The sequence below is a fragment of the Crocuta crocuta genome, unplaced genomic scaffold (genome assembly GCF_008692635.1).
Source record: "Crocuta crocuta isolate KB4526 unplaced genomic scaffold, BGI_CrCroc_1.0 scaffold462, whole genome shotgun sequence".
Classification (NCBI taxonomy): domain Eukaryota; kingdom Metazoa; phylum Chordata; class Mammalia; order Carnivora; family Hyaenidae; genus Crocuta; species Crocuta crocuta.
The window spans coordinates 106,465-178,553 of record NW_027527437.1 but is presented as its reverse complement, the minus strand read 5'-3'; positions in this window follow the sequence as shown (position 1 = coordinate 178,553).

The window sequence follows — 72,089 nt, the reverse complement described above, 5'->3', positions numbered from 1 at the left end:
ATCTAAGTGGATATAAAGCAACCCAAGATTAAAAAAAAAAAAAATTGACTTACTTAGGAAACAACTTCATTTTAGAGCATTCAGCCACTTGTTAAATATTAGTTGAATTTACTTCTAAGCTATACAACAGAAAGTAAAAGGAGTATACATCATACACATATTCCTATTCATACTGATAGTACAGAAAATGAAGCAACCAGGTTCCTGCCCTGAAGGAGGTTAAAATCCTGAAACACAGACTTACTCTTTCAATATGAGGTGATAAAATAGAGTTACGAATATGGTAATAAATAAGACAAAATCAAACACGAGTTAAGAGTTGTAATGATTACTTTCCAGATGTAGGCACATTATGTAAATTATCAAATGTAATCTCCAAACTTCATAGGACTGATAATATTAAGTGTCCCTATTTTATATTTTTAAAATTTTAAATGTTTATTAATTTGTGAGAGACAGAGACAGATCATGAGCAGGGGAGGGGCAGAGAGAGAGGGACACACAGAATCTGAAGCAGGCTCCAGTCTCCAAACTGTCAGCACAGAGCCTGACGTGGGGCTCGAACTCATGACCTGAGCTGAAGTCTGACGCTTAAATGACTGAGCCACCAGGGGCCCCTTAAGTATTCATATTTTAAAGATACAAAAACCCATACTTACTGAAATTAAGTAAATTACTTAACTTATTGATATTAATTGCTAGAATCAGAATTTGAACTTGACAGTGTGATGGCAAGGATACTAGTGCCTTACATATACCTGTGATAATTAAGACAGACTCAAACTGGAGCATAATTGTGGTCACATTAAAGTTGGTTTTTGGAAAAAAGGTGCTTCTTAGTAGCCACTAAAAGTTGGGGAAATGCAAGAGGATACAAAAGTAATTGAAAAAATACCTTACGTGGTAAAATTTAAAAAATAAAAATTTAAATGACTTACCTACAAAATACAATACTACTGGTAAGCTTATTGTACAGCATTATAGCATTGGTTAGAAATTTGAGATAAGAGGAGAAACATCTGGTTTGGGTTCTATGATAGCTTTGTAAAAGAAGTTACTCAGTATTAAGTTATTTTAGGGACTATGTTCTTGTGATGAAAGTAAGTGTTATGAAAATGTTAGTTGGTGAGGAATAAAATTAAATGGGATTTATATTATTTTGGAAATATAAAACAATAAGCAAAGAGTAGTTGAAAAAATATGCTCTGTCAAAACTAAGAACTAAAGTACTTGGAATAAAAAAAGAGAGAAATGAGCTTGACAGCAATAGGCATATTATAATGTGATGAAAAAGACATATAGCTGTTTTCATCATGTAAAACAAAATATATCCATTGTTTTAAAAGAAACGCTACACATTATTCAATGATGTTGTCCTGTATTCTGCGCATATTAGAGCAACATGGCAGTAAAAGAACAGTGACTAAGAACAGTTTTGTGTGGTCCAGAACAACAAAATCACTGTTAGACATTTGGCAAAATATGGGGAGGTGAGGGAATCTTGGATTGATTAAAGAGAGGGAACAGAGTCAGGATTTCTGGTTTTGTGTAACATGTCACACCTAGCATGAAAGCAGAAGAATTATTTTTTATAAAATTTTTAAATGCTAATTTATTTTTGAGACAGAGACACAGTGTAAGTTGGGGGCCGGGGGGAGACATAGAACCTGAAGCAGGCTCCAGACTCTGAGCTGTCAGCACAGAGCCCGACATGGGGCTCCAACTCACAAACTGTGAGATCCATGACCTGAGCTGAAGTCAGATGCTTAACCGACTGAGCCACCCAGGTGCCCTGAAAGCATGAAGAATTCTTGATCCTGCATATACTTCTCTTTCTACTACTGCAGTCGTCACAAGTCAGTGTGAATGATTCAGACAATAAGACACACTGTCTCATTTCAGCATCTCTGTTTAAATGACTTTCTGGACAGAGACAGCAGAGCTCATCCTTTTGGAAGAAGAAATGGGATTGTAGCACTCATTTTTTTTTAAGTTTACTTATTTTGAAAGAGAGAGAGAGAGAGAGAGAGAGAGCGCAAGCGCACAAGTGTGTGAGGGAGGGAAGGGCAGAAAGAGGGGGAGAGAGTCGGTGCTGTCATTTCAGAGTCCAATGTGAGGCTTCATCTCACTTGAGATCATGACCTGAGCCAAAAATCAAACATCAGATGCTTAACTCACTGAGCCATTCAGGCACCCGAATACTATAGCATTTATGTCAACTTACTTACTTATTGCCAGGGAGGATGGTTTCCTCCCCAATAAGGAGAAAAGAGAAGTTTTTCCAGCATTTACATCCATCTTTTCTCTGAGAAAGACATAGATGGCAACAACTACTCCCATGAACAGCAGGTCCTAAGATAGTTAAATGATATTTGGAAAGATGAGGGTGATAAAGGGGAAATAAACAGTGGGGAGACAATTTTTTTCCTCAACTTTATTAGGATAAGTTTGATTAAGTACCTTCTGAAACACTCCAAGTTTTTCAAGAGCATTGTTGAGATGCATATATTTTGTGAACTTGGTATATTCATGCTGGAACAGATACTACGCTTATGTTTTTATTTGTTTGCTTGTTCATTTCATCGATGTCTATAATGGTCAAGTTTTGACAATACCAGCAGTCAAGTTTTAGCTTTGTGGTTACTGAACACTCAGTGGAATGCGAAAGTTACTCATACTCCCTCTTTCTTTAAACACTTCAATTTCCCAGGGTTTTGTTGAAGCATATTCACAGATGAGAACATTTGAACTGATTTAGTTTTGAAAGATGTGGTTAAGAGGTCCTTCCCCCAAGTGGAAAATGATATTTTTGCCATCCCCATACTAAATAATTCTGTTACTACATTGGATAAGAAGAGAGGATTCTAAGCTGTGAAGTATCTGGAAGAGATCTGAATTTATGTTTCAACACAACTTAGAAGTTAAGTAGGAGAAGGAGATATAGGGAACCCTTCTGCATTTGGTTATTAGTACTTCAGCTGTTTGTTTTTATTATGGGTTCTCAGGATTCCCTGTGTTTAGGAAATCTAATGATGTCCTCCAGGATTCTGAGGGACCTTCAATAGGTTATAACATCAAAAAATTAGAAAGGTAAATCACTATGTCTAGCGCTTTAGGTAATAAAATAGTATTTGATATATTGTTTTAGCACTAGCAAATATGGTATGACAAATAAGTTAGGTTTAAATTATTGTAATTTTATAGAGTGATCTATTTGCTTTTTCTTAAGGAAAAGATTATGAAAAAGATGCTCTATGCGAGTTATCATTTACTCAAATAAATTTAATGCACTGACTCTTCTTAAATTTTCTTAAATTTACTGACTGGTTGCAGAAAGATAAAGATTGCAGAATCTAATAAAATATTCACTTAGTCTGCTGTTAAAAGTATCTTTGTATTGTATTCTGAAAAACAGATAAAGCTAAGAATATAAAATGAAATTTTAGCTACAAAAATTTGAAGTCAGCCTAACGCATCTTCTCATAGAAATTTCTAACACTTGTGAGGAAAATATTCTGGCATGCAATGTACATACTCATTTTTTCCCCTATGGCCTGATGAGAATGTTGGAAAACAAACATAATTTGAAAATGATTTGGTTAATAAGGCATACAATTAAAGCCCTCATTCAGTGAAGTGATCACATGGTAAATAAAGGGCTAGAGTTCCAAGAATCAGGAAATCAGGATTTTTTATTTATTTTATTTAAGCTATATGCATTAGAAATCATTATATATATACATATATATATAATGTTGGTATCAAATCCTGATTGCTGATTTTTGCAAAAGACCTAAAATAGAAAGATTCTCTGGCTCAGTGACTCCAGGTCTGACTGTGGGCGAGCATCAAGGTTAAGCACACTCAACAGGTGGCTGGTTGCAGGTTTGTAATCAAGAGAGACTACAATCATCTCTCAGGGAAGAAAAGTTCTACCTGCAGCCATTTACTAAATCTGTTGTTTTCTTTGTCATCATTAAACTCAGAAGATTGACTCTGCGTCTTCAATTCTTATCTGCTCCTGCACAAATTGATTTTTGGTTGCCTAGTATATTCTCAAAACAAAAACAAAAACAAACTGTTTCATTTTCATTAAATGAAATTTTTCGACTCCTAGGCTCCCATTTTACATCTTTTCTTCCACCAACTCTTCATTTGTTGGTATTCCCTAAGGTTGCAATTTTGGTTTTCTCTTGTAATATACTCCTGGAGGAAATCATTCATGAATTTAATTGCCAAAATTCTATGAGCTGTCAAGTCTGTAATTTTAGATCTAATTCTCCTCTGAATTTCAAACTCAAGTTTCACATTTCGTGTTAAATTTGCCAGAGATCTTACAAATGCACAGGACTAAAGCCAAGATGATTATTTGCCTCCATGCCTTTAATCTGCTGCTAATCCCAAACATCCATAGAAGTGACTTTTCCAGTGAGTAATGTTCATTTTATTCAACTGCTTCTTGAGCAGCCATGTCTTATCTGCCATCAGTTTGTCATTTATTAATCAAAATGTCTCCTACTTCTTTTTTCTTGTCTTCTTCCAAGCTTCTTTTCCCCTCTCTGTATTGATGGATGATTTCCAGATTCTATTTACTGATCTTCTTTCTGTTCAACTGTGTCTATAGTATAGTCTTTTTGTCATTCTCATTGTTAAAACAAAATAAAGCAAAATAAACCTTCCACTCATTTTTTTCCATTGCATTTTTGCACTGCAAAGAGAATATACATGTGTATGTATTCTGGTACTAGGAGAATTTTACATATACCCAAAGAGGAACCATACCTAAAGGGAATCATCATAGTTAATTGATTATTGAGTAGAATGCAGAGTGATACAAAAAGATGTAGGATGCAGCCCTCACTATTGACAACTTTTTTTAAAAAAATTAATGTTTATTTTTGAGAGACAGAGAAACAGAGCATGAATGGGGGAGGGACAGAGAGAGGGAGATACAGACTCCAAAGCAGGCTCCAGTCTCTGAGCTGTCAGCACAGAGCTCCACACAGGGCTGGAAGATAATGACCTGAGAAGAAGTTAGAAGCTTAACCAGCTGAGCCACCCGGTGCCCCAAGTATTGACAACATTTAAAGGAAGAATTGGGATTAGCATAACAGACTGAGAATGAGTTGTCATAGAATTCAAAGAAAATCAATTGAGTGTTAATGCTTTGTTTGGTGAGAGAAGAGAGTGAGAATGAAAGTCTTTTTACTATTCCTTTAAGTATGGGCTTAGATGGGGATTTTATTTATTATTATAATGTGCTTGTTCTCTCTCTCTCTCTCTCTCTCTCTCTCTCCCTCCCTCCCCCCCACCACAGAATTACATTATTTGGACCAAAAAATTAATTCTTATCTGAGTTCGGTATATTTTTCATCTAGATAATTTTTGGAAGGCTTTCTAGTAAAGCCAGTCTTCCGAGCCTCTGTCCTCACTGTCATATATCCCTGCTGTGTTCTAGTATTGTTGCAAGTAAAAGCAATTATACTGTATTAGAAGTCATATTTTTATAAGTAACCAAGAAATTAGAAATGTCTACTCCAAAGCAACCATCAGCAGGAAAACAAACAATCCCATCATGTCCATCTTTGGTGTAATGGAAATCACAGCAGAGAAGAAAATGAGAAAGATCATTGTACAGTCTTACAGAAGAAATCTTTTGCTTTACGTGAAATATGTCACCTTGGCAAAAACACCAGGTTACTGAAGGATATTATTACCCAAAACAGCAACAACAACAACAACAAAAACAAACAAACAGAAAAAATAGATCTTTTTAAATTCTTAAATTGAATTCTCCAGCAAAGGGAGCATATTTTATTATGTGTTAGTAATAGCCATGCAGAGAAATCACTCACAAAAAATGAGCAGTGCATTAGGAGAGGATGATCGGTTCTTGTACATGCTAATTGGATCAGAGGTGCTTCTGTCTGCTTCTGCCCACATATGCTGCAACATCTTTGCATGAATTCACATTTAGACCTTAAAAATGAGAGATTAAAGTTCAAATAACTTCATATTTTTATTCTGTAAAATAAGCTCAACATATAATATTTAAACTATATTTTATTTTCCATTTAATTAATATATGAACATGGTTAAGAATCTGTGAGTGTAGACTTATAAGAAAAGATTCACTTTAAAAGGGTTTGCCCTAAAAATGAATGAATGAATGAATGAATGAATGAATGGTTTGCCCTATATACTTGGTTGTCTGTCTCTCTTTTTTCTTAGAAAAAGTGAGAGAGACAGAGAGAGAAAATGCTAGAGAGCAAGAAGGGTAGGGGCAGAGAGAGAGAGAGAATCCCAAGCAGGCTCCTAGCTGCCAGCGCAGAGCCAGTTATGGTGCTGGGACTCACTAACCATGATATCATGACCTGAACCAAAACCAAGAGTCAGAAGCTCAACCAACTGAGCCACTCAGGTGCACCTGGTTGTCACTATTACAGCATTTAAGATGCAGTGGAATTATATTCTTCCTAGTCCTCATTTTCATTTTCTCTGTTTTTAATATTTTTGTTGGTAATATGTGGCCAATGTGTTGATTTGAAAGGTTTGATTTATAAATCTATTTAAGCAAAACCTCCTTTTATATACCCATGTCTCTAATCACCCGTCGCTCTTTGTGGCTGGGGCTCCTGAGGAGCTTGAGGACACATAAAGTCATCTACGTGTTGTTGCTTCATCATATGTACTGCAAGACTCATTTTTTTTTCCATTTCCTGTCAATTACCAATATCCCAAAAGCTTTCTGGAATTACACGTGTCAAAGAATTTAGTTGACTAATGATCTTTCTACCATTTTAATCCTTCTCTGTCTTTCTTTACCTTCTCTGCCCTTCTTCCCGTATTCATTTTCTTCCCTCCTCCTCTTCTTTTTGTTTATTCTCCATTAGTGGTACATTGGCAGGTTCTCAGGAATGAAAAGAAATAAACCCAGATGACTTATCTTTGACTGTAAGCCAATTCATTCCAAAAATCTTCCATCATGGAATTTATTATACCTATGCTGTTAATTTTTTTTTCTTTTTAAGCTTATTTGTTTATTTATTTTTTGAGAGAGCATGAGCAGGAGAGGGTCAGAGAGAGAGAGGAGAGAGACGATCTCAAGCAGGCTCTGTGCTGTCAGGGTAGAGCCTAACATGGGGGCTCAAACTCACAAATGGTGAAATCATGACCTGAGCCAAAATCAAGTGTTGAACACTCATCCAACTGAGCCACCTAGGTGCCCCAGTTTACTATTAATATTTTATACAAAGATAATAATTATGGGGTACCTAGGTAGCTCAGTGGATTATGCGCCCAACTTCGGGTCAGTTCATTATCTCACAGTTTGTGAGTCCTTCAGTTGGGTTCTGCTGACAGCTCAGAGCCTGGAGCCTGCTTCAGATTCGGTGCCTCTCTCTCTCTCTGCCCCTCCTCCACTCTCTTTCTGTCTCTCTCTCTCTCCAAAACAAATGTTAAAAACTTAAAAACAATAATTATGAACATATATTTAGAAATATTTTGCCAGACAGGGGCGCCTGGGTGGCTTAGTCGGTTAAGCGTCCGACTTTCGCTTAGGTCATGATCTCACGGTTCGTGGGTTCGAGCCCCACGTCGGGCTCTGTGCTGACTGCCACCTCAGAGCNTCTCTTTCTGCCCCCCCGCCCCGCTCACGCTGTCTCTCTCTCTCTCTCCTAGAAATAAATTTAAAAAATTAAAAAAAAAAAAAAAGAAAATATTTTGCCAGACAGAAGGTGTTGGACTTCTTTGACATTGGGTAAAGTAGTAAGCACTATTATGAATGACCATAAACATCTGGATTCCCTAAGGTAGATTTCTTGTATTCTCCTATTCTTTTTCTTCATTTCTTAAAGTTTCCACATTACTCTTTTTTCCTTGCTCTTGTTTTTACTCAGCCACATTTACATTGTTTTCCTACTTACTTTGCAAAGTCTTCAAAAGATATCTTGAATTCCTTTCTGAAGGAAGCCAAAAGTATATCATTTTCATGTTCAATTCATTTCCATGCCCATTATGTTTAATGTGATAGTAGTATTTAATGTGGTAAAATAGAAGGATCATTGAATATGGAATGAGAAACCCTGAATATCAGTGTTTAATCTGATACAATTAGGTCCTGTGAATTTGAGTGAGTTATTAAAACTCTGTGATATTCCTATTAATGATTTATAAAACGGAGCTTAGAACAACACATCTTCATTGGATTTTATATGAAAGAGTTTTAGAAACCTAAAAAGTGCATTAAATGTACAACATTAATTAAAAACTGAAATAATTTTATGTGAACATTGCTTTTACTCAAAAGATGAGCTTTTTACCTTGTGCTATAGTTCATAAAAAACAGTCATTAAATGCTTAAAAATACATTTGACAAACCTGTCTCTTTGGCTGGAATCTATTATTTAAATTCAAAATTGCTTCCTATAAGAGTGTTTGAGTAATTTAAATGATTTTTCTTTCATACATTGTGACAGGTCTGTAAATTGTTGTATTGATCTACAGGAGTTATGTATTCTATAAGCTATTAGATCAGACAATGAATAAATATAAATCTTGAGAGTATTTTAAAGAGAAACACACACACACCTCTATCATATGTTTTCTATTTTAGCTACATTGTTTAGTTGATTAATTAGACCCTCAGAATATGGACTGGTTTTATTTATGTGCTCCACTTTTGAAATAGTACCTATGGTGAGTTTTTTTCTCTTATGCAGATCAAATCATGTGTATAAAACAGTGGTGCAGAGAGAGAGCGAGCAACAATATTTCAGCTCAATGGTTTTCAATTAATCAGCCCACGAGGAGGTGATATGAATTGGAAATTCATAGGTTCAAAGAATATCTGATGAGTTTTGACAGAAGGCCTATTATCTATTAAATATTTTTAGCACCTAACTCATATACCGTGAAAGCAATTACTTATCATCTAAATCAAATATCATGGACTTTATTAACAACAAGCAGAGTAAATTTTTATAATACTTTATCATTTCATAATATTTTTGCTATATAATTTATTGTACAGGTGACAACATAACTTTAAGATAGTTAGGTAATATTGATATTAAAACCTAAAGTCCAGTAACATCGTGGATCCAGCAATAATTTTATTTGGCCCAAGTTGTATTAGATGTAATGTTATCTCTTACTACCAATCATTTACATTTTTAACTATATTTTTGTCAGCTAGCCAAGGGAACTCAAATATTTCCTAGAACCTAATGCACCAAACCAAAACACAGAATAACTCTTAATAGGTCACACATGGTATAAAATGTCTGTCAAGCACCTTATAACAAAATTCTCAAAAGTATAGGGGTCCTAGAGTCAAATACAGTGTTTAATTTTTTTTTATTTTCCAAATAAAATTTTTGACAAATTCCTGAAAGTGGCAAGAAATTTATAAAAATGCATGTCTGTTCCCTAGACACTATCCAAAATAGACCTGTAAGTGATCTGTTTATGATTATTTTATTTTTTCATTTTTAAAAAAGAAACACATATATGCATATACTTTCAAGTAATTTTTTTCTTCCAAGATTTTATTTAAATTCAAGTTAGTTAACATAGCACATAGTGTAGCATTGGTTTCAGGAGTAGAATTTAGTGATTCATCAGTTATATATAACACCCAGTGCTCATTACAAGAGTCCTCCTTACTATATGTCACCCAGTTAACCCAGCTCACCTCTCCCCTCCAGCAACCCTCAAGTTGTTCTCTGTAGTTAAGAGTCCCTTATGGTTTGCTTACTACTCTGTTTTTATCTTATTTTATTCNTGCTCCTATGCCTCAGCATTTCTGTATCCCTTGGGTAAATTCCTAGCAGTGCTATTGCTGGGTCATAGGGGAGTTCTATTGTTAGTCATCTGGTTTGTTTCTTAAAATTCCACATATGAGTGAAATCATAGGGTATTCATCTTTGACTAACTGATTTACCTTACTATAATACACTCTATTTCCATCCACGTCATTGCAAATGGGAAGTAATTTTATTGCTCCTTAAAGAATTGATATACAGTGTTAGCCCAAGATGAAGCAGGACGGGGTAAAGTGTTTCTAGTTGGAGATAACCTCAGTCTCACTGCCCCATGGAGAGAGGAGTATAAGTTTGGCTCAGTTTCTATGTGTTCCAGGAAATACTGCATTACCTTCTTCCTTCTCAGGGTTTCAGATATACAGAAAAGTCAGTTGTAGTGTTTTAACTTTTTATAAGTTAACTGCACTTAGCTATGATTCTCATCACCCATCACCAATTGTGCCCAGTTGTTTCACTTGAAATTCCACCAACTGATCAAATTATTCTAAGTTCAAACCAACACTTATGTCATAATAAATAACTGCTCTGAATTTAGGTTTTAACTAATTTTATCAATAGTCTGGTAACTATCTTAAGAAATCTCACTCTGTTGCATACTGAACAAGGGAGAAGTGGTCCTAGATTATCTCTGCATTTCAATCTGCTAAGGTAAGAATTTCAGTATACAGTATAATAAAAATGCTATAAAATTATAAGTGGAAATGTCCATTAAATCAGAATTTCTACTGATTATATAAGAAAAGATAACAGAAAGAGCTTTTGGAGTCAAGGGTCCAAAGTTTCATTCCAGTTTGGTGATAATTTTAAGTTTTGTTTTCTTAAAAAGAGAGGATATAATAATACAGTAAAAAAAGGGTTTTACAATAATCTATGTAACACACTTTGTATAGTTCTAGCATATAAAATATATCCAATAAACATTTGTTTCCATTTCATAATGTCCTTTGTAAAGCCCTAAAAATGCCTCTAACATATCTGATAGAAAAATTTATGCTTGAAAGTTATCACAGAATACTGTGATATAGTCCTAAAATCTCAATAATCAGGTAAAAGGAAAATTATAGGAAATAATTGCATATTGTAGGCAAGATTTTTTATAAAAATGAAATCTTTATCAGTTTTGAAACAAATTACACATTTCTCAGAATAAATGAGCACTGATTAAATACTTAGTGCAACATTGACACCCTTGGCATTCTAAGGACTTATGTTATTCATATACACACCTTTAATCTACTTGTCTTTTGGCATTCAAACATCTCGGAAATTCTAAATGAAATGTAAAAGAGAAAATGGAAAATAACCTTTTGGAGAATAAAATAGACATACATATATAGTTTTCATTGATTTCGTAGAAGCCCTGGGTATTGGTATAGATGGCACACTTGTCCATCCTCCTTTCTGAAGGGAAGAAAAGGATCTTGTTTTTTCCTTCTGGTAGGTAAACAAATCTTCTTGGGGAAGAAGAAGGTCTCTACGTTGGAATATAAGCAAGTGGTACTGAGGAGATAAGAAAGGTTCCTCTAAACCTTATTATCACTTGAATAGGAGTAAATGGCTCTGGGAAAATTCACTATCTCTAACTTCCAAGGTGTGTGGCCATTTATTCATCCTTTAAGATATATATATATATATTTATGTATAGATATCACAAAAAAGCACTTCTTATGATTTTATACAAACCTTCCATGACCACAATTACATTAATTTGGAATATCATGAAGTCATGATTACAGTCCTGAAAACAGGTCCCAGGTTTAGTGTATCCTATAAAATTATGTAATTAGTACTTAATCATTACCAAATATGAAATATGCAATGCTCTATGTGATTTCACTAACCATAATCCACTGGAAAGACACAGCACAAGGCAATTTTAACCTAGTTTGGAGTATTAAGAAATGAACCTGCCAAAAATCTCCCTTACCATAGAACTGTGAAAGTGGAAACATACAGTTGTAGACAGTTGGCTGTGTCCAAGGATCCAGAGGACTGACTGAGGGCAATGTCATTTTTCTTTCTTTGCTACCTGAAACAATTTATTTTTCTCTTATACTCTGGAGTTTAAAGTTTGTTGTACTATTCTCAGTTATTTTTATGAACGCTCTGAAAGGACAAAGTTTAAATATAAACTTACCTAATGTAGCTGGCAGCAGAAATGTTCCATTTTATGGCAGTTAGGTGTGTTCAAAGAAGATTCTCTGACTCTCCAAAGAATTAGACATTCAGCTCATTTCTTGGATTCATTTTGACCTCACTTTATAGTTCCTGGAAATACTTGTTGATTCCTCATTATTTGCAAAGGGATGAACTAGGGTCCAGTTTAGATAACTACACTAATTTATTCTTTAAAAAATTTCACTAGAAATATAAGACTCAACTCTAGTATGAATTAGTTTCTGATTAGATGCCAAGAGAATATTTTTAAGGAGTACAAGAAGAAAATCACAGATGGCTTTGTTAGTTTGGTATATAAAAAGTAATGTAAACCTCTTAGAAGTGCAGAAATGGTCTTTTAAAGAAAGTGGAAAGAGCGAAACAAAATTAAAGTTTTATTGAAATCCCAAGTCCTGAGCTAGAGAATTTCCTAGCTCTCTTATCTATGCCATTTTTCTAGCCCCAGATCAAAATTACTATTATTAAGTTATATTATATATCAGATTTTTTTCTTTCATTGTAGAATGTTAAATTACAACATGGAGTTAAAATATATCAGGCTATCACATACCTTGTATCACATACAAGGTAACAGTACTGATTTAATATAAGGCATGAGAGCCTGTACTTTTTAAGTTAAGACTGGTGTTCTTTTTGCCATTTCTCTCATTTTCTAAAAGAGAGAAAACACGATAAAGTTTGTTTGAAACTGTACAGATTACTAGATATTACCCTATTTGCAACCCAACACATACAAACCACTAGATCTGGGGAAAGAACTTTGACTCACAGAGAAACTTATGTCAGTTGTCCAGGCCCCAAACTCCTATCCCCACAGCAAGGCATGATGAGAGCTGGGTGACCCCTGCATGTACAGAGGGTTTGCATCAGGCGAGAGAGTCTCTGGAATTATGAAACCCTGCTGGGCACTTGTCCATCCTCCTCTCTCAAGAGAGGAGAGGGATTTNGGTAAAAGTTTTCCCTTAAGGAAGAAGAAGGTCTCTACCCAGGAATATAAGCAATTGGTACTGAGGGAGATAAGAAAGCTTCCTCTAAACTTAATTCACTATCTCTAACTTCCAAGGTATGTGGCCATTTAATCATCCTTTAAGTGCCAGTGCTCTTTGTTCAGAAAGCCCTGAACTTGTGTAAACAAAATTACACATGGAACATCATCTCTTGACAAAAGTTTTTGTCAAGAGGACCTATTAGTGCAATGAATTATTCTATTGAAATTGCATTTCAATGAATATTCACAACTTAATAAATTTATATTAATATTTCAGAAATATGGAATCTTTCATTGAAATAAAGTAAATGTAAACAGTACTCTGAAAGTATTTGTGTCCCATATGACTGGAAATGAATAAATGTTCTAATTTACAACTTTTTAATGCACAGAATAATAAAAATATATATATATATACACATATATATGTTAGGCAAAGGGCATAAAGATGAATTTCAGAAGAAGAAACGCTAATATCCTTTAAAAATGAGTCATACACAAACTTGCTAGCAATCTGAAAATGCATATTAAAACAATAATATAACACATTTCACCCATATAATACATTTGACAAAAATGTAAACTATTGACAATATCCAAATGTTAATGAAAATATAAGGGAATGTACTTTTATACATTCCTGTAGGCAATGGGATATATTTCAACCCTCCTGGAATATATCAAATTTTATTTATTAAACTTTGAATAAAAAGGCTCACAAAAACTTATGTTTCTTGTTATACCATTTAGAATTGTTCAGATTCATTGACAAAGATTACATGTCTCTGTCCCCTTGACGGTAGAGGTGTCTATATGAGGTCTAGCTATGGAAGGATATGTGCTACTTTAAGCCTAGTTTGTAAATATCTCCCATACGTAACTAATCATCCATGCTCTTTCACCTACTAGTTGGTTTGCAACAGAAGATAGCTTCAGGGAAATTTTGGAAGACATATGTACAAGACGGCAGATATTTACTCACCCTGGGTCCCCAGATGACTACGTGGAGGAGGCTGCCCTCTTTTGTTCTATTTCCCCAGTGTTACTAGATGAGTGAGGAGTTAACCATAATTGTTTTAAGTCAGTAATATGTTGTAGCTCACTTATTATAGCAACTAGCTTTATCCTAACTAGTACAGTTATGAAAATCAGAGAATGAAACAAAGCAAAACATAGGAGCATATGTCAAAAATGATATGATAGTTAGTGTTGCAGGTAGTGGCAAAACTCTGGACAGAAGGTTGTATACTCCAGAAAATATATAATATCAGTGTCCTGCAATAAATTATTAAACATAATTAGAAAATAGACATGCTATATTTTCAATTAAAAAAAGAGGTGTCTAGGTGGCTCAGTCAGGTATATATCATCTGACTCTTGATTTTTGCCCAGGTCATGATATCATTGTTCATGAAGTCAAGCCCCATGTTGGGCTCTGACAGTGAAGAGCCTACTTGGGATTCTTTCACTCCCTCTTCCTCTGCCTCTGCTCCCCCTCAAAAGTAATTATTTAGGGGCACTCGGTTAAGCATCCAACTTTGGTTCAGGTCACAGTCTCATGGCTCATGAGTTCAAGTTGTGTCAGGCTCTGAGCTGTCAGCACAGCTGGAGTTTGCTTCAGATTCTGTGTCTCTTTGCACCCCCCAAAACAAATAAACATTAAAATTTTAAAATAAAGAAATAAACATTTTAAAAAAGATTGCACGTGTATATATGTTTCTATCTGAGCAAGGTGAGTTACAATAATGACTATTTCAGGGGATAGGAAGGAAGATGATTGACTTGATACATTGAACATTTTATTAAAAATCTATAACAAAGCAACTTTCCAATGGTTTATCAATATATGTGTTCATATATATCACATCAATATATCTGTTTTATTGATTTTTTATGAGACTTTACTTGTCTGCAACAGATTCTCTTATATGTGTTTATCCTTGGAAGAGACAGGTTGAACAAAATAATGTGAACATGTTTTGTTTCTATTCATGTGTATATTTGCTTTAAATAATTTTGTTATTATTTCTTTTTGGCAGAATTACAAATTTTCTGATTACATATTGTTCAAATTTTAGCAAAATCTTAAGAGGACATCACTGTAAGATCAGAGCCCAAGATATATACAGTAAAACCTTGGATTGCAAGTAATTTATTCTTCCAGGTATTTTTATAAGAAGTCAATGTCTACATCTCACCTGCATAGGAGGAGGAGAGAAAGATGAAGGAATCCCTCACTTCAAATGAGATTAGGGAGTTGTGTAAAATGTGGAAAACAGCACAAGATTTTGTAGAAAAGCACTACCTGAATAAGGCTATAGCAGTGTGAGTGAGGGATAAATTTGTTTAACCACAATGCAATGTCACATTTCTGCGAAATCCTCAAAAGGAAGCCAAAGCAAGGATAGGTTCCTTGTAAAAGTTGCATGAAAAAAAGAGAAAGATTCCATTGGCCAATAGATAGCAGTGATTTCGTTAGTGATAGTGAGAGTCATCCTACACAATAACCCTCCTCTCGTCTCCCTCACATTAGTAATGAAGGTTTTCAAAGGTAAGTGCAGGTTAATTTGTTATTTTTCTTTATATTTTGTATTTTTATTACTTTGTATTATATTACAGTATTGTAACCATTTTTATATGAATATTTTTGGGTCATGGAACAAATCATCTGAGTTTCTGTTATTTCTCATGGGGAAATTCACTTTGATACACAAGTGCTTTGGATTACAAGCTTGTTTCCAGAATGAGTTTTGCTCACAAACCAAAGTTATACAGTAGTTTAGGTTTCAGTAGGTGAAGAAGACAACGCATTTAGACATGTGCTTTTTAGTTGATTAAAGAAAGATAATTAAACTATAATAATACCTTCTATTCATTGTATGTGCCAGTAAAATTGTATTTTGTAGTTAGCTAAACATCATATAATATACAATAAACCATGTTATGAATAGATTTCTAAATCAATACCTTTATTTATGCCTTGTAGAACTTAGAAGTACATTTCCATGAAGTCAGCCATTAAAAATAAGAACAATACTTAACTAATTTTAAAATATACATTTGCACATTTTAACAGGTAGTAAAGTCATACTATTACTTAAAATACACATGTGGTATATTCCCTCTTCAAATGCAACTCTTGCCTTTTCTTGTTATTTGCCTGCATATATATTTTTCCAATTAGAATATCTACATGAAATAGCAATTTAGGATAGGGTCACTCATGTTTGTTGCTGTTAAGCTGCTTTGAAGATCTTAGGTTGAATCTGAAATAATGTAATAAAATTTTCCAAAAAAGAACTTCAAAAATAAGATTGCAATAGTAATTTGAATACTTTATATTCATATTCTCCTTTTCTGTTTTTCTTTTGTCTATCTTTACTAGTCATTAGAAATACCTGTTTTCTATAGATAATAGGTTTTCCTTATATGATGGATTAGATTACACCCTTCACAATTTGAGATAGGCAAGAGGCTAATTTGCTCAAAAATAACATTGCCCAGGTTTGCCTAAATTCCTGCTCTCTCTTCTGATAAAATCTCCTCTTAATGAAAAACTATCACTCATAAATAAATAGTAAATTAAAAGGCATATCTTTTTCCTTGAAAGGTTAACTTGTGGGACACCAGGGTTCATCAGTCCTTAAGTGTCACACTCTTGTTTTTGGCTCAGGTCATGATCTCACAGTCGTGACAGCGTGGAGGCTACTTGGGATTCTCTCTCCCTCTCTTCCTCCCTCCTCCGCATGTGCTCTCTCTCCCTCTTAAAATAAATTTAAAAATAAATACTTTTTGCAAACAGAAATAAACTGTACAAATATTCTCATCATAAATGAGGTCCTGAGTTAATAAACTTTGAAGAGTTTAAGTTGTTTTCCTCCCCATGAAAGAGGCCATCACAATGTGAAAAAATAACCAAGGTACTGAGATTAAACAAATGAGAGTTTGAAGAAACACTGAAACAAACTTTGTCTTTTTCACAAGTTTTTAAACCTACAGACAATTTTGGCATTTTAAAAATACGTATTTAAAAATGTTTTAATATTATTAGGTGGCACTTTTATTTTTGATCATGTTTTAGGCACATGACAGATTTTTCTAAGATTTGCTAGTGTAATCTCAATTCCTTTTGTTGTTGTTGTTGGAGGAAACAAGTCAAGATTAAATAACTTGCTACAATGTACATAACTAAATGTCTTGTCTAACCTTCAGCCAAAGTTTGCTTGATTTCAAAGCTATAGTCTTCAATCTTCATATTGTTTGCTGGTAGTAGAATGGATCAACTGCTTAGTAGGAATGAGTGATGTCTCTAGGTTTAGTTCCTTTGAAAAATTCTAAAACATAATGATTACTAACATGTTATCTCAAAAAATAGTATCAATAATACGGCATTTGGTTGATGTTTCTAAATATTTTTCTTTGGGGAATCAATAAGGATAGGTATAGCCTAAATCATTTGAAAAAAAAAAGTATGATTTCAAAGTGTATCCCCTTCACTATTGTGCTTTTAGATAAATGAATTAAAAAATTGCACTTTAGTTATGGAAGGATATTAAAGTTTACATGAATTTCATTGTATGCATTTTTAATAATTTAAATAATTTGCAAACAATTATTTGCAAGTTAGATTGTAAGTAGAATTCTATTGTTTGCTTACTGTAACTAAAGTTGACCCTTGAACAACACTGGTTTGATTTATGCAGGTCCACTTATATACAGTTTTTTGGATAAATACTGTACTGTACTGTAAATGTGTTCTCTCTTCCTAATGATTTTAGGACAAAGGATCCAAAGTAGGCCCCATGCTGACAGCAGACCCCTGTGAGGGGCTTGAACTTACAAACTGTGAGATCATGACCTGAGCTGAAGTTGAATGCTCAACCAACTGAGCCAACCCAGGTTGGCTCATACATTTAATATACAAAATAGACGTTAATATTATATTTATGTTATTGGTAAATTTCCAGTCAATAGTAGACTATTAGTAATTAAGTTATTGAGGATTCAAAAGCTATATGAAGAATGTTAACTGTGCCAGGGGTCAGTGCCTCTAACTGCCACATTGTTTAAGGGTCAGCTCTATAATAAATACTTCTATAAATTGTATTTTAATTAAGCAAAGCTTTTCTTTTTATCAAATATATGTTATTCGGTACCAAATTAAAAAAAATCAAGACTGACAATATGTTTAAGAATAAACTGAATGAACAAGTTTTAAGAAAAGCCACTTAGTATTAGTTTTTGTTATTTGAAATTCTTTAATAAAGTCCAAAAATTTTAAAGGAAGACAAAGATTAATACTGATACTGGACTGCACATCTTTATATTTTACAAATTTTATTGAAGTATAATTGGCTGAACTGCACATCATTGAAGTTAATTATTCAATAACTTCTAACAAATGTATATACTCCTGAAATCATCATGTCAGTCAAAAAAATGAGCATAGTCATCATCTCTAACATTTTCTTTCTTGCCCTTTTTAGTTTCTCCCAACCTTTTCTGTCCCAGTCAAAACTGATCATAAAATTGAATGAATTTTCAATTTTTAGAGTTTATATAATGGAACTGTATTAGGTGTGAGTGTCTAGGTGGTATTGAAATATGGATGTCTGGCTTCTTTCACTCAGCATGATTCTTTTTAGATCCATCCTGTTGTTGTATCTATCAGTAGTTCATTCCTTTTTATTACATATCATGATAACAGTATACCACAATTTGTTTATGCTTTCACCTGCTGATGGACAACCCTAAAAGGTTGTTTCTAGGTTTTGGCTCCTACAAATGATGCTGGTATTAAAATTAGTGTACAAGTCTTTGTGTAGATTTTTTAATTTCTTTTTTAAAAATAGTGGGAGAATGTTTGATTCCTACGATGGATGTATTTTTAACTTTTTAAGAAACTGTCAAACTCTTTTTCCAATGTAATTGTCCCATTTTGCGTTCACTCATAGTTTATGAGAATTAGAGTTGCTCCACATCCCTGCCAACACTTAGTATCGTTTTAATTTTAGCTACCCTAATTGGCTTGTCATGGAGTTTCACTATAGTCTTAATTTGCATTTTCTACATTATAAAGAACTAATGATGTTGAGAATGTTTTCATGTGATATTTTGCTCTCTAAATGTCTCCTTCAGTTTGTTCATATGTTTTTCATTTAAAAAAAATTTTAATGTTTATTATTATTGAGACATGGAGAAAACATCATGAGTCGGGGAGGGGCAGAGAGAGAAAGAGACACAGAATCCGAAACAGGCTCCATGCTCAGAGCTGTCAGCACAGAGCCTGATGCGGGGCTCGAACCCACGAACTGTGAGATCATGACCTGAGCCAAAGTCGGACGCTCAACCGACTAAGCCACCCAGGCACCCCTATTTTTCCAGTTTTTAAAGCTGGCTTGTTTTCTTATTATTGGGCTAGAAGGCAAGATACAAGTCCTTTGTGGGAGACCATATTTATAAACATGATGTGAATATGTATTTTATNTTTATAAATTATTTAAATAATATATATTTGTGTATGTGTGTATGTTCATATGCACATACACATATATATGTAAAATTATATTTATTATATATAATGTTGACAAATCAAATGCAAACCAGGCTATCTACGCTGCAACTACATTTGCATTTGCTAGACAGGGGATCTAAAAATGATGTAGCAGTATTCTCCAGAGGATCAGAAGATGAACTATCATGTCAAATCACTAGCACAACATTCGAACATAATAGCTACAATATCAATTGAGTGGAAAGTGTCATGTTGCATGCATGTGTGTTAGGATGTGTGTGTATTTAAATAATCATAGGGTTATCTGCAGACGAAAGGCAAATACTTCAGTGCCTATTCTTTTTTTTCCTTACAGCTAATACAAGAAGCCAGAATAGCAATACAGAACAAATGCAAAGTAACGTTTCAATGTTATTTAAAACATATGTAGTTCTTACTTCTTAAATATCATTGAGACCAATCATTTTATCAGTGAGAAAGAAAGAAACTTACAAACTTTGCACAAATTTGTAGTCTGCCAAACTTAAGAAGATCTCACAGGTATATAAAATTCAGGAGAGACTAAAAGGCCTGGTTGGAAAGAAAGAAATCAATATAGAGAAAGTGGTTTGGACCTACAAGGAAGCATCACGAACTGAGTTTATACCCTGGGAAAAAAGCAATGACTCAGGAAATAAGATTAACCTGTACTTGAACTCAACCTTCTGTATCTATCCCTTATGAAATACAGAGAGCAACCAGGGTAGCACCTAGTTTGGGGGCTGCATTGGGACTCCCTACCAAAAAACCCCAAAAATATAAGAACAGGAAGGAGCTCAGCCCTGATGATCTGATGGCAGCTAAGTTAGGTCCACATGATTCATGAGTAGAACAATGCATGCGGTAGTAGAGGTATAAACCTGTGAGGATGAAGACCCCAGTGGTCCGTGCTCTTGTGTGAAATGCCAAAGGAGAATGTTTGCTAGGTGCAGGTGAGATCATGTGTACGTGCAGAGAGAGCAAGATGGCCAGAAACAGCATTGAGAATGCCAGCTTTAGCAAAGTAGAGTATAGCTAAAGGAAAGAGGAGGAAAATTTTCTGCACTCACCAATTCTCCCTGATCTTCTAAGACTTTCAGAAAAGGAAGGTAGAGAATTGTGAAAATGCATAGACATGGGCTGACCATGTAGTTTACTGTCCGGTCTGGCACAAGGTCTGTAGTGAAAGAAGGCACTAATAATAATAATTTGCCTGGAAACTGGATCTCTCCCGAGAAAACTGTGGTGAGCAGGTTATAGTGACTCTGAGAAGAGAATGTATTGATATAGCCGACTTAGTTTCAAATTGTCAGAGTGACTGGTAAATTTAGTATCTCAACATAATGAGGCTTTGGGACATTTGACTATAAATATAACTAGGGAATTAAAGTTGTGGCTTCTAGTAGTGACAAGAAACATAATAAATGAGTATAATATTTTAAAATCTGTGAATATGCAAATCAAAACTTTCTAGAAATGACTTCTATGAAGATTTGTAGAATTTTCTAATTTTTTTCTTTCATTATTCTTTAAGCAATGAGGCTTGCCTGGTAGAAGTTAAGAGGGTCAATATCATGCATAGGTTGTGGTAAATAGGTATTAAGAAGGCATTCAATACAAATGGACTCAAATATACTTATTTAGTTTTTTTAATTGGACCATTATCGCCAAAATAGTTTTTCATCCCCTATGTGTGTTGGCAGTATAATCGCTTAGTTGTGTTATTTGGGAAAAACTGGAAACTGCTGCTTTAAGATGAAGCAAATTGAGATTCTATAGTGTAATGCCAAGTATTTTAATTATTAAATGTTTTTTATTAATTAAAATAATATTTTGTTAGGTTTAGGTAATATAAAAACAAAACAGAAAATTTAATAATATCAGTTAAATATAACAATATTTAGAATCTTATTAATTGTGATCATGACATGTAAAATAGACATGGCTTTATGACAAAGCAGTTTTCTTAGCCATGAAACCAACACAGTGTCAGTGAAACCACAAAATAATGTTCAGTGAAAAATAAAAATCATCAAAACCACTAGTTCTGATTATCTAGAAAATATATCAGCTAATGAACGGATGTTTTGGCTAAAGATTAATCATGATTTCTGGTGCATCATATTAGTTTCAAAATGTAAGCAATATATTTCACATTTTTAACAGAAACATCTCTAAATGTCAAGTATTGTAAACGCATTTTCCTTTTAACTTCTGAATGCCTTTTGTTTCAAAACCAGATTTTTTTTTCTTAAGTTGAACAGTAATTTATGGCTTACCTCTACTTAATTAGCTTAGAACTTGATTGTCTCCATTGAAATGAAAGGAAACTAGCTATTAATTATAGGCTTAGACCCAAACTGATGGGAACATCAATACTTTTACTGCAATTGTCTCAATAAATCCCAGATCATAAAGCCTTACGCATGCATTCTGGAGCTGGAACAAGTTTTATGCCCATTAACATGGAGACAACACATTGATTGCCTGCTATGACATTATTAAAATGAACTGATGAGACCACTTCAGGGGGAAAAGATGCTCCAATAAAGCCAGCATTCCACTGCATCAATTCATCCTTTCTTAAATTAGGACATATAATTTTTAGCCATTATTATTCATGTTAAAATAATATGTTTTGATTTTTAAAACTTAATATTACAGGTTTCAATAAAGTCATTGAATTATTTCAATGGAGACATTGAAAACTTAGCAATAAATATGAATTTCTCTGATTCATTTTATTAACTGTAGATTATTGCCAATAAAATTGCTTTCATTTATTTTGAAATGTATTTAATGTGAGACTAATCAGTACCAGAAACTGTTTTTTGATAGAAAAGAGAAAGGGAAAATTGCTGGAGCATATAATTGGTTGGGTGACAGAAAATAAAATCTAGTGTGTAAGTAGGAGGTTTGGCATATCAGATAAGAAATGCACTATTTATGCCTAATATTGGGAGAGAAGGCAGAGTTAACAGGTAAGTATAAAAGTAAGCAGGTAAATTTGGTGTTAGTAGCTTTGGAATATTCTCATCTGAGGGCTTCTATTTTCTTGATAACTAGGTAAAAGTGCCATTTGATATTATACTAGTACAATAATGCTTGAAGTTAGTAGTTAAATTTAGCATGTATCTAGTCAATACAGTTATGTGTTTTCCCCTAGCAAATACATCTGATTTGATGTAGACACAGAATAGAGGGTTTTATCTAGTACAATGTGGACATTTTCCAGATAAATATGAGGAAGAGATGGGACAAAAGATTGATTGAACATGCAGTGTATAATTAGAATGATAGATCACAGGATCAAATTTCAGCACAGAGGGATATGAAGATATGAAAGTGGTAAGCAATTATGTATGAGTAATAGCATCCATAGGCTATTCTGGAGAAAAAGGGCAAAGAATTGTTAGAGGAGTGGATCAAAAGGGAGTGGGCTGGAGAGATAGGAATGCATATTTGTAGAGTGGAAAACTTGGAACTCAAATTATAGAAGTGTTGCAAATAAAAATCCCAACATACTAGTGTGTTATAAGATCAGTTTCTTGGGTCATGGCTAGCATTTTAAGATATGATAGAAAATTTAGTACATTGGATGTAGTGTTTATAATGACACTTGTTTCACATACATGTGCCTGTGTGAGTGCTTGTGTATGTATATCCTGGTCATGAGGTGGTCTTACATGGTGTATAGCAGCAAAAGTCAAAGTCATTTAGGAGGTATAATAGTAGAGTAGCAGAGGTAGGTTGTAGGAGACAAAATCAAGGAAGAGAAAACCGGATTACTAGAAAATGATCAACCTGTTATTTTTATTTGAGAATTCTTTCTTTATTCATGATCAGTAAGACTAAGCAATATTTATTTTATTAGTCATTTCAAAGAATAAGAATTTCACCTTATGTTTTTTTTTTCCTGTTGTATATTTAAACTATGGTTTGACATCTATTCTTTTTTCTGTTTTTGGGGAGGAGGGAGGCATATGATTTGTTTTCTAATATGATAATTTAGGTGCTTATTAATTACCATCTTCTCTTCTGGCATAAACCGTTAAGAACATAATGTCTAAAATACTAGCTTTATCAAATATGAATTTATCAAATCATGTTACGACTTATTTTTTTAATTCCCATGATGATTCTCTCTTTTATACATGAATTATCTAGAACTCTGTGGTGAAGTTTGATTATTTTTTAATATTTTTTGTCATTGCAAATGGTTTAAGAGTATATTTTTGGTATAACAGGTATCTGATATTTGGTGAGAAGCTTTATGCCTTTGTACATTCTCTGTGCAAATAAGGATATGAAATCTCCAACTCTTGAATACAATGTCTATCAATATTTTTCCAAATGATCCACTGATAAATTTTATTGAAATCTGCTACTCTATTACAATTTTTTCTTCTATCAAGTTTTGCTTAATATATTTTGAAGCTACCTACATTCCAGGCAACAGCTATAAATTTTTCCTGACTTATATCATAATTTAGTAATCTTATTTCTAACACTATTCTATTTTATAGTTTATACATTCTGATAATTATAGCTCCCTTAGCTTTATTTGGATATTATTACTTAATACATCTTATTCCTATCTTTATTGTTTTCTTTTTTCCCTACAATTAACAACTCACTTTCAACTATTATATTACTAAAAGTATAATCTTTTGAAAAGCATTCTGATGATATTTGATATTGGCTTGTGTTTTCAAGAATATACTGCTTTTAGTGTTTCTTTATCTTAATTGCTACCGGCTCCAGTTTCTCCTCAATTTGTTAAGATTGTGAGAGGTGAAGGTGGTCGTTGCTGAATTTTTAAATGGTTATTTAAATTATTCTTGGAGAACCTGGGTGGCTCATTCGGTTAAGTGTCCTACTTCTGTCTAGGTCATGATCTCATAGTTCCTGAATTAGAGCTCTACATCAGGCTCTATGTTGACAGCTCAGAGCTGGGAACATGCTTCAGATTTTGTGTCTCTTCTCTCTGCCCCTCCCTAGCTCATACTTTGTCCTTTTCTTTCTCAAAAATTAGTAAATATTATACAATAAAATAAAAAAAAGTTATTTTTAATTAGTTCTTGTGATTTAAAATATGCTATTTTGGTATTAATAGGTATGCATAAATGCTTTAAAATATACTTTCTCCAGAGTGCCTGGGTAGCTAAGTCAGTCAACCATCCAAGCCTTGATTTTGCTAAGGTCAAGATCTCAGAGTCTTGGGATCAAGACTTGCATCAGGCTCCATGGTAAGTGTGGAGCCTGCTTAAGATTGTCTTTCTCTACCCCCTCCACCACAAATTAAAAAAATAAATACAAATAAAATACAATATATTTTATTCATTACCTACTTATTTTTGAGTTATGTGGGCACTCTGAGTATTTATCCCATCATATTGACAAATGTGGAGATATCTTCTCTATTTCTCATTGTGTGGCCCAAGAAAACATACTCAATTGTCTCCTCTATAAATTGGATACAGTTATAAAAATAATACCTCGTTGTTAAGGATGCTATAATTGCTAAATGAGTTGCTATATATAAATTCTTTACTTTTAGAATAATAACTATGCCTCACCCTGTTCAAGAAAAGGAAGAAGTGGTCACATCAGATATTTGAGGTATTATTTCTGTGTCTACACCACTGCACAGATTCACATAAATGTTGACATTAGGGTGGCAGGATTGGTGAAAGGGGCAAAGGAGAGTAAGAAGTGAAAACTTTGTTATAAAATAAATAAGTGACAAGGGTGAAAAGCACAGCACAGGTAATGTAGTCAATAATGTTGTAATAACATTGTATGGTGACAAATGGTAACTACATTCCTGTGGTGACCATTGCGTAATTGCCCATTCACTGTGCTATACACTTGAAACTAATATGACATTGTCTGTCAACTATATTTGTATAATTTTTTTTTTTAAAAAAAAGATGATATAGCTCTTCTTCAAAGCTTGACTTGTAAAACACCAATTGCCACTCTTTAAAAATAGAATGCTTGGGTTACCTGGGTGGCTGAGTCAGTTAAGCATCTGACTCTTGGTTCCTGCTTGGGTCACAATCTCACAGATCATGAGTTCGAGCCGTCGGGCTCTGTGCTGGCAGCATGGAGCCTGCTTGGGATTCTCTCTCTCTTCCTCTCTTGCTTTTCCTCCACTTGCTTATGCTGTCTCTGTCTCTCTCAAAATAAATAAATAAACTTAAAACAAAATAATTCAATGCTTTTCCTCTCCCTCCTGTCCTCTGCCCCCTGTTCTCTTCCCAAAGTACTGCACTGGTTGAGGAAATTGTTTTTCATAGACTATTTTGGCTTTGGTTGGCCAAAAATAATTTTCAGTTGAGTGACTCAAATAGGCTACCCTGCTGTTTCTAAAGAACTTCTCTATGATGCTAGCAGGTTTTTACTGTTAAATACTTTCTAACATCCTAAGTACCTGAGGAGTTTTCATTTAAGTTCTTCATGTTTATTTATGTGTTGGCTCTAGTAAGCATAAGCTCTTTGTCTTTATTCTTTTAATGGTTAGCTTGATATTTAACCTAAGGGATGGAGGCTCTGTGATTTTATGGGAATGATAGAATTAAACTGCCTCCCACAAAGTCCCCACAGGTATAGAGATAAAAGATACACTTGGAGAATATGTCTCAGGAGGATACATTGTTATGTCCTACGGAAAATAACAGAAAGAACTAGACTAATTGGGATTAAAATGCCCACTGCCATTGTGATAGATAAGTACCAAAAGAATATTCTCAGAAAAAAAGATGCAGAGAAGATGAAAGAAGCATACTGGAGTAGTAAAAAGAAAATTGATGAAACTCTAAGCACATTGGTAAAATTAAATAAAATTATTACATTTTATTATGAACTCTGTCTTTATAATTAAAATTTTAAAATCCTGCCAAGTGTAGAAAGTGAAGTGTTTTTCCTAAGCTGTTTCTCTTTCACTACTATTATTTGTTTCCATCAGGGATTTAAATATCCTGATCAAATATTTGTTCATGTCATATATTAAATATAAATACTTAAATAATGATACTCTTTCAACACTAACAGTATATTGTATATTAATTGACCACTTACAATTCAGAAAAAAAATTCTTGATTTTTAGGTTTATTAAATATTAGGTTTATCACAATTTTACTCAATGTTGTAGATATAAATTATATGACTTGTTTTAAACGATGGGTGTATAATATTCAAATAAAATGCCAAATGAAAAGACACAAAAATCATTCTCTTAAATATAAAGAATGTTAAATGGGAAAAAGACAATCTTTTAAACAAATGGTATTGGGAAAACTGGACAGACAGCTACATGCAAAATAATGAATCTGGACCACTCTCTTACACCATACATAAAAGTAAACTCAAAATTGATTACGGACCTAAATATGAGACCTGAAAATCATAAAATTTCTAGAGGACAACATAGGTAATAATTTCTTTGAATCAGCCATAGAAACATATTTGTAGATATATCTTCTCTGGCAATGGAAACAAAAGCAAAACTAAACTGTTAAGATTATACCAAAATAAAATACTTTGCACAGCAAAGTAAATCATCAAGAAAACAAAACAACAACCTCCTGAATGGGGAGAAGATATTTGCAAATGATATATCTAAGGGATTATTATCAAAAAGATATAAGGAATTTGCACAATTCAACACAGAAAAACTCACATAATCTGCAGTTAAAAAGTGGGCAGAGGACCTGAATAGACACTGTCCAATGAAGACACACAGATGGCCAACAGACACATGAAAATATGTTCAGCATCAGTAATCATTAGGGAAATGCATATTAAAACCACAATGAGGTACCATATCACACCTGTTAGATTAGCCAAACTCAAATGGACAAATAATAGACAAATAATAAAGTATTACACTTTGTGCTTCTACTGAGTTACATTGGTGTAAAATGTGAATTCTATGCAGATTATCAATTGAGAATGACATCCAAAACATGGAAATTCTCTTTACAGAAGTGTCCTTTTTGTTTGTTTGTTTTAATATGAAACATGCTAATGCGCATATTGCACATACTTGCATGCTTACTAATAATTACAGTGAATTTCAGTACACTTATATGAGTCATTAAACTTTGGATTAATGGAAGATCTTTCTGGAATTTAATAGTTTTGACTGACATAGTTTTAAATGTAACCTCAATGCATACTTTTGGTATTAGTGCATATAGAAATGCAGAATATTATATTTTATTTTATGTGGCTGTTCCCTTGCAAATATCTGAGACTATTCACAATTTTGTGTTCTTATGTATCTCTTGACCTCAGTTTCTCATATGAACAATGGGGCTAAATCTAGTGATATTTTCTTTCTAGATCACAAACTGTCTGAACTTACTATGAATTACTCAATGCTCAAGAGATCTAGCTTCATAAATATGAGCCTTCCTAATATTTCATAATATTCATTTTAGGAGGAGACAATATTCCAAGAATATTTTTACATTTCTGTATAATTAGGGCTTACTGAGCAAAGTAAATTAGATGATTAAAGAGCAAACATGACTTGAAAGTAAGAAGGAGTGATCTACCCTACACTTTCCTACCTTAAAATTAATGAAAATCTCAGGACCTTTCCTTCTCCAGAGCATTTGCTTTCAGAGCTAAGGTCCCCTTCTCCCTGGAAACAATGAGGGACAGATTTGACAGCTCCCTTCACTAAGCTTTTCATATCTTAATTTTGGGATTCCTGTCCTGTGACATCTCAGTGCATGTGCAGGGTAACATCAGGCTTCTCTCATGCCACTCCATGGGGACTGAGGCTCAGGGAACTGGCAATAAGCTACTCTATATGAGTAATAAACAATCTGGTCTCTGATCTAGAGACGTTGTGTGCTCTGTCAGGATAAATAAGTAAATGTAGATATAAATAGTTAGTGGTCCTAAATACAAATCATTTTATAATTTCTTCAGTGTATTTTCTTGGCTTAAAACTCATGCATTTAGTATTCAGTTTCTACAGAAAATTCTTGAGCACCTGTGTGTTCCAGGCACTGTGCTGTCTTTCCACATGCTATCTTAATTAATTTGATGCCATAGTTTTACTGAACTAGCTCGAAGATCCAGATTATAACTTAAATAACAAAAAATGTATACTGATATATACCACTGAAAATAAATTTTAGAAATATAAACATGCTTCTCAAACAAAAATGTTTAAAGTATTTATATCTGTCTATTTTAAAATCTTCAACCAGGTAAGATACCAGAGATTTCTTTTTCTCTTTTTATCTATGAAACCACATTCCATAGGCATGCCAGAAACATTTTGACTAAGAAATGCCACAGGCTTATAAACTGAATAACCAACATAGGGAGCAGTCAGCAGGTATGTGAAAAACAAACTTGTTAATTTTCAAATAAGCAAACTTCACTGAAAATTTGACTTGGATGTTTTATCATGTTGGAGCCCTAACAATATTGACACAGTGAAATATAACTTTAAAAATTGTTTTAATTTGTTTATTTCTGAGAGAGAGAGAGAGAGACAGAGCATGAGTGGCAGAGGGGCAGAGAGAGAGAGAGAGAGAGACACAGAATCTGAAACAGGCTCCAGGCTCTGAGCTGTAAGCACAGAGCCCGATGCGGGGGCTCAAACTCATGTATTGTGAGATCATGACCTGAGTGGAAGTCATATGCTCAACTGACTGAGCCACCAAGGTGCCCCTGTGAAATATAACTTTTGATGAACTCAATATTATTCATATTATTTAAAAAAATAATTGGTGCTTGTTTAAGAATCATTTGGTTCCTAGAAATAAATCATTTTAGGGAAAAATCACTAAAGACCTACTTTCCCCAGTTCTTTATATTTGAGTAATTTGGCTGAGCTAAGCTAATAGCTTGATGTTTAGAATATATACATTTGCTAGTTTGACCCCCTCCATTTTAAGAGGGGTGTCACAGGCAGGTAAGACATTTCACTGGTCCTATGGCAGTCAGTAGAATGAACACAATTTAGATATAAAATATTTAACTATTAATTTTTTTATTGACAATTTACTGAGGATGAAAACTGGGAAAGTTAAGAATACACACAGATAAATAAATACACATACCATTAGCCATCAAAGCAGTGATTTAATCACATGTCATGTAGCTTTTAAAACATTCTACTTTATACTCATTAGATGAGAGTAGAAAACAGCTAAAATATTTTTAGTATTATTAAAACACAGTTCTCTTATTTTGTGAATGCCCTTAAATGATCTCTAGAATCTTCAGATGTTCCTAGACCACAAATTGAGAAATGTCATTTTAGAGTATAACTATTACCTATTTTTATTTTTCTAAAGTGTTGATTAGATGTATAAATCTCAAGTTGTTGGTTCCACCATGTATGCACATTTGGGTTATGTTATTTTTTTTTTATTTTTAAAATATGAATAAGTCTACTTTAATGGCCTTGCAATTCCAGATGCATATTTTAAATTTTCTCCATATATAACTAGGCATGGAAGTTGGGTCAGACATTTATGGTAATAAAATCAGCCTTCAGTATTTCAAGGTAAAGATATATTGTTGTCTGAAATTGTGATATCAATTTAAATATCATCAAAGTTTTTCATTTTTTCACATCCTGTCTGATATGATTAAGAATTTATGATTTGTTTGACATTGTTTCTAACTGTGGTTGCAATTTGCTTTTATTACAAGCTTCAATATTTTTTCTCAGATATTTATTATCTTTTTGGAATATCTATTTGTGAAATAAAATAGCTTTTTCATATCTAGCAGTTTTTTAGTATGAAAATTAGTTTTGTTTGATATTAATAGAGATATGCCAGTTTTTTTTATTTTTATTTTTTACAAATAGTTTATTGTCAAATTAGTTTCCACATAACACTCAGTGCTCATCCCCAAAGTGCCCTCCTCCATGCCCATCCCCCCCTCCCCCCCACATCCATCAGTCCTCAGTTTTTGTCAGCATTCAAGAGTCTCTCATGGTTTGCCTCTCTCCCTTTCCCCCACCATTTCCGCCCTTCTTCTCCCCCTTGTTCCTCCGTCAAGTTCCTCCTAATCCTCCTATACGTGCAAACATATGATATTTGTCCTTCTCTGCCTGACTTATTTCGCTCAGCATAACACCCTCAAGGTCCATCCATGTTGCTACACATGGCCAGATTTCATTGTTTCTCATTGCCATGTAGTATTCCATGGTATAGATAAACCACATCTTCTTGATCCATTCATCTGTTGATGGACACTTAGGCTCTTTCCATGTTTTAGCTATTGTGGAGGGAGATATGTCAGTTTTATTTCAGTTGTTTTCTTATTATATCATATTTCATTTTTATTCTTAATTTATAGAATTTATTTTTGTATAAACAGCTCATCTGGATAAATTTTTATAAACTTTACAATCTTTGTTTTATCTTTTTTATTTTTATTTTTTTATGTTTATTCACTTTTGAGAGAGACAGAGAGAGAGAGAGAGAGAGAATGAGAAGGGGAGAGGCAGAGAGAGAGGGAGACACATAATCTGAAGCAAGCCCCAGACTCTGAGCTGTCAACACAGAACCTGATGTGGGACTCAAACCCACTAATTGTGAGATCATGACCTGAGCTGAAGTTGAAAGCTTAAACAACTGAGCCACCCAGGTGCCCCTACTATCTTTCTTTTTTTACCTGGAATTTTAGTCCAACTACATTTAATGTAACTAAATATTTGGAAGTCATATCTACTAATTTGTTTTTGACTTTTAATTTGTCTCACATGTTCTACTTTTTAATCCCTGGTTTCTTGCATTTTTTGAGGTCAGAAGAGCTTTATATTTTTCTACCTTTCCTCATATTCTAGTCTCGAATTTTTATATTGTGCCTTTCCTAGGGTTACAATAAATACTATAATGTGATTACTTAATATATTATAGTCTAAATTAATCAATGTTTTCCTGTCCTCCCTCAAATACCAGTCTTTCAGAATATGTTACTTTTATTTATATTTCTAAGACTATATAATTTTATTGAGTTATGTAATTTATTCATTTTAAATCTAAAAATGCATTATTACTTTTTATACAGTTAGTAATTATAGAATTTACTCACATATTTACCACATACTTCATTCTTCATTTCATCTTTTATCTCAGAGTCTTAAAAATCTTATTTACCTCAGTATGTACTGTCCTATACATGTCTAACTTTCAACAAATAATTACAAGAGATTCCAAAAGACAAGGGGAAAAAACCTCAAAATCTGAAAAGAAAAAATAATTATAACAAAACTAGGTATGATACAGGTATTAGAATTATAAACATGACAATTTGAAATAACTACTATGTTAAAGACTTTAATTAGAAAGGTAGACAAAATCCAAATTCAAATAGACAATTTTAGTAAAGAAAGAGAATCTAAAGAAAGAGTAAGTGAAAATGCTAAACATAAAAACACAATATAAGAAATGAAGAATACTTGGGGTGCCTGGGGATCTCAGTCAGATAAGCATCATACTCTTGGTCTCAGCTCTAGTCATGATCTCATGATTAATGAGATTGAGCCCCACACTGGTCTCTGCACTGACAGTGAAGAGCCTGTTTGGGATTCTCTGTCCCTCTCCCACTCACATGCTCTCTTTCTCTGTCTCAAAATAAATAAACATTAAGAAAAAGAAGTGAGTGTTATGTGGAAACTAATTTGACAATAAACTATTTGTAAAAAAAAAAAAGAAAGAAAAAGAAATGAATAATATATTCAACAGGCTTATCAGTAGAGTTGACAAAAGTAAAGAAATAATAAATCCTAAAGACAAGTCAATAGAAATTACACAAAGTGAAATGCAAAGAGAGAAAATAAAATTAAGAACAAATAATCCAAGGGTTGTGGGACAATATAAAATGCTATTTCATGTGAAGTTGGAATCCCAGAAAGAAAACTAAAAAGGGAATGAAGTACAAGAAATATTAAAGAAAAAAATAATTGGAAATTAGCTAAAATTATTCACACCAGAACAGATCCAGGAATCACAGAACACCAAATAGAAAAAAATATCACAAACAGCACTGGTAGCATCAACAGCAACAACACATTATACTTAGTCATATTAATATCAGTAAAAGTGCAGAAACTCGGGGCACCCGAATAGTTCAGTCTAATAAGCGTCCAACTCTTAGTTTTAGGTCAGGTCATGATCTCACAGTTTATGAATTCATGACCTGCATCAGGCATCGTGCTGCCAGTGAAGAGCCTGCTTGTGGTTCTCTCTCTTCCTCTCTCCTTGCCCCTCACCTACTTGCTCACTCTCTCTCAAAATAAATAAACTTTTAAAAACCCTGCATAAACTGAAGACAAAATTTTCAAGCTCTAGAATGACAGTGAGGACATCTTTCTACAAATTAATACAAATAAGAATATTATAGATTTGCCTTCAGAAACCATGTCAGCAAGAAAACACTAGATTGCTGAAGGAAATAAAAAAATTCTCAACCTAGAAATTTATTTATTTTTAGTGTTAATTAAAAAAAAATTGATGGTAATTGACAGTATAAGGCAACAACAGTAATGATGCATTGTTTATATACCTAATATAAAAACTTTTAAGTCGATAATCATTCATGTTAAATAGAGAAGAGGTAATCCCTCTTTCCATGTACCATTTCTTCATAACCTACAGATGATGATTAGTAGGGTTCGTGGGAAAAAAGAAAGCTGAGGAGTTCATTAACATTTAAACACTTTCCCCCATAGGGTTTTATTTTATTTAATGTGGATTATAAAGTCTGTCATATACTATAAGCCTGGAGACAATTTCAGAACCAAAAAAATTTAACCTCTTCCTGGGACACTCTCTTGTTTCTCTGTTGGATCACATAATTATGCACAAAAATAGATTATCATATACAATATTAAAGAAAATTTTATTTTACATATCTGACCTCTTAATGTCAGGAAGAAGAGAATTATACAAAAATGTTACAAAAGATAATGTTAAATAAAGAGAAAAAAAAGCAATCCTTTTGTAAGACTGTCTCACAAGCGTACCTTTAATCAAAGTTGTCTATAAATGCTTTTTGCTGAGGCCATGAAAAAGATTTGTATATGTAATGTATACTATGTACACACAAGTATATAATCTAGGTGCAGGCTTCTGTATCTGTGAAGGCAACCATAAATCATAAAATATATTTTCATATAAAATTAGAAAGAAAATTTACAGTCAATAATAGAACAAAACTCCATTTCTCCGGGTAATTATATTCACCATCTTTATGAAATAAAACTTTAGAAAAATTATCCTTGTCAAAGTTTTTTTCCCCCTCTACTCTGGTGATTTGCTAACAACTAACATTGTTATTTTCCTTCATCTAATTTAATAAGGAACATTAATCATCCATTAGTTGGTTCTTTAGCTTAATGTTATTTGCTCTAGTCCACAAATAAGACAGCTATGGCTTGAAGTTGTTAGCATTGGAATTCTATTAGGATACAGCATTTATCTTGTCCCTTCATATTAGTTCAGTTAATTGCATTTGATTTTTTATTATTCTATTTAATGAAAAATATACAGTGTTATATGTAGGGCGAGCCCTAGGCAAAATAGTTAAGCAAATTAATGTGTGCCTTCAGTTTCTCCCTATTCATTGCCCTTCTCTCATATTTAGGAAGAATCTCAATAAAAGTTATTAAAGAGATGATTGATTAGAATGTTGGATTTTTCAAGCATCATTGCAAGTCAATGGCCTGAGAGTTTAAGACAGCCAAACATTTTGCAGCTGTTGTCTGATTTGTTTGTACATTGATTGACCAAATATATATAATAACCTAAAAAACTTAAATATACTAATAATCTGACTTAACATAAAGCCTGATGTACATATTAATATATGAGAAGGCAAGGTAATGGAAGAAAATCAGTTGTTTACTATCATTTATTAGATAGCCAAGCAGAGTGAATGAGTGAGTAACCCATTAGTGGCAATATAGTAGAAAATAAACCATCTTCTGTAAGAACACTAAAATTTAGTTTTATATAGTCACAAAAGAATTTCCAAGGGCAAAAGCAATGTAAAAATAGGAACTATAGTAGGTAGTCAAGCATCAAGACAATTTTTACCAGAGATTTTCCAGCATCTTATTATCATAAGCACTTCAGGATGCTGTAACAAAAATACTGTAGACTGGGTGGCCTACATAATAGGCCTTTATGTCTCACAGTTTTAGAGGCTGGGAAGTCCAAGATTAACATATCATCAGATCCAGTGTCTGGGCAGGACATGCTTCCTGGCTTGGAAACATCTGCCTTCTCACTCTCCCTTCACATGGAGGAAAGAGAGATCCCTAGTGTCTCTTATGTGGACACTAATCTCTTCATGAGGGTTCCAACCTCATGATCTAATTACCTACCAAAGACCCCATCTCTAAATACCAGCAAAGAAATTCTGTTTTAATGACTGCATGAGATATAGAGGAAATAAAATAAAGCCTGGGGCCTGCACAAGGTGGGGAGTTCATAGTAGATATTCATATAAAAATGATTATCCCGTATATATAAGATTTTTAGTGTAATTGTGAGTAAGAAGTGAATATAACTTCCAATAGAAGGGTGGCTGTCTTAACTTTAATTCTAGTATAGGAAGCAAAACAAAAATGTATCTCCCTAGGTAATCTGTAAGGGTATCAGCCATCCTGTGATTCTTAACATTTTCAAATATCAGATTTCACTAAGGTTATCTTTTCCCGAAGTGTTTACTAGAAGGAGCAAACACAAATTCTCTTTGGAGTAATGACTTCTCAACACAGGCTTCAAAGCATTGACAGATAAAATCCAAGGCACATAGGCTCACAACTAAGAAGAAAACACAAAATTACATATAAAAATGAGACAATGAAACCAAAGTGGATCACAGTACCATGGTGAGAACAATAGGTAAAAAATCAGTTGGATTTTAATGAATAAGAGTTTAGATAGGGAATTTTACACTTCTCAGAAACAGAATATAAAATATCTACAGCATTATAATTTAAAAAATGGAGGAAAAACATGTTATAGGACAAACGAGGAAGAAACTGATTGCCAATATTTGCTGGATGGAATTACTCATGTAGTTGCTGACAGATTCAAGTTCATTGGAGGACATGTTTAAATGCAGGGATCCTAGCTTCCAGGGTGTTCTCTAAGCAGTGTTCTCTCACCTCCAACAGGGTAGTTTGGAGTTATTCACCTGATGACAGAAGTTTAACATAACCTGGAAGAGGGACTTTTAAAGTCTTTTCTCATATAGTATTTGCTACTATCTCACTGTCTAAAGCAAATCAGAAGTCTACTTCAGTTTAAAACTGGAAATATATAGCATTTAATAAGAGGTTCTTCAAAGTCCTGTCACGTAGGGCATGAATAACTGAATGGGGAGAATTAACTTTATAAGTGGCACTTTCAATTAGAAAGTCAATTAAAACACAGGAAAATTGTATTTTAATGATTTGTAAATTATTTTACTAAAGTTATCCATATTTTAATAATCCCTATTATTCAGAAATACATATTTTTATCCTTATAGGCTCATTTACTTTATTTTTTTGCCTTGTGTTTTGAACAGTCTCTTTCATCTGTCAGAACACTATTTTTTATTTTTATTTATATTGAAGTATAGTGGACATATAATATTAGTTTTGGGAATATAATATAGTGATTTGACAGTTAAATGTATCATGAAATGCTTACCACAGTAAGTATAGTTACCATCGGTCACCATACGAAGTTATTACAACATTACTGACAATATCCCCCATGCTGTAATTTTCATCCCTATGCCTTATTTATTTTACAACTGGAAGTTTGTGCCTCTTAATCCTCTTCACTTACTTCACCCAGTCCCCAGCCCCTCCCCTCTGGCAACCAGTAGCTTGTTTCCTATATTTATGTGTCTCTCTTTACATAGTTTGTTTTTTAGATCCCATGTATAAGTGAAATCATATAGCATTTGCCTTTCTTTGAGCATAATGCTCTCTAGATCCATCCATGTTGTCAGAAATGGCAGGATTTCATTCTTTTTTAAATCTATTTATAGTGTGTGTATACATATCATATTTTTTTATTCATTAATCTCTCAACGGACACTTAAGTTGTTTTCATATCGTGGCTTTTGTAAATAATACTACAATAAACATAGGTGTAAACATTAATATATCTATCTATATCTATATCTATATCTATCTATATCTATGTGTGTGTGTTTGTTTTCCTTGGATACATACCATAAGTAGAATTACTGGATCATATGGTATTACTATTTTTAGGAGGTTTTTGTTTATTAATTTTCTTGAGAGAGAAGGCAGGAGAGGGACAGAGGCAGAGAGAATCCCAAACATATTTTACACCATCAGTGCAGAACTCAAGACAGGGCTCAAACTCACAAACTGTGAGATCATGACCTGAGCCTAAACCAAGAGTTGGACACAACTGATTGAACCACCCAGGCACCCTCTATTTTTAATTTTTGAGGAAACTCCATACTGTTTTCAATAGTGGCTGTACCAATTCACATTCACATGAGGGTTCCCTTGTCTCCAGATCCTTGCAAACACTCATTGTCTTTTTGATAGCAGCCATTCTGACAGGTGTAAGGTCCTATCTCTTTGTGGTTTTGATTTGCATTTCCATGATGATTAGTGATCTGGGGCACCTTTTGATGTCTCTGTTGGCCACCTCTATGTCTCTTCCGCTCTTCTGACCATTTTTAATCATATTATTATTACCATTTGTTTGGTGTTGAGTTGTGTGAATTCTTTATGGGTTTTGCATATGAACACCTTATTGGATGTATTATTTGCAAATATCCTTTCCCATTTAGTAGGCTGTTGTATTTTGTTGATGGTTTCCTTCACTGTGCAAAAGCTTTTTAGTTTGATATAGTCACAATTACTTGTTTTTGCTTTTGTTTCCTTTGCCTAGGGAGAAAAATCCAGAAAAATATTGCTAAGGTTGATGTACAGGAGTTTCTGACCTATGTTTCTCTTATGGAGTCTGTGGTTGTAGGTCTTACTGGATAGATCTTTAATCCATTTAGTGTTTTTATGTGTGGTGTAAGAAAGTGGTCCAGGTACACTGTTTTTGAGAAGAGCTTCCCAGTTTCCCCAAAACAATTTATTGGAATACTAACCTTATTCTTAGCAGAGAATATGTGTTTATGTTTCTTCATTGAGCTTATTATTTATTTTTATTCAGGCAAAATTTTATTTATGTTTTATATTTCCTGGGAGTCCTCATTATTTTAATCTTTTTTTTCTATTTGCCTTATTTCAATATGAACAACCTGCCCTACTAATTCAGCATATATCCTACTTACATTATTCTATTTAGTTAATCTTTTTAGTTTTTCTTAGGACACTCATATAAAACACCCCCTTGTTTGTTGCTTTCCTTTGTCCTCATGTAGATCATCCTAATAGTATGTCTCTGGAATTGGTAACTGGCAAAAGGTAGACAATATAGAAAAATACTGTATTTCCACAGCTATTCAGTGAGCAGATCTTTATGATGAGACTTGTTTTCACAAGTATTTTTGTTGTCCTTAGTTTCTAATGTGGTGGACAAGAATGAAGCAAATCCTTACCTACCAGTCAGAATGGCCTCCACCCATTATGTACCATTCTGTAGGATTATTTGTTATGATTGCCATTTTATCAAGATGTATTTGTGGCCACAAAAAGATGCCATGTTATTAATGAGCAGGGGAACCTTTTTCTTTAGGCTGAGGGATACACTAAAGAGTCACCTAGACATTTCAGACAGCAGTAGATTGAGTGGTTTTTTCATATCTTCTTCCAGTGAGAAAATATGTTCTTTTTTTCCTTCTGTATTCTCTGTCATATCACTAAAATGATTTCTCTATGAGATCTCTCTAACACAAAATTTGTGTCTTCAAATATCCTCATTCTTCCACATTTCCACTAGTAGCCCATCTTATTTTAATTGGTAAGAGAACTGAGCAGAGCAGTTAAGATGGTAAAGGAGTAGGGTGACCCTGAGCTTGTTTCATCTCTCAAACATAGCTAAGTAAATATGAAATCATTATGAAGACCCAAGAAATTAATCTTATGACTGAGACAATAAACATGCACATCTACAAGTAGAAAACTGTGGAAGGTAGGACCTGCAGAGAGTTTAATTGGGGGAGAAAAGAGCCACAGGCACTGTGGATGAGAGGCGGCCCTGAACACAGAGCAGTAAGAGAAAAAGAGAGCAAGAAAGAGTGAAAACAAAAGAGTGAAAATATGTGCAAAGGATTGCACAAGAAAACACTTCCCCAAAACCCTTGACTGAGAATAGGAAAGGGATTAAATACCACAAGTTTTTATAAGCAGAGGAGAACAAAGTCTAAAGTTTTAAGGGGCCTCCACCATCAACACGGTTTTGCATGGCAGGCTTAGTGTTGCTTTTGTGGGGAATGAGGGCAGAGACCCAGGTGCAGGCAGCTGGGGCTGAGGATCCCATTCATGAGGAGAAACAATTCCCATTCTTGGCATGCATTTGGGAGAGGGGGCACTGCCTCTCTGGAGACAAAAGACCTGTGGGTGCTATTGAGCTGCGTTGTTCACCAGCATATGAACAAAGATGCCAGCAGAGGACATCAAGTCTCGGTGTTGTCTTCCTGCTGTGCTTTACCATGAACTCTGAGTAGCTACACAGGTTACAGTGTCTCTTTTCTGGGACAAATGGCACCCTGCCACAGCACAGTGAACCCTCCCACAGAGGATCACCGTGAGTCTGTGCTGCATAAGTCTCTGAAGTTTGGAGCTTTGAAAGCCACCCAAACCAGAGATAAAATACTTCTGCTGCCTAGCAGGCAGACAGCTTGGACACAGACAAGGTTGAAGGTAGGGATCTGATGGAAGCTGGGGACACAGAAGGGTGATTATTTGCTCTTTTGTGAGGGCATCTTGAGGAGTGGCAAGTACAAGCTCCCTGTTCCAGAGACTAAAGCGTGGGGAGACACCATCCCCCACCCATTAACACTGACTGACTTCACTGAGCAAAACAGCACCACCAAATGAAGGCCAGAATTCCTTACACCAAGCCCTGCCTCCCTGTGCCTTCGAGTGAATCTCTACTAGGGCAAGTCCATCCGAGAGTCAGTACTGCATGCCACACACCCAGAAGACCAGAACAAACCCCTTGCAAGCACCAAGTCTATTGATCATAGAGGGCTGCAACGCTTCTGGATTTCGATTTCTTTTTTTGGTATTGTTTTGTTTTGTATACAGAAAAAAATATTTTTTATGATTTTTTTCATTGGATTTATTTATTTATTTATATATTTATTTATTTTTTCTAATCAAACTTCTCTTAACAAGCAGACCAAAATACACTGAGGATCTATCTTTCTTTTTAGACCTCCAAAATGACAAGCTGGAGGAAATCACCCAAAAGAAAGAACAGGAAGAAGTCACGGCCAGGGATTTAGTTAATACACCTTAATACAGTAAGATGTCTTAACTAGAATTTTTAAAACTCTTTTTTAATATTTTATTTATTTTTGAGAGAGAAAGACAGAGCATGGCGGGTGGGGCAGGTTGTAGAGAGAGGGAGAGAGAGGGAGACATAGAGTCTGAAGCAGGTTCCAATTTTGAGCTGTCAGCCCAGAGTCTGATGTGGGGCTTGAATCCACAAGCTGTGTGATCATGACCTGAGCTGAAATCAGACACTTAACTGGCTGAGCCACCTAGGCACCCCTTAACTAGAATTTAATACAACAATTATAATGGGGTACCTGGAGGACTCAATTGGTTAAGCATCCAACTTCAGATTAGGTCATGGTATCACAGTTTGTGGTTTCAAGCCCCACATCAGACTCTTTACTATCAGTGCAAAGTGCTCTTCAGATTCTCTGTCCCCTCCCTCTCTCTCTGTTCCCTTCACTTACATGTGCTCTCTCTCTGTCTGTCTCAAATATAAATAAACGTTAAAAAATCAAAACAATAATTAAAAGTATTCTAGTTGGGCTTGAAAAAAAGCACAGAAGACACTAGATAATCCCTTACTACAGACATAAAAGAACTAAAAAGAAATTAGGCCAAACTTAAAAATGCTGTATCCTTGATGCAAATCTGAATGAAAGCCATGACAACAAGGATTGATGAAGCAGAGGAATGAATCTGTGATATAGAAAATATAATTATGGAAAATAATGAGGTTGAAAGGAAAAGGGGAGGAGAAAGATTGGATCATGAATGTGGACGTAAGGAAATCAGCAACTCCTTAAAACCTAGTAACATACATATCATAAGAAACCCAGAAAGATGAAGAGAGAGAGAAATAGGGGCAGAATGTTTATGTGAACAAATTATAGCTGCAATCTTCCCTAATCTGGAAAAGGAAACACACATAAAAATCCAAGAGGCACAGAGAGCTCTCATTAAATTCACAAAAGTCATCCATCACGAAGACATATCCTAGTCTAATTCACAGAACACTTGGCAGGGCAGAAGGGAGTGGCATGGTATATTCAATGTGCTGAATGGGGAAAAAATGCAGCCAAGAATACTTTATCCAGCAAGGCTGTCATTCAGAATAGAGATAAAAAGTTTTTCAGACAAACATAAACTAAAGGAGTTCATGACCACAAAACCACCCCTGCCAGAAATACTAAAGGGGACTCTTTGGGGGAAAAATGACCAAAAGCAACAAAGACTAGAAGGGAACAGAGAACATCACCAGAAACACAAACTTTAGAGGTAGCACCATGGCACTAAATTCATATTTATCAACAATCACCCTAAATGTAAAAGGACTAAATGCTCCAATCAAAAGATATCAGGTATTAGAATGCATTAAAAAAATAAAAGACTCATCCATATGCTGCCTATAAGAGACTCATTTTACACCTAAAGACACCTACAATTTAAAGTGAGGAGATGGAGGGCACATGGGTGGCTCAGTCGATTAAGCGTCCGACTTCAGCTCAGGTTATGATCTCACAGTTCGTGGGTTTGAGCCCCGTGTCAGGCTCTGTGCTGACAGCTAGCTCAGAGCCTGGAGACTGTTTCAGATTCTGTGTCTCTCTCTGTCTCTGACCCTCCCCTGCTCATGCTGTCTCTCTCTCTCAGAAATAAATTTTTTTAAAAAAAATAAAATAAAGTGAGGAGATGGAGAAAAATCTATCATGCTAATGGACATCAGAATAAAGCCATAATAGGCATATGTATATCAGATGAACTAGATTTTAAACCAGACCATAAAAAGAGATGAGGAAGGGCATTATATCATAATTAAGGGTTATATCCAACAAGAAGATCTAACAATTGTAAATATGCACCTAACTTGAAAGCACCCAATATGTAAATCAATTAATAACAAACATAAACTCATTGATAATAATACAGTAGCAGTAGGGCTTTTAACACCATACTTATAACAATGGATCGATCATCTAAAAAGAAAATCAACAAGGAAACAGTGGCTTTGAATGACACACTGTACCAGATGGACTTAACAGACATATTCAGAACATTCCATCCTCATGCAGCATAATACACATCCATTTTGAGTGGACAGAATAGGTCACATGCTGGGTCAAAAACAAATCCTCAGCAAGTACAAAATGATTGAGGTAATACCATGCATGTTTTCAGAGCACAACCCTTTGAAACTTGAAGTCAGCCACAAGAAAAAAAAATGAGAAAGACCACAAGCACATGAAGGTTAAAGAATATCACTAAAAAGTGAATGGGTTAACAAGGAAATTAAAGAAGTAAGAAAAGTACATGAAAGCAGGTGAAAATGAAAACATGACAGTCCAAACACTTTGGGATGCAGCAAAGGCAGTCCTAAGAAGTATATTGCAATACACGCCTAACTTGAAAAGCAAGTCTTAAATACACAACCTAACCTTACACAAAAAGGAGCCAGAAAAGGAAAAGCAAATAAAGCCTAAACCAGCAGAGGAGGGAAAATAATAAAGATTGCAGAGCAGAAATAAATGTTATAGAAACAAACAAAAAACAGTAGAATAGATCAATGAAACGAAGAGCTGCTTCTTTGTAAGAATTAATAAATTTGATAAGCCCCTGGCCAGACTTATCCAAAAGGAAAGGAATTTTCGCTTGCTTGTGGTTGATATCACCTTTGTTGCAAAAAATGCCCAAGACAAAGGAGCCTAAAATATATCCAAGATTTGTCCCTACAAGGGCATTTTCAGGATTTTCACAGAAGATGACTTCTATTCTCCAGACCTTTCCACTAATCCTCTTCCTCATAACTATCTTTTCTAACAATTCTCAAAAGGTTTTCCATTACAGTTGGTCAAGCATTTACAATAAAAATGAATTACCCTATTTCACTGTATTACAAAAAATCAAATTTTTAAGAATAGTCAGTGAAGACTCAATATAACTTAAAGTTGCAGTTAACACATATGCTTAATATAGACACCTGAGAGGGAAAAACTACAGACAGAAACAGGCACAGACATATGCTGCTTTTTTGATTTTAGAAAAATTTGATATATTGCTTATATAATTTTCATCTTATTCATGTACGTTCTTTACCAACCCTTCTGTTAATGACAAGTTTTTCACATGTTAATTTGTACTAGTAATTCATAAGGATAGTAAACTTTACTCTGTAATGTATGTTCCTAGTCATATTTCCCAAATCCATTTATAAAATTTGACAGTGTGGAGAAGTGTGGGCTTCCTTTCACTTAAATATAATTAAGTTAATCAATCTTTTTTGGTGTAACTACTTGTTATGCATCATCATATATTTTGCTCTCTGTGTTCTAAATCAGGGAATTCTTTATATTATATTCTGAATGGTCTAATTTTTCACCTTTGAATATGTAACCTACCTTAAAATTATTTTTGTTTCTGATGTAATGATGGGAGTGTCTAATTTTGTGGTCTGTGGTTTTTCAGTATGATATTGCAAGACAAGCAGAACAAAATTTCTTGTGATATCATGTAAAAGGTCACTGTTTTCAAAATTGTGTAGGGCCGGTTCATTTGACATGAATCTTTTGGTCAAGAATCACTCTACTATACAATTATTTGTGTTTATTCATTGAGAAAGCTATACATTTATTCACCAAATATTTATCGATGACCTACTTTGGGTATCAAGTGTGGCATGCATAGGAACAGACTGAATTCAATGTAGCACCGACTGTTACAGTGTACATAGCATAGTCAGGGGGTTGATATGTGTACAGAGAATAATACAACCAACCTGATATTAATCTCTTACTTATTCTACCTGGTACATAGGACAAGGAATATTAAAATACAAACCGATAGCTTTTGACACAAATGTTTTTGTCATGCCGTTTTATGATAATAAAACATTACTCAAATATTTATGATGGCAATGTTTTCCATATATTTAAAAATCTCAAGCTATGAATTGCAATGTCAAAATGCCAATAGGTATGTTCAACATTATTTTTTTTCTGCCTGTAGAAATGCCTTCCAAGTATAATCTGATCTCAGTATTATAAGCACATGTTTTTATATCTGCATTTATAAATACTGGCAGGAATTCAATTAATTTTTCAGGAACAATCTATTTTAGTCATGCATCTTTTAATCATCAGATACTTTATTTTGATAAAAATTCATGATATTAAATATTTAGCTGTAAGAATTATTTAATCTTAAAAGCAAAAAAAAATTCTATTATTTTGGTATATATATTTTTGAACACAAAAGAAAAATGTGAGGACACCCTGGTAGCAATAGGTTCATAATTTTAGTTTATCAAACCAAGGGTAATGTCAGGAATAATTCTGGTGAGATTCAAAAATGCATCTTCTAATAGCTTTTATATAATAGGTAGGTTTATCATATTGAATATTATTATTCAAAACACAATAAATAGATTGACCCACTTTTTAATTTCTATTCTATTTCTATTCTATTATTAGTAAGGATTAATGTCTCAAATATAAGTTATTTCTATTAGATTGAAATCAAAGTGGTAGTGAGGGTTACTAATGCCTATCATGATTGGACAGATTCTGTTAATTCAGCAGATTTTACAAATTCAAGACCAGTATTTAGGACCAGCAAGACTATTTTGTTGTTGTTGATGTTATTCATGCTACCAATTCATGTCTGAGGGTGTAATCTCATTGAATCTCAGTTGCATTATTATCAAATAGCACTTTCTATTGACTCCCTGTTGTGAGAATTAATGAGACTAAATCACCTCCTAAAATGTAATAAAGAAGAGGCATTTCATAACTCATGCTACACTACTTAGAAAAGTACAAGTATTGACAGACATACCATGAAAGAAAACAGAATATTAGTTTTAGATAAGGTCATAGTCTGAGCCAATAAAGCTCAATTAGGAAACCAGGATCCAAATTAGAAAACCAGACACTATTAGAACAATTAGGAAACCAGTGTCCAAATCAAGAAACTAGAAACTATCAGCATATGCTCACAACTGTTTGTGCTCTCTTTCAGCATTCATCACCTTTTAGATTATACTATCCTGTCACTTAACAGCATAGACTAATATAACTTGCTTTAGTACTTACATAAATGAAATCTCTCATTATTTTCTCCTTTGGTTATGCAATGGTTGATCATTTTCATCTCTATTCTATTTCATGGTGTGGATAACTGCAGTTTATTGATCTATTATATTATTGATGGGCCTTTGTTTATTTCCCTTTAAAAGCCCAGTACATGCAGTGCTGCTATGTACATTTTACCATATAACTCTTGGTAAATATATAAATACATTTCTGTTGGAAGTACATCGAGGAATCCCATAGGATGGGCACCTGCTCAGCTTTAATAGACAATGCCAAACAGTTTTCAAATGATTTTACCAATTTACACTCTCATTATTGGTGAATGAAGGTTCTGGTGGCTCCTCATTCTGAGCAACACTTGATATTTTTCCACTGTCAATTTTTTTCATTTTATTAATTTCCTTTCCTTCTTAGAGCTTAGGTTCATCTGAAATATTATATGTTTATTTGTTTAGTTCCTCCATATAAAATGTGTGTTTCATGTGAACAGGTACTTTTTCTGTAAGAAAAAAAGGTAAATCCTATGTATGAAAAGTAACTCATATATGGCAAATACTCAAGAATAGGCTGTTGAGTGAATGAATAAATGTACATTATTGTATGTGTTTTTATATATGCAGAAAGCTTGGGGGGATCAAAAAGGATGTGCATCTTAATCTTTGCCATTGGCATTTCTTCGCATAGTCTCTAAAATATAAAAGATTCAATATATGTGCCACCGTGTGAACCATTAGCACCTTTTTTAATAATTAGTATATCGCACTTCTTAGATTGTCTTATAGTAAATCCTTGAGAATACTGGAAAAGAGACTAATATTTGGATAGTTAGATTCACATAAGAATGCTTATATTTAAAATTTTTACCATACTTTAAATCTAGGAAAAAATTAAAGATATGAAAAACATTTTCATTCTTAGAAATTTATATGTAAAATTTATTATTACGCTCATTTTTTTCAAAAAAGGATATATTTTCCTGGCCTCTTCTGTCTCTACTAGAGTTATAGCATAAAGCTTTAGAGTTATACCTGTCAGGCCCATGAATTTAACTGTGACTACCCTGTTACTTACCTCTAGAAGACATGATTCTAAAGTCTGACAACTAGAGTGACCCAGGATCTTGCTCAATTTTTTTTTTTTTTAGTCTGCTTTTGTCAATCTTAGAATTACACACTGGGAGATAAAGCAGCTCATTCTATGTAAGCCTCAGTGCTGTCATCAAGAACCACTAAGCCACTATAATGTTCATAATTTATCTTTGACATGATTTATCAACTGAAGTTCAGGATTCAGAGAACTAAGAATTTTTCTTTGAATGTATTTCCCTGCACACATGTGAAATCAACTTGTTGAATCTGAGATAAAAAACAAAAAATCCCAATGTTGTAAAATAGGTCACCATTAGACTTGCCACTTACAAAAACTTACATTTTGGTAGTCATACTGTAAATAATAGAAATCACAATTGAACCCTAGGCTCATTCAAACATAAATACAGCACATTTACTTTCCATTTTAGTGCTACTTTTTTCTGCTCTTTTTGGTAGTGCTGAAATGTAATATTTAGACCAATGCTTGAACAAGGTGTGCAACACATGGAGTCTGGGAAAGAGTTTATTAAAAGGTGGAAAGTCCTTCAAGTTTATTAAAGCATTATGTATTATGAAATAGAAATTATCTTCACTTTTATTATTACTTCAACTTTTATTTCTGGGAAGGAAAGAAATATGTTCAGATAATAAATTGCAGGGCTAACAGGGAGGGTCCTCATGGTACTGAAAGAGAAAGATCATTTGTTCTGGTTTTTGCTGTGAAATAGTCATTCTAATCTCTTGATTCATCACCTCTCTGTACTTTTACACTTCTGATTATAAAAATCCCCCATGAATTTATGCAGAGGGTTGGGTGGTAGGAGGGAAAAAAAGAAAAAAAGTATTCCTTATTCCATGGGAATAAATACTCTCTCAATTTTACTGGGGTTATGTCATCTCTATGTTGGACATTCTCAGACAATCTGTGGGACGGTACAGAAGAAGTTGTTAATAGGCAGAGACACGTGGATTGAAAGCTTAGAGGAGAGAGGTAATCTTACACTTTGTTCTATTTTTAAAAAAGGAGTTGGAATGTGAATGGGGCATATGGGAAGAAAGCAGGATAGGAGAGAACAAAGAAGGCAAAGAAGAAAGGGAAAACAGGAGTAGAAGAAAAGAGGAAGAAAGGAAAAGTAAAAAGAAGGGTAAAGATAGAGAGAGAGAAAGGAGAGAATTAAATAGGAATTTAGAATGCATCTGGAAAGGCTTCCAAGCCTGTAGCCTATTACAATGATCTAACAGCCATAGCTTCTATCAACTTCCCTGATAAAAGCAAGGACATATATATATTAAGCAAACAATCAGATGAAAGCTCTTAGGACCAGATCTTGGTGATATTTCTCTAGATCTTTTAATAATATTAATAACTTTTATGAGCCACAGTAAAAGACAATACAGTTAAAATTGCACCATTAAATGCTTAGCAGTTTTGAAGGCCAGTCTCATTATTTCTAATCATTAACTCAACAGCACAAATGAAGAACATGTCCACCAAGCTGAAGGATTTAATTAATATCATTAAAATAATAAAATATCAAGAACATCGATGATTTTAATTTTGTCAAATCACATGGTTACTTTTGTATTTTATCTTATTTGGCCTCTCAGCAACATTCAATGAAATTGACTACTGTCTTTTCCTTGAAAGGCTCTTCTTTCATTTTTATGACTGCTCATTCTTCTTTTCCTCCCATGTCACTGATGTTCCATCTACTTTCCTTTTCACACCCCTGTATACTAAATTTCTCAGAACACTATCTCCATCCTACTGCTTCTAAACAGGACTATTTGATAGATTAGATCTACTCTAATTAGATTAGTATCTATCTAAAGTATACTCTCTAAACAGGGCTATTAGATTTCATCTATCCTTTGTATTTAAATATAGTATAGAGGTATCTGGTTGGCTCAGTTGGTTAAGTGTTGGACTCTTGATTTCAGCTCAGGTCATGATCTCACATTTCATGGGTTTGAGCCCCACTTGGCCTCTGTGCTAATTGTGCATAGCGTGCCTGAGATTCTCTCTCTCTAAGTCTCTCTCCGTCCCTCCCCCGCAATCTCTCTCCCTTTCAAAAATACATAAACATTGAAAAAAGATTGAATATAGTATAAATACCTTCTGACAACACTCAAGCTTTTATCTCCAAAATTAAGAGAGATCAAGCTTTGGCCAAACTTGAGCATTATATACCTAACAACTAGTCCTCCATTGTTATATTCTATAACTTGAATGAGGTGTTGGTCAGTTTACTAGTTTTGATAACTCAGAGTAATTACCATAGGATATATCCAGTTTTAGAAATGAAGGGCAATTTTCATGTATCATCTTCATTGTTTGAGCTTTAAGCCAAAAAAATGCTAAGAAAACAGAGCCTAACTCTCAATATGTGATTTTCTCTCCCCTGTAATAGAATGGCATGAGGAAATGGATGGCAGAGCTTAGCACAAAAGAGATGCATGCAGTCTTTTTTTATTTTTTTATTTTTAGAATAACTAGGCCCCATGTTATTTCTGATATGGTGGTATATTATCTCATTATGGGATTTACTCTATAACCTATTTCTTATATCAGGGCACTTTCCATATTCCTTGAATATAAAAGGAAACAGTAGATGGCAGAATTAGTGTTGTTAGGAAATATAAGGATATTGACAACAAACTAGAAAAAAAAATAGAAGAAACCTTAAAGAAAAAGAAAGGCAAAAGAAATTTAATATGAGATATCCAAACAACCATTAAAAATCATACCTTTAAGGAATATTTAATGTCATGAAAGTTTTCCTGAAAACACATTACATTATAAAAGCATACAATCACTGTAGATTGTTTCCTTCAGCAGTGCATATCTTATAATTGGAATAGTAGAGAAAATATTATCATGGCCTTTATATAAGTATAATAATATATTTGTGAATTATTCCACATAACTTATTGAATGTGTAATTACAGACTATGTGCCAACAAGATAAATGCATTATATATATATGTATACATATATATACACACATATATATGTCTTTTCATTCTCTATAAGTAAACTTATCTCATCTCTACTCTTCTCTTGTTCTATGACTACGCACCAGCTATCATAAATACAGTATCTCATGATGAAGAAGATTCTTACTCATTTCATATGTCATGTCAAAGAAAACAATTCTTTTGTAAGATATACATTGAGCAGATTGTTCAAAACAAAAGAGCATATCATCAAAAACAGTCACATGTGGTTTTACTGTTTACTATCATTTATAAGTAACTTTAAACATAATTTTAATCCTCTCTTTAACTGTATTACAAATTGGACAAAAAATTAAGGCAACCAGCATATTCTTTTACATGCCTTATACACCACAAATAATCTTTTTGTTTAAATGCTAATATTAAATTTTTAAAATTTGGATTCATCACCCCAATGTGCTCTCTTTTAAGCACAAAATAATTCTTAGCTTTCTCATAGCCTTTAAATACTCTGGATCGTAAAACAGTCAGTTTTGATAGTTTTTATATCCTAACAACTTGGGTAGGGAAAGCCAAGTGAACTGGAAAGACAGTTCAGTAAGATTCCACTGGTATTAGAATGTCAACAACGGGAATGCAGAGTTTATAAGCACATTCTTCCTGTTTAAATTATACTCAGATGCCAAAATCTGAGGATTTGTTCATGGCTATGATTTACTGAGTATATACGGTGAAAGGCACTAGTGTTAAGTGTTTCTCATATTCATCTTATTTCCTACAATAAACTGTGAGATAGTCCTAATCACTGTATTTCTTTTGTAAATAAATACTAAAGTACAAAGACGTTGAATTACTCATAGTTGTATAGTTAGTAAATTGTGAAACTGAGATTCAAACACAATCTCACTCCAAATCCAGTAGACTTAAAACAATATGAAAAATGATCATAAAAACCAAAAATACAATTAAAATGCATAATACTCTAGTGCTTCTGCATGCACACATGCTCATTCTTTTTCACCTTATATGTAATGTGTCTGTATCTACACTACATATCACTGACATACGTATTTTAGAAATAGGCTATTACAGAAATAAAACTTATAGCCTATCATGTAGTTCATATAACAAATAATATCATATATTTGTGTGTGTGTTTGGGTGTGAGAGAGTGAGATTTATGAATTATTATATAAGCTTTTCATTTTAAAGTATTCTTATGTCCAATTAATACTCAAATATGCCACTTTTAGTTCTTTTCACAGATGGTAAAGCAATATATCTATTATACAAGCCATACCCCTCCCCCCCAAAAATTAAAAACAAAACAAGTTGCTAGATGGAGTTCCAAAAATAATTAACATATTTCTTAGGTAATTTTCTTTCACACTTCCCACCATTATCATAGATTTTCTTCTCAAGCATTTTGTTAAATTGTTCCCAACCTGTTATTTTGTTGCATGAAAACTAATTTCAAAGTCATATCAAAGAAGCTCTGAAATTCTTTCCCATTATTAAGATTTTTTAAAATGATACTCTTTTGTTAGCCTTTTATAAACTATTATAGCAGAATCTTATAGAGAATTACTGCTACAGATTTCACTTGTCAGTATAGTTTTTAGAAAAGTAATGAGATATTGAAAATATCAATTTTAAATATTAAAGTTTGTTATTTTAAAGTGTGTTGTAAAAATAGTTACAAAAATAGCCATCTAATCATTTGAAATATGCTTCTTAATCATTTTGATCCTAGACATCTTAGGCCAAAGTTTTTAGTAAAATTATAAAAATAAAATATCAGTGTTTTAATGTTATGTATTTTTATTTTATACATTTTAAATTATCCAGAACTTAAACCACTTTATTAATGTTTTCAAAATACTTTATAGTCTAATACTATCACGTTTTCTAGTACATAGGACCAAACATATACACTTACACAATTCTTTCCATTGGTAAAATCTTCCCCCAGGGGTTGATTTACCAACTTATTTGATATTAGGGCCAATAGTGGTTTGTTTAATGATGGGATGGTAAGGAAGATGACCTTCTATGTTTAAAAGTGATTTATGTCCCCTTCATGTTTACAGTTTTTCTCTTATAACAATATGTGCTTCACATTGCAGTCAGATTATTTTTAAGAATAAAAAGCACAATCTTAAAAATGATTTAGTGGCTCATCTGTGAAATATTAAGTTCAGCATATGAGCCATCACTCAAGATTGTAGAAGAAAGTAAGTAAATAAATGTTGCATTACATAACAGCTCCAGGAATCTGAAAATCTCAGAAAAGGAGTCACTAATAAAAATCAAGCCTGCTAAAGTATACCGGAAAGGCTTCACAAGTTAGGTACAGTGGTATCTGTGAATTCAGATTTATAGTAGGAGGATCTTGAATGCCAAACATTTCATTGAGTAACAAATCATTATACCCCAACAGATCTATGTCTTCATTCTACACTTTCACTATAGATGATGGGAATTTATTAATTGAAAAGAAAGAAAGACAATACCACCAGACTCAGGGCTACTGTGCACAACTGAGAGCAAAATGAGAAATTTGGGTGAAAATAAGAGTATTAAGCAATAGACAACATAGTAAGTCATGAAAGCTAGCTTATACTTATGTTGCTGATTCAGTTGCCAGAATCCTAGCAAATAGCTTTAAACCTATAAGTGGGACAAAAAAATATTCTCTGGGAGATATTAATCAGACAAAGAGAAAGGACATAAAGCCAGCTTATTACCTTCTTCTTTCTATAGAATATTGTCATAAGTTTTAGAAGTAAACACAAAAATTACATAAAATATAAATATGAATTTATAGTCAAGGTAAGAGTTTCTAAATTAAGATAAGGTCTTAAAGTAAAGTCTCTAATTTCTAACATGAGGTGACAAAATAAATACAATTTTAAAAATTAACTCAGAAGAAAGACACAAAATATAACATTAATTATAAGAGCAGACTACCATTAACAGAGAAGATTTAGAATTTAATAAAACAGAAAATAAAATTTAAAACAAAAATACAAAATTTATTCACAAATGGAATTCTTTACAGAAAAGACAAAGGTGTGGAAAGTTAAAGAAAAAAATATGCTTTAAAATTAGTAAATCTAGAAGTTGCTATATCTAAATGCCATAGTAAATTCAATCTAAGGGGCGCCTGGGTGGCTCAGTCAGTTAAGCATTCGACTTTGGCTCAGGTCATGATCTCACGGTCCATGATATGGGGCTCTAACTCACGAACTGCAAGATTATGACACGAGTCAAAGTCGGACACTTAACCGACTGAGCTACCCGGGCAAGCCTTAATGAATTCTTAATAAAAAATCTTCTAATCAATGGGGTCTTAGATTGAATTTATTTCTTTTAATTTTTTTAATGTTTATTTGTTTGACCCCCGCTTCAGGCACTGTGCTAACTGCTCAGAGCCTGGAGCCTCCTTTGGATTCTATGTCTCCCTCTCTCTCTGCCCCTCTCCCACTTGCACGCTGTCTCTCTCTCTCTTTTGTCCGACTTTGACTCGTGTCATAATCTTGCAGTTCGTGAGTTAGAGCCCCACCTGAGGCTTCATGCTGACACCTCAGAGCCTGGAGCCTGCTTCAGATTCTGTCTCCCTCTCGCTCTGCCCCTCCCCTACTTGCACTTGTGTGTGTCTGTCTGTCTGTCTCTCAAAAATATATAAACATTAAAAAAATTAAAAAAATAATCCATTAAAAGAGAGTGTTGCTAAGTGAATTATCCCAGAACATGGATTTTAAAACACATCCTTATATCAGATATTAAATTTTAATACATATATGTGTCCAATAAAACACTTTAAAATCAATTCCATAAAGAAAAGGGAAAATAAAATTCAGGAAATAATTTAACACAGGAATATATAAGGAAGTAACTATAATCAAAGGAAAGCACACTTCAAATGCAAATTCTGAAGGAGCTAGCAAGATTCTAGCACTACAAATTATAAAAGACATACCGTAATTTAAATATATGATACTCTAAAATATTGGACCCATTGGCACCACAAGACTCATGTAGCATATTACCACAAACTGGATTGTTTAAACAGAAAGAACCCTCCCACAATCCTAGACACCAGATGTTCAAAATCAAGATGTTATAGGGCCATATTCTCTCCAAAGTCTTTAGGAGAGAAGCCCTCTATGTCTCTTCCGGTGTCTGGTGGGTCCTGGTTTTCCTTGGCTTGTGTCAACATAGTTCCAAACTCTGATTCTATTGTCACATGGCCTTCTTCCCTGTGTGTGTCTGTGTCTCTGCCCTCTTCTGCCTTTTATAAGGACAGGGGTCACTGTGATCACCTGATCTAATCTTGCAATCTTTATTGTAATTACATCTGCAAAGATCATTATTCCAAATAAGGTCACATTCTGATATTCTAGAGGTTTGGATTTGGACATATCTTTTGGATGACATGATTCAACCTATCACAATATTAAGAGCAATTATTAACGATTGGCAATAAAATGAGTTATTTTTCCCTAATGCTTATATCTTGAAATTTCTTGTAATGAAAACATATTGCTTATCTAAAAGAAAAAAGGATTTGGGGGCTTTTAAATATATGATTCATAATGATAATGAGATTAAATATATTAGTAGCTTCATAATCATTGGATATATATCATACACCTAGTAAGAATAGTTAAAAGTTACTACCAAGTACTATTATGACATCGTTATAAAAATATCGCGACTTCTACGTATTTATAAAATTTTCCTGTTTATTGAATCATTTCTGGTGAAAACTCTAAAAATGATTTTAAAATATTTATATAATAAAATACAAAAATATTTCTGAAGAAAGCTTTAAAATATTTCTTTAAAGCTTTAAAGCTTTAACATTTTTTAACCTAAATGTAAGACAGTGCTGTACAAAAATCACTTATTGCTTTAAAAACATCCTGGGAAAATAGTAACAGTGTTATTATGAACATAAAAAAATTTACTTGTACATTAATTATTACTATAGCTATACACCTATAACAATATATTTGACATATATAACACACTTTTAATAGTTCTTTTAACAAATGCACTCACTTGCTACATTCTTCGTGAGAATCAAGTAAAAATTCATAAAATGTATAAACAATAATAGTTAAATCATTAGGACTCAATGTGAAAAATTGTTTTCATTATATCATGTTCCTTGAGTTCTCAGTTTAAAAAGTACAGATGTTTATAATGTTAAATTATATGTGTTATGATAATACATATAAAAATAATTGAATAACTTTCAACTTAAAAATAAAAATATAATAAATCCTCACCTCTGTTTTATAAGCAGAATCTCAGAAATATATACTTTTGGCATATATATATATATATATATCCATATATACATATATACTTTTGGTATATATATTTTGGTAATAGTAATGACAATATACAATGAGAAAAATCAGAAGAATTTAAGAAAAAATGAAAATTATATTATTTTTAAAGTAGTGTTAGAGCTTGTAAATAATGGAGTACCTTATTTCTCTAGCCATTTGATGTCAGTGAAATAAAGAAGCCTTTGTTTGCTGTCACCTGAGAGGTTATTCACTAAAGAATCAAAGGAGGTATGAATTAAGCCATTTTATTTATATTCCCCAAACCAAAAATTAATAGGATAAGTTAAATAAAATAAATATATACATAGTGATATTTCACTTTTGTAGTGTTAGGTGCATTTCCCACTTTGTATTTTAATGTTAGCATTTTAGATTTAAAAACACCTACAGATGGAAAGTGAGGGCATGGAGAATAATTTATCATGCTAATGGTTGTCAAAAGTAAGCTGGAGTAGCCATGTTAAATCAGACAAACTAGATTTTAAAACAAAGACTATAACAAGAGATGAAGAAGGGCATTATATCATACTGGATCATGGGGTCTATCCATCAAAAAGATCTAACAATTGTAAATATTTATACCCCCAAATTGAGAAAACCCAAATATATAAATCAATTAGTAACAAACATAGAGACTCACTGAGATAATACAGTAATAGTGGGAGACTTTAATACCCCACTTATAGCAATGGACAAATAATCTAGGCAGAAAATCAACAAGAAATAGTGACTTTGAATGACATACTGGACCAGATGGACTTAATAGATATATTCAGAACATTTCATCCTAAAGCAGCAGAATGCACATTCTTCTCAAGTGCACATAACATTCTCCAGAATAGATCACATACTTGGTCACAAACCAATCCTCAACAGTTACAAAAAGATTGAGATCATAGCATGCATATTTTCAGATCACAATGTTATGAAACTTGAAGTCAACCAAAAGAAAAATTTTGGAAAGCCCTCAAATACATGGAGGTTAAATAACATCCTACTAAAAATGAATGGGTTAATCAGGAAATTAAAGAAGAAATTAAAAAAATAGAAACAAATGAAAATGAGAACACCACAGTCTAACCCCTTTGGGATGCAACAAAGGCAGTCCTAATAGGAAAGTATATTTTAATTTAAGCCTGTTTCAAGAAGCAAGAAAGGTCCCAAATACACAATCTAACCTTACACCTAAAGGAGCTAGAAACAGAACAGCAAATAAAGCGTAAAGCCAGCAGAAGGGAAATAATAAGGATTTGAACCGAAATAAATGATATAGAAACAACAATGACAAACAACAACAATTTTTTAAAAATAGCAGAAAAGATAAATGAAACCAGGAACTCGTTCTTTGAAAGAATGAATAAAATTGATTAACACTTAGCCAGATTTATAAAAAAGAAGAAAGGACCCAAATAGATAAAATCAAGCATGAAAAGGGAGAGATAACTACCAACACTACAGAATTACAAACAACTATAAGAGAAAACTATGAAAAATTATATGGCAACAAACTGGGCAATCTGGAAGAAATGGACAAATTCCTAGAAACTCAGAAACTGAGTTTCCAAAACTGAAACAGGAAGAAATAGAAAATTTGAGCAGACTTGTAACTAAAAACTAAATTGAATCAGTTATCAAAAATCTCCCAACAAATAAGAGTCCTGGACCAGATGGCTTCCCAGGAGATTCCTACCAGACATTTAAAGAAGAATTAATACCTATTCTTCTGAAATGGTCCCAAAAACATAGAAATGGAAGGAAAGCTTCCAAAAGCATTCTATGAATCCAGCATTACCTTGATTCCAAAACCAGACAAAGACCCCACTATAAAAGGAGAATTACAGACACTATCCCTGATGAACCTGGATGCAAACATTCTCATCAAGATACTAGTAAATCATATTCAACAGTACATTACAAGAATTATTCACTATGATCAAGTGGGATTTATTCCTGCACTACAGGGCTGGTCTGTATTTGCAAACCAATCAAGGTGATACACCACATTAATAAAAGAAAGGATAAGAACCATATGATTCCATCAATGGATGCAGAAGAAGCAAGACAAAATACAGAATCCATTCTTGATTAAAAAAAAAAAAACAAACCTCAACAAAGTAGGGATACATGAACTGTACCTCAATATCTTAAAGGCCATATATAAAAGACCCACAGCTTATAGCATCCTCAATGGGGAAAAACTGAGAGCCTTTCCCCTCTGATGAGGTGCAAGGCAAGGATACCCAATCTCAACATTACTTTTTAGTATAATATTGGAAGTCTTAGCCTCAGTAAGCAGGCAGCAACAAGAACAACAGCAAAAATTAAAGGGCATCCAAAGCAGCAAGAAAAAAATCAAACTTTCATTGTTCACAGATGACAGGATACTCTAAGCAGAAAACTGTAAAGACTCAACCAAAAAATCGCTAGAACTAATACATGAATTCAGCAAATTCACAGAGTATAAAATTAACATACAAAATTATGTTGCATTTCTATACATGAATAAAGAAGCACCAGAAAAAGAAATCAAGAAATGAATCCCATTTACAGTTGCACCAAAGACAATTAGATACCTAGGAATAAACCTAACAAAGGAGGTAGAAAATCTGTAATCTAAAAACTGTAGAGATTGACAAAAGATATTGAAGAAGCCACAAAGAAATGGAAAAACATTCCATGTTCATGGATTGGAAGAACAAATATCGTTAAAATGTCCATACTACCCAAAGCAATCTATGCATTTAATGCAATCCCTATCAAAATACCACCAGCATTCCTCACAGAGCTAGATCAAACAATCCTAAAATTGTACAGAACCACAAAATACCTCAAATAGCCAAAGCAATCCTGAAAAAGCAAAATAAAATTGGAGGCATCACGATACCATATTTTAAGCTATCTTACAAAACTGTATACATCAAGACAGTATGGTACTAGCACACAGAAAATAAAAAAGACACATAGATCATTGGAACAGAATAGAAAATCAAGAAATGGACCCACAACTATATGCTCAACTAATCTTTGACAAAACAGGAAAGAATATCCAATGGAAAAAACATAGTCTCTTCAACAAATGGTTTTGGGAAACTGGACAACTTTCTTACACCATACACAAAAATAAATTAAAAATAGATGAAAGACCTAAATTTGAGACAGGAAACCATCAAAATCCTAGAGGACAACACAGGCAGTCACCCATTCAACCTCAGTGGTAGCAACTTCTTACTTGACATGTCTCTGAAGGCAAGGGCAATAGAAAACATGAAATATTGGGACTTCATTGAGATGAAAAGGTTCTCCACAGCAAAGGGAACAATCAATAAAACTAAAAGGCAGCCTATGGAATAGGAGGAAATATTTGGAAATGACATATCAGATAAAGCATTATTATCCAAAAATATAAAGAACTTATCAAACTAAAGCACCCCCCAAGACAACCCAATTAGAAATGGGCAGAAAACACAGATAGACATTTTCCAAAGAAGACATCCAGATGGCTAACAGACACATGGAAAGATGTTCAAGGTGACTTATTATTAGAGATATATAAATCAAAACCACCATGTGATACCACCTCACCCATGTCAGAATGGCTAATATTAACCTAACACAAGGACAACAGGTGTTGGTGAGGATGCAAAGAAAGAGGAACCCTCTTGCACTGCTGGGAATACAAACTGGTACAGCCACTCTGGAGAACAGTGTGGAGTTTCCTCAAAATCTAAAAATAGAACTACTCTATGACCCAGCAATTGCACTCTTCAGTATTTACCCAAAGGATACAAAAATACAAATTCAAAGGGGTACATGATCTCTAATGTTTATAGCAGCATTATCCACCATAGCCAAACTATAGAGAGAGCCTACATGTCTATCTACTGATGAATGGATGAAGATGATTAAATATTCAATGAAATATTAGCCATCAAAACAAATGAAATCTTGCCATTTGCAATGATATGAATTGATTATGCTAAGCAAAATAAGTCAATCAGAGAAAGATAAATATATGATTTAAGTCATATGTGAAATTTAAGAAACAAAACATGAACATACGGAAAGGGGGGAAGAGAGGAAAAGGAAACAAACCACAAGAGACTCAACAATAGAGAATAAACTGAGGCTTGATGGATGGCGGTGGGTGGGAGATGGGCTAGAGGGTGATGGGTATCAAGGAAGGTACATGTGATGAGCATTAGGAGTTATAGGTAGGTGATAAATAACTGAATTTACTACTGAAACGAATATGGTACTGAATGTTATAAAACTAAAATGTATAAAAAATAAAGTAAATAAAGTAAATTATTATTAGATCAGTAAACATATACTCTGACTTCCACATACTCCATTTCACATACTACATCGATTAAGTTTTGTTTCTTGCCCTCCTTTGTTCATAACTTCAGGGAAAACAATCATGACACAGAGGATAATGCAGGTTTTATATGAATTATGTAGGTCAAAAAACAATTAAGGATTCTACTCCTTGATGTGAAGAAAAGGTCACATAACAAGTAACTTTTAATGAAGGCTTCAGCAAGAGGAGGACTCTGTAGGTGGAAGCGCCACATGGGTCATTTCAAGAAGTTTTGGAAGGTAGTTGTTACAGTGTAACCCACACACAATGGGTAAGAAGTAAAGGTAAAAAGAAAGCACAAACATCTCTTTTAATTTTCAAAAATCTCTAACCTCTCCCCTCAGAACATGACTGGAGTGCTATTTAGTATACTAGGGGCAACATTATTTTTCTTAATTTAAAAAGCCAAAAATTATAGTTGATTAAAGGATTTGTTTTTATCTTTGATACCACATTCCATTTTCTGAGAAAATTGCCTTACTCCTCAAAGCCATGGATTCTAAGGTACACTTTCCAGGAATTAGGGGAAGGATTCCAGTACCAACCTAAACATCAGGGTGCACCTTTCAGGGGAGATCCTAAAAATAGCATGAAGGGAAGTAGTGCAGCTCTAGAAAATGTGGGCACAGCAGGATTGCAGAACAGGAGCAGATGTAGTACTGGGGGATTTGCAGCCCAGGAAGAAAGCGTGGTATAAAGGGAATTCAACAAGAGGCCTTAGAGGAAATAACAAGACAGCAGGAGAAAGCAAACAGCAGGGCAGAAAAAAGAATATGCTCCCACACATAAAAGAGAACAGTATACATAAAAAAGAATGCCTGAAAACAACTGAAAGAGTTGGAGAGACTTTTTAGAGGGGTGTTCAAGGTCAAAAGATACTGTGATCGCTGAACACTGAGAAACTGAAAAATAATAATAGAAGGAGATAGAACATAAAACAAAGTAGACATGAGATCACGAATACTTGTCGGAGTGGAATTTCGTGCTATCTCGGACTATGGGATTTGTTCTAGGAAGACAATACAATAGAATTTCATGGAAATCAGATATATACAATGTTTGCCCACACTAAATTTTCCCTATCTACTTTATATATTTAGAAAAATGATGCAGTTATACTTAAGCAAAAACTTTTCTTGAAAATAAAATTTAGTTAAAAACCAAATCCTGACAACCGTATAGATCAATGTTACTTAGCCATTTTGACTTCTTGAGCACTTTTGAGATTATACTGATAGGTGCAAACCCTCTTTCCAGAGGAAAAAAAAATTAACATGTACAAACATTTTGGTTTACCTCATTGTCCTGGGACTTATGTATTTCAGAGAGAAAGACTGTAAAAAACAGTTGTATGTCTTTAATTCTATTTTTATGTAAAAACCAATGACTACATTTCTGAAAAGAAGGTGATATGAATCCAAATGTTCCAACTGGTATTTTAAGATTTTGTAAGTTTACTCAAAATTTCAACATCAAAAGTGCGATTGGTTTTAATAATGACTTGAAATTTGTAGTGATTTTTGGCTTAGCACCTTACTTGTCATCTGGGCCTTTAATCAATTTTATTAACTTATTTTGATGATAGAAAATGTCCACATCTTGGAGTGGATGCATAGTGATACCCAAAATTAGACATTGCATGATCAATACTTTTTATCAAGCAAAAGGAGATTTGTGTCAACCAAGGCTGGAATTCACCAGGATCGTTTACATTTTCCTCAATATAATTAAACCCACTGGTGCCAAGTTGAGCACCATCAGTATGTTAGCATGAGAATGACTATGCATGAACATTCAAATTTTAAGATTACCCAAGCATTTTATTTGCTACAACTCATCTGTATTCTATTATTTATTATTAGCCTTTGATTGCGCTTTTCAGAATACTTTAAAAGCACCCTAAATTATTTCCAGCGGTCTGCAGATGTTTGCTCAAATATGGCCAATCTTTCTACTACTCTTTTTGAAATCTGTGTAAGATCTACCTCTGGCAAGAAAAAGTTTTCTTAGTATTCTTCAGTTCTATTCTCTCTTTAGAAATTGCCCACCACATTGTCATTTCTCTTCTTCTTCCTGGGTAGAATTAGTATTTGCCAGCCTCTGATATTGTTTTTTTTAATGTATTTTTTAAAATTTATTTCTAAGAGAGAGAGAGACAGTGTGAGCAGGGGAGGGTCAGAGAGAGAGGGAGACACAGAATCTGAAGCAGGCTCCAGGCTCTGAGCTAGCTGTCAGCACAGAGCCCGATGCAGGGCTCGAACCTACAAACAGTGAGATCATGACCTGAGCCGAAGTTGGAGGCTTAACTGACTGAGCCACCCAGGCACCACTACCTTTGGTATTGTTAAATAGAGCCATGTGATGAGTTCAAGTCAATGGGTTATGAGCACTGAAATAATGTGAAGTCTTTTCAGTTTTGGCTCATAACAACTCCCACACACCCTCCATTATGTGATTCTTCCTTTTGGTTAACATGGATGCAGATTATTTTAGGGATAATGTGGAAGCCATGTGTTGAACACAGTGGCATAGCCTTGGTCAGCATCTAACCCTGAATGATTAAGCAGAGAAAACTCTTTACCTGCCCCCAACCTCTGTACCTGCCCAGTGTTGTTGCAGGAGAAAGAATACATTTTTATTATATTTGAGCCTGTAAATACCTCAATACTTTCTTATTTAGAATTAGACAATCTGTATGGTATAAAAAACATGTACCTTGAAATGGCCTTAAGAGAATTTAAAATATGTGTCAGTGACCTTGCAGACTGTGAGAAAAACGTGGTGAGAAGATGGACAATAGATGTTGGAAAGCTAGTTATCCATTGAGAAACATTTGGCAATAGTGAAAAGTGGACTAGGTTTCTACAGAACCCCTTAACTTCAGGTAATTGTTTGGGATAATCCAAATTAGCAAGGTGTAATACAAGACAGAGGTAAGCTTGTGGGAGGTGGGGGCAGGGGAAGGAGTCTTATTTACAGGCAAGAATGAAAGGCAGTAAAAGAAGCCCAGTAATGGACTTTGTGGAGATAGAACTGGTTTTAGATGCCATATCATAAGAAACAACACTATAAAGTGTGTTATGCAACAATGCCATTAAGACTTCTGAATTTCTGTTGGCTTCTGTGTAGCTGCCACTAATTTGAGAAAATATTGCATGGGTGCAGGAAACAAAGTAAGGGTTTATGAGACTTCTGTCTAGTAAAGAACCTTGAGTATAATTAGTGGCACATGAAACTACATGGGAGAAAATTGATCAAATACCTTCTAATATTTTGAAGGACATGTAGTTACAAAGAGAATCAGAGCCCAGATTAAGAAAGAGTGGATTCTGATACAACCCTGAGTGGTCTGAATTTGTAGCAGCAAAAAGTATGCTGTGAAATGCATATAATACACTAGGAGCTGTGCCCCCTAATACCACTTCATAAGAAGGTATCGAAAAAGATAGAAAATAATATCATCTCAGAAAATAGATTGTGTTATCACCAAAAGCAGTAGACAAGAAAGTACCTCTTAGTAAACAGATTCTAATTCAAATTAAGAAACTTCTCTTAGTAAGACATTGTAAATAGACTTCTCAAAGTCTATTGAGCAGTAGTGTGGCATCACCATAACCATGAACCATTGACTTCTGTGTTTCCCATGTTTCCATCATTTTGGGAACTTTTGTTATGTTTACCCTGTCCCAGCTCTCAATAGTGGTGTATCGTGTGTGTGTGTGTGTGTTTGCGTGTGTGTGTGTGTGTGTGTTTGCATGTGTGTGTGGGGGGGTTGTATGTGTGAAGAGGGAAGAAAGTTTGTCTATTTAATTTTTAAATTATGTGACCACTGAGAATCATATCTACATTGATGGAGAAGATGATTTATCCTTTGGATTCTAGGGCCTCACAGTCCTATTGGCATAAGGATCATAATCCATAACAAAAATTAAAATTAATTATAGATAACTTTCCACAATGGAAAAGGAAAATAACTAATTTTCTTTACTGTGAAATATCTAATATAAAGTAAGTCCATAATGAGAATTAATAGTTAAATTTTATTTAATCACTATCAATATTAATAATCCTTGATGCTATGAGAATTTTGACAAATGTACATTTATCACCATACAAGATAATATACCTAATAAATTTCAGACAAGAATTGTTGCGGACAAAATGACACAAAGGACAAGACACACACAAAAGACAGACACAGACACAACTCCAGCCAGAGGAACAATTCTACGCAAGCCCCTCTTGCGGTTTATTTTATACCCCGGTAACTGGATACAAACTGAAATCTACAAGATGCATTCCTTTACCAATTAAGGGCAAGTAGCCAAACACATTTCAAGGACAGGGGGGAGCAAAGGGAGGAAGCGACCACAACATGTTTACTAAGAGGCCTGCTCACAATTCCAGCCTCCTCCTTATTTCTAAGGAGGGCATGTTCCCTCGTTTGCGAGCGGACCATTAAACTTGGATATTGTGTGCAGGCCTCCTGGCAGAGCATCCTGTTTGCAGGCATGCTTTGCCCAGGCAGGGAGCCCCGTGTGCAGGCACATCCCCGCGTCCCTAACCACGCTTTCTTGTGGTCACTGCCGGGCTCCCACATCTCCCGCTTTTTTCTGAGAAGCGGTAGCAAACTGTAAGGCGGTGAGAACGCGTTCTCTCTCCTTTTTTAGTCGTTGCCTTCTTCACCAGCACTGGAAGACTAAAATAATAACACAGCATAAAAGTAGTATGAATAAAGTATTCACGAGAACAGTTCCAATTAGGGCAGACACATGTCCAAGAGGGTTCAAATTATTCATCCCTTTCTGTAAATCCCTTAATAGATCGGACCCAGTAATGTCAGGTAGTGTTTTGCTAAATNAGCCTGCTTTCGGGCTTCCTCTTCCCACCAACTCCTTAATTGCAGAATGCAATGCAAGTGCTTGAGTGATAGCACTACATAGAGTCCACAATTTCAAAGGGATTATGTTACCCTTCTGATGCTGTTGCTGTAATTCCTTTTGTATTAATTTCCATTCCTTTAATTGTACTTCGGGTTGGCACTTAAACCCATAACAGTGCTGCTCCACAAGGCGAAATAACTCAGATAAACGGCGACTAGATACCTTCATCCCGATGGAGTGGAGAAGTCCTTTGACTAGCTCCATGTATTGTGCCTTTGCTGATGGGGAATTCCCCATAATTTTCCCGAACGTTCCCCTGCCTTGGACCTACAATCCCCAAGGGGTACTTACCCTTTCGGTTTCGTTTGCCCTCTGCCCCGCGTTTGGGCGCCAGATGTTGCCGACGAAATGACACAAAGGACAAGACACACACAAAAGACAGGCACAGACACAACTCCGGCCGGAGGAACAATTCTACGCAAGCCCCTCTTGCGGTTTATTTTATTCCCCGGCAACTGGATACAAACTGAAATCTACAAGATGCATTCCTTTACCAATTAAGGGCAAGTAGCCAAACACATTTCAAGGACAGGGGGGAGCAAAGGAACGAAGCGACCACAACACGTTTACTAAGAGGCCTGCCCACAACTCCAGCCTTCTCCTTACTTCTAAGGAGGGCATGTTCCCTCGTTTGTGAGCGGACCATTAAACTTGGATATTGTGTGCAGGCCTCCTGGCAGAGCATCCTGTTTGCAGGCATGCTTTGCCCAGGCAGGGAGCCCCGTGTGCAGGCACATCCCCGCGTCCCTAACCATGCTTTCTTGTGGTCACAGTCGGGCTCCCACACAGAATAATTCAAAAAATTTAAAGACAGTTACTAAAGCATAATTAAGGAAACAGATGTAATATATTAACATAAAACTTATAAAATTTATAATAAGTCTCAAAATTGGGAGGAAATAAAAACGTATTTATGCAGATACAGATACGTATTAACATAATATACATTTGGTATATTTAACATATATCAGGACATAAAATATTAAATATATCACATATTCTCTAATATATGTTATTATACATTATACACACCTGCATATCTATATAACAATATCTACTTGCCCTTACATTTATATGTTCTTATTCCAAAAATATATTTGGAATAGACACTGTATTAGAATTCTATTTGCTCTCTGTAAATCATAATTCAAAGTGATTTGTGTTGCCAGTTGTAGTTGTTTTCATTTTAATAGTAATAGAGGTGTTACTGTGGTTTTAACTTGCTTTCCCTAATGACTCATAATCAAGAATCTTTTGATAATTTTGTTTACTATACATATATATACACATATATGTTTATAGTATAATATGGAAGCATGTTTGATATATGGGTGTAATTTCTTTTTTTTTTTTGCTACTATCTGTTTAGATCTTTGAAAAATAGAAAAAACTGAGATTTATGATCATTGTATTAAAGCACAAAAAAGAAAAATAACATAAAGCTAGTTCAGTATGTGAAAGGTGATATAGACATACTCATAAAGTTAGTCAAGTGTGTTATTATGAAGAAATTCCTTCATATACTTCTGATACTTATGTAACTAAAAATTATATGTTTTTTAAAATTACTACTCATAAACTGGAGAAAAACACGAAATCATTGACTGCCTATTAAATATATCTTTTTTGAAAGTGATTAAAAAAACAAAACTTTTCAGTCAAAGCAAAATGTCAGCTTATATTATAAAAAGTGACCTTATTTCACTTAGCATAATCCTCTCTAGCTCTATCCATGTCATTGCAAATGGCAAGATTTTATTCTTTTTTAAGACTAATATTTCAATATGATTATACATATATACATTTATATATGACATCTTCTTTATCCTCTCATCATTCAGTGGGCATTTGGGCTGTTTCCACCCTTTGGCTATTGTAGACACTGTTGCTATAAGCATTGGGTGCATGTATCCCTTTGAATTAGTATTTTTGCATTCTTTGGATTCTTTGGGTAAATACCTAGTAGTGCAATTCCTAGGTCATAGGGTAGTTCTATTTTAGCAAATCTACATGTTTAAACATATATTCAGTTCAGAAATAGAGTAATTCATAATCAAATTTTGAAACACAAACAAAGCTGGTAAATGCATTGTTTAATATTATATAATTCATCTTAAACTATATATTTACATCTAAAAAGGGAGTACTACTAAGGTATTTATAAATATCATTACTTTATGCAATTTAGTGCATAATTGCTATGAAAAATTTATTTTAAATTTAATAATAGTTGAAAACAACACAAATTTATTATCTCCTAGTTTCCATAGGTCACCAGTCTGGGTACCGTTAGCAGAATCCCCTGCTCAGTGTCTCATGAGGCTAAAATCTAAAGTGTACCTAGGGCTGCAAATATTAAATAAAGTTCAAAGCCTTCATAGAAGTTCAATGGTCATTTAAACGATTCAGTTCCTTGCAGTTCTCAGACCGAGGTGTCTGTTTTCTTGCTTGTTACCATCCGGGGCCATTTTTAATTCCTAGAATCCACCTACAGTTACCTGCCATATGACCGTCTCTATGACATGTTGGTTTGCTTCTTCATGGCCAGAGTGTGATAGCTGCTTCAGGTTCCCATTTCTTTGAGGCCCTTTCTTTCTCTGGCCTCTAGACATACTTTTAAATGGCCTCACATATTTAGGCTAGACCCACCTAGAAAATCTCTAACTTAAAGTCAACTAATTTGAGACTTTTTCATCTTCAAAATTCATTCACAGCAACACCTTGATTAGTGCTTGATTGAATAACTGGGAGAAATGTGTATATCGCGGGTTAAGAATCTTAAGGGAGTATCTAAGAGTTTTGCCTACTATACGTACATTGAGAAACAAAATTCCTGTTTTTTTAAGCAGTCCTCTGAAGTAATTAGATACAGGATTATATGCTGGCTCTCAATAAATACCTCATCTTATAAATAACTATACTCTGAACAAAGCAACCTTACTTATCTTGAATAAGTTGGGGCATTTTGTAGGATACAAAAATATGTCTTACACTCTAAAATTATGTTCACAAAGTTTAATTCTGTATTTTAAGGAGTGAAGTTTGATTTTAGCCTCTTTATTACTTATAGTATTAAAAATATTTAACAATGTGTTTAACTATTTGAAATCACCTTACTGATTAGATTGCTCATTTCAGGAATTCCATCATATATTTTGATAAAACAATTGTTCAAGATGTGCATTTTTAAACATTATCAGTGAATTTTATTAGGTGTATTTTGGGTTTTCTATATATTTCCAAATTATCTTTTCAGGATTAATAAATGGTTTATGCTATTGTCACAGCTAGATACATTGATTATCCCACTGCAGAACATAGAATCTTACTTTAGACATCTACGACTTTGAACATGAACTTTACAGATAGGTTCTGGTACATAGTGATAAATTTCTGTACTTTATAAATTAGTATATACTTTTAGCATTTTCAGAAATATACATAAAAGCTTCCTCAGTGCTACTCTAATTTCAAGTCAAATTAATATAAAATTTTGGAATTTATAAGAATATAACATTAAACATTTTTATTGATATGTAATTGTACTTTTATCACAAACTGCATAAAATTATTTATTATTACTCACTTTTACTAATGCAGAGAAAATAGTTATCATATTTTTGGAAATAAGGTCAAAGAGATTCTAGGTGGTCATGGCATGGCACTTAGAAGTTTATGAACATCCTAGTGCATATGGCACTCAGCAAACAAAATATCCAATCATTAGCTGTGGGCAAAAAACCCACATTTCTTCTTCTTCTGTTTTTTTTTTTTTTATTAGTAGTTTCATCATCTATAAAATAACTTCTCTCTTAGCAGTCTGCAAATTCCTTGAGATCTATGACATGGAGGAATGACCAGAGATTATGTCTAAAATCATTGCTCTAAACTGTTACTCTTTATTAGAATTAGCTATGGAGAATATAAAACCATCTCCCTCTCCCTCCCTCTCTCTCTCTCTCTCTCTCTGTCTCTGCTCCTTGCTCACTGGCACCCTCTCTCAAAAAAAAAAAAGTTCATGCCTGAAAAATCATATATAGGGTTTGGCCAGGGTCCACACTCTTCAATGTAATGTGTCATTTTCATTGCATCATATCAAACGTACATTCTATTATCATGACTTATGATATTGATATTAATGGTGGTCCCTGCCTGAGGTAGTGTTTGTCAGCTTTCTGCATTGTAAAGTTACCCTTCCTTGCCCTACCACTTCCATGCTCTCCTCTTCATAAGGAAGTCACTATGGGCTCCCCATACATAAGGAGTGAGAAGTTATCTTTACTTCCTTGAAGTCAGACCATCTACTCAATTTTTTTTTTTTGTTTTTTGTTTTGTTTTTTAGTTTATTTATTTATTTTGAGAGAGAGAGGGAGAGCAAGTACACACAAGGAAGAGGCAGAGTGAGAGGGAGAGAGAGAGAATCCCAAGCAGGCTCTGCACCATCATTGTGTATCCATATGCGGGTCTTGAATTCATGAACTGAGATCATGACCTAAGCCGAACTCAGTCACTCAACCGGCTGAGCCACCCAGGTGCTTCTTTCTTTGGCATTCTTATGCACAGGAGATTTGTCCCTTTGTTCTCATTTATTTATTCAATCATGCATTTATATCAGTATGGACTCATGAGTATTTATTTTATATTTTATGTTATATTCTAATACTACTTTATTTAGTTTGTTGCCCAATTTTTTCCAGCAATGGCCATTGATCAGGGAATGTATTTTAAGTACAATTTTAGAAATGAGAAAGGTATATATTTGGACCGCTGAGCCAATGCTGGGAACTGCTATACAGCCACTCACCACATATTTGAGTAGTGGACAACTCTGAGAACACTATTAACCTTGTCATGTAACTAAATGACACCCCACAGAGTTCACAGTACAAAGCGTTTGAAGTCCAACCCAGCATCCTGGTATAGAGCCATGCATCTTAGGAACTGGAGAACAGTTCAGCTACTTCAGAATTCAATGCAGCTTTTAACTTGGATATCTTATCATCCCTGACAGTATACGTGTTCTTTCAAACTGATTGCAGTGTTGCATATTAGGTTTATTCTGCTTCTTTTTATATCTTCTTTCACTGCCCCTGCCCTTTTGAACTAACTGCTTCCTGCTTCACTGTTCTCAAGGCAAGTGTTAAAATCACTGCAAGTCAGAGGCAAATCTGGGACTGAAAGTAACATGTAATGTATAAATGAGCTTCTTAAGATGTAAAAACAAATGTGATTTTTATATTTTGGAATTTTATTACACTCGTATTGTTATACAAGTTTAATTACCAGATTTCAAACATTTTCATTGTGATTCAGGTTAATCATTTTTAGCTTTCTCTGCTGTTCCGTGACTCCTATGACTCCTAATGACTCCTATATGACATCACAGTCAAATACTAGGTAGATGCATACTTTCAACTGATGTAACTAAAGGACAAAGATATTTTTAGGTAGCTTTTCCAAAATGCTGATAATAAGAGTTACTAACTTTTCTTTTTGACAGCTCAAGACTCATCTCAGCTACTCCTGGATCTAAAGTTTGTCAGAGGTGATGAAGTTTATACCAGCTCTCAAATAGAAGGTATGTGCCCAGTTTTGTAAAGTAAACTTAGTATTTTTATCCTCATCATGTTGCTGTTTCTATCTTAAAAAATATTTTACTTGTTTCTTAAATGAGTTGACAAATATTGCTTCTTAAAACTTAGATCTAGAAATCTGGTAACTGGCAATGTAATTGGCTTTAAAGTGAGGAAAATCTTTTGCTCAATTTCCATTTGTTTTATGTCTCTTCTGCATGCAATTCTAACATCTTTCCTACAATAGAATGATTGTAAAATTTTGCAGTTGACATCATGTATGGAATTTTTGCACTGTCAAAGTACCTTGGTTTGGTTAACTTATGTATTAGATTCCAGGAAACGAACTATTTTCCCTGCAAGCAACCATTAGTAAGTGTTCCCATGTTAGTATTGTTTGAAAAATACAGTAAAAATGTATTCTTTTGCAAACTTTAAAATATGTCATCATGGGCTATTCCACCATGTAACTGCAGTTACATCTTGAATGCTTACCAGTATTTGAAAGTGAATATTTATATGTTTAAAATAAATCCAAATAAGATATCTTGTTTGTACCATTGGCATATGATAATTATATATGACCATAAATGACTTGATTACATAAGCATTTTAGGCTACTAAAATGATATCAAAGTAGACATTTTTTAACTATTTATTCTTCTAAACAGCTGAAATTGGAGAAGAAGCTAAAGACTAGATTTTGGCCAAATACTGAGGCCAAAATTTCCTTATTTATTATAATTCCTTTTTACTTTTAATCTTACCTCATTTCTGCTTTCCTTAATACTTTATTAGCTTTTCCTTACTTTTTTTCCTTACTACTTTTTTGATAAATGTCTTTTGGTTTTTGCATATTTTACCATGTAACTGATGAGTTATAAATCATATTTTTTGATAGGCTACTCCATATATACCCCTAGTCAGCATGACATAATGTGGCATATGTACATGGACAGATTTTTATTGTTAAGCTGGTGAGCATGACAAGTATTTTTGTACTTTTCAATGAAAGACCATAATGAATGAAACCATAAATATAAGTCATTCACAATGAAGATGTTTATTAGAAAGTTTAAAATTTCTTGTAAGCTTTGTGGGTTTGTTTGTTTTCCAGTTTGCCTGTGCTTTTAATTATTGTCTTGACAATTGCATGGTATAGTTAAGGTAGTGCATTTGCTGAATGAGGCAAACATTTTCTCTCTGTGATGTGTGCAGTACAAAGTATTTCTAGTTGGTCATACCTGGGATGTTCATAAAAACCCACCTCAGTGAAAAGGTATATGAATAATATTACTACATAGAGAATATATAATCATAAAGGAAATTAAAAATAGCATTATGAAATTAGAAACTACAACAGACTACTCATCATATGGGATCTAAACAGTGAAAGAAGTTGCATCAGAAGTGGAATTGGGATAGAGGAAGGAGGCAATTACCTTTATGTGAACTTACTCTGTATCTGGCATTAGGTTTGTCACATGTTATATTACCAGCTGCTCATTCCTCAGAGTTCTTTGCATACATTTGTCCACTAATAGCCAAGTAAAGATAGTTGTTCAGAGTGAAGGAGATGTTAAAGGAATAAGAAGTTTCTTCATAGGACTTTTCCACAAATGAATATAAATCAAATAAAAAATATGGAAATGCTATATTATCAATAAAATTTACTTTCATTTGCTCAAGTTAAAAAAATAAATAATTTTATCTTGATTATCAACAGTGTGACTTAACTTCCCTACCCTGTGTGCCCTTCCTGAATTTCTCAGTTCTTCATTTTGTTTTATTTTTTTGTACGATAATTTTGAATCCAGCAATTTATTCTCTCATCAGTCTATTTCTTAAGTAATAATTTTTAAGACAGTAAGTTATTTTTTCAATATTTTCGCATTGTTTATTATTTATTATTGATACCTCATAAATTACCTAAACATGGCTTTCAACAAAAAAATATATTAAATAAATCAGTGTAATGCCAGCACATATTTACAACTAAGCACAATATAGCAGTATTCTAAAACAGTACCCCAAGAACAGAGTTGTATATTAATCAAGAAACTTCTTTACTTACTGTCTTAAACATTTATAACATTTATTCAAAAATTAGTTAAAATAATTTTATTATCGGGGCGCCTGGGTGGCTTAGTTGGTTAAGCGTCCGACTTTCGCTTAGGTCATGATCTTGCGGTTCGTGGTTTTGAGCCCTGCGTTGGGCTCTGTGCTGACTGCCAGCTCAGAGCCTGGAGCCTATTTCAGAGTCTGTGTCTCCCTCTCTCTCTGACCCTGCCCTGCTCACTCTGTCTCTCTCTCTCTCTCCTAGAAATAAATAAAAATATTTTTAAAAATAATAATAATTTTATTATTTGAGTGGAAATTTGTTCTTTAACACCAAAGAATTCATACAAAGATAATATTTCATTCACCCTGTAGATACTAAGCTTCTACATTTTTTTAAAAAAAATAAAGCTAGAATTATATTGCATGACAGTAGAAACCTAACCAAATAGAAGCAGTGTATTAAATGAATCAATATCATGGAAGGAGATGGGAAGGAGAAAGCGTTATTTTTCATCCCCAAAGGTATAGATGTGTCACTTTACATTAAGGGCACACCATCAGGATACATGAGTATCTTACAAAAAAAAAAGTTATATGGAAAGAAAATATATATGGGGCACCTGGGTGGCTCAGTGGGTTCAGGGTCCAACTTGGTTTTGGCTCAGATCATGATCTCATGATTGGTGAGAATTCACCTCACATCAG